This window comes from Strongylocentrotus purpuratus, unplaced genomic scaffold, assembly GCF_000002235.5.
Source record: "Strongylocentrotus purpuratus isolate Spur 01 unplaced genomic scaffold, Spur_5.0 spur5_scaffold_12, whole genome shotgun sequence".
In the NCBI taxonomy this organism is placed as follows: Eukaryota; Metazoa; Echinodermata; class Echinoidea; order Camarodonta; family Strongylocentrotidae; genus Strongylocentrotus; species Strongylocentrotus purpuratus.
The window spans coordinates 28,198,804-28,270,892 of record NW_022145597.1 but is presented as its reverse complement, the minus strand read 5'-3'; the positions used below and the strand labels follow the sequence as shown (position 1 = coordinate 28,270,892).

At 37.3% G+C, this 72,089-nt stretch overlaps 2 protein-coding genes and 1 long non-coding RNA gene across 3 annotated transcripts in view; 2 read left to right on the top strand and 1 right to left on the bottom strand.

Moving 5' to 3' along the window:
* LOC574684 (regulator of nonsense transcripts 3B) overlaps positions 1-13,090 on the top strand; it is a 21,096-nt gene extending 8,006 nt beyond the window's left edge. The window contains exons 4-13 of the mRNA XM_030981460.1: positions 1,156-1,254; positions 2,814-2,918; positions 3,848-3,903; positions 6,585-6,791; positions 7,202-7,298; positions 8,436-8,445; positions 9,535-9,684; positions 10,004-10,427; positions 12,127-12,448; positions 13,071-13,090. Coding sequence (XP_030837320.1) covers positions 1,156-1,254; positions 2,814-2,918; positions 3,848-3,903; positions 6,585-6,791; positions 7,202-7,298; positions 8,436-8,445; positions 9,535-9,684; positions 10,004-10,427; positions 12,127-12,448; positions 13,071-13,090 — 1,490 coding nt within the window. The remainder of the gene's footprint in view (positions 1-1,155; positions 1,255-2,813; positions 2,919-3,847; positions 3,904-6,584; positions 6,792-7,201; positions 7,299-8,435; positions 8,446-9,534; positions 9,685-10,003; positions 10,428-12,126; positions 12,449-13,070) is intronic.
* A 47,478-nt stretch (positions 13,091-60,568) lies between these two features.
* Positions 60,569-63,629, top strand: LOC105437776. Its single transcript, XM_030982310.1, has 3 exons — positions 60,569-61,035; positions 62,084-62,375; positions 62,628-63,629. Exons 2-3 carry the CDS (start codon positions 62,139-62,141, stop codon positions 62,817-62,819), a joined length of 429 nt encoding a protein of 142 aa, XP_030838170.1. The 5' UTR covers positions 60,569-61,035; positions 62,084-62,138; the 3' UTR covers positions 62,820-63,629.
* Positions 63,630-67,855: 4,226 nt separating this feature from the next.
* On the bottom strand, positions 67,856-69,428 carry LOC115922879. The gene is made up of 3 exons (XR_004063647.1): positions 69,392-69,428; positions 68,376-68,561; positions 67,856-67,923 (listed from the first exon to the last, which is right to left on the bottom strand). It is a non-coding gene; the product is annotated as an uncharacterized LOC115922879 (long non-coding RNA).
* Positions 69,429-72,089: the final 2,661 nt, after the last annotated feature.

Sequence of the window (72,089 nt, the reverse complement as noted above, 5' to 3'; positions counted from 1 at the left end):
TTTAGAGCATTAAAGAGAAGGTTGAGCTACCAAAGCTGCATGTTCCATATTCTTAGGTTTCTAGTTTAGAGCATTAAAGAGAAGGTTGAGCTACCAAAGCTACATGTTCCATATTCTTAGGTTTCTAGTTTAGAGCATTAAAGAGAAGGTTGAGCTTACCAAAGCTACATGTTCCATATTCTTAGGTTTCTAGTTTAGAGCATTAAAGAGAAGGTTGAGCTACCAAAGCTACATGTTCCATATTCTTAGGTTTCTAGTTTAGAGCATTAAAGAGAAGGTTGAGCTTACCAAAGCTACATGTTCCATATTCTTAGGTTTCTAGTTTAGAGCATTAAAGAGAAGGTTGAGCTACCAAAGCTACATGTTCCATATTCTTAGGTTTCTAGTTTAGAGCATTAAAGAGAAGGTTGAGCTTACCAAAGCTACATGTTCCATATTCTTAGGTTTTTAGTTTAGAGCATTAAAGAGAAGGTTGAGCTTACCAAAGCTACATGTTCCATATTCTTAGGTTTCTAGTTTAGAGCATTAAAGAGAAGGTTGAGCTTACCAAAGCTACATGTTCCATATTCTTAGGTTTCTAGTTTAGAGCATTAAAGAGAAGGTTGAGCTACCAAAGCTACATGTTCCATATTCTTAGGTTTCTAGTTTAGAGCATTAAAGAGAAGGTTGAGCTACCAAAGCTACATGTTCCATATTCTTAGGTTTCTAGTTTAGAGCATTAAAGAGAAGGTTGAGTTCTGGGGAGAGGTGAAAAACAATAGTGAAGAACATCAGACAAAAAAAGTTCCCTGAAAAGCATGGCACTACAAATGCCTTCATATTCTAAATATGACATGTAGCAGCTTTAAAATGTGGGCCTCATTATTATGCTACATGTTTGTGTAGTCCTCTTAGGCTATTTACATCTTTCTGTGTACAGTGCTTGTTACTTTTACTATTAAAGACTGGGCCAGATTTGAGAACCTTGCAGTACACACGAATACATATAATGCTACATGATCAACCATTTCTGATCAATTCCACACCTGTTTCTTTCACAATGCAATGGCATGGCCAGAACTCATCTTTATCTTTAAATGTGTAAAAAAAAAAATTAAAAAAATTAATATGATTGTACACATATGGAAGTGAAATTTATTTGACTTTGCCATTCAGGTTTGGTGTACCCAGCAGTGGTTGAGTTTGCTCCGTACCAGAAAGTTCCTAAAGTGATTGGGAAGAAGGTTGATGCAAGAACAGCAACGATTGAGGAGGGTGAGAAACATATATATGCTTGATATGAGAAACATATATATGCTTGATATGAGAAACATATATATGCTTGATATGAGAAACATAAACATATATATGCTTTATATCCTTTAAAGGAAAAAGAATTAACCCTTACTGTACTGGGCTATTTTGAGCACCCTATGATCTCGGCCGTCGAATGTCCGATGAACACGAGAATATTTGTAGATATTTACGTAAGGAACAAGATGGTATAATTAGTTTTTTCCTAATATGCAAATTTTTGTCGTTAACGCCTAATTAATTATGCAAAATGCTAAATTTATGCATTTTACAGAAAACTCTACATATTTGTCCGTAGACTTGTGAAGAATCTTGAAAATGTATTGAATAAATGTTTCCTTCATCTCAAATTCATGAGGTTTCATTATTTTTATGAAATTTGAAAATGCATAGGTTAATTTGCATAAATTATGAATACGCAAATTACGCATTCATGAATATCAAATCTGGAACTATATTTAGGGAACTAGAATCATTACAAAAATTGTCAGACTCCACTTGTTGAATGTTGAAACTCGATCATTATTCATATGAAACTTCTTTTCTAACACAAAATAGTTATTTGATGTAATTAATAATGATAATTTATGCAAATTTGATGCGATTTTCAACTTATTTATTTTCTTATGTATTTTATTGTTTTTTATTTCTTATTATATCTATTGTTTTATTTTTAATGTATTCTTTTGTTCTGGAATACATCAAGTTACTCTGAGAAACATATAAAAGCAATTTGATATCAATTCATATCTTCACATTTCTGCTTGTACATGAATATATGCAATTATAGCACTTTTTTGATGACATGCGCATACTAATTGTTATGTAACACCTTACAGGTATATCCGATTTTGACGAAAATGGTATCAAAATGTGCGCAAGACTTGAGGGAAAAAAGTCATGAAACAACAATTCAAAATTCCAAGCGGTTGCGGCGCGATCTCCAAAAATGTCGAGGGGGGGGGGCCTCCCAGGCCCCCCCCCCCCCAGTACAGTAAGGGTTAAGGAAGGTGAGAGAGAGAAGTAAGAAGAAGAGAGGGGAAGATAGATAGGTTAAAGGAGAGGAAGAGTGAGAAAAAGAGAGAGAGAGAGAGAGAAAGAAAGAAAGAAAAAAAGGAGGAAGATAAAGGGAGGAGGGGCTTCATCCATTCATGAGTTATCATGAAAGAACAATTAAACTGGTATTTGAAATTCAGTGATGAAAAGCAAGAGAAGTAATGACGTTATGGAGATTGAAAGAAACAAAAAGAGGGGGAATGGGTGATATAGGTAGAGAAAGTGAGAAATGGGGAGTATTGGACTGAGAGTTGGGATGCTGGGAAGAGAGAGAAAGAAAGAGAGGGAGAGAGCGAGAGAGGCAGAGAGAGGGAAGGAGAGAGAGAGAGAGAGAGAGAGAGAGAGAGAGAGAGAGAGAGAGAAGAGAGATTGGCAGCAGATGAGCAGCAAAATGTTGAGAATGTAGTATAGAGATTTTCTCAAACGTCAAGCATTATTTTTTTGTTATCTGTTTCTTTCTAAAGACTCTGATTACAAGAAGTTTGTGGAGACATTGAACGCCGAGATTGAACATCCCACTAGCGCAGAAACTATGCTGGAAGAGATCGAGATGAGAGCAAAAGAACCTGGTATGAGAAGATAAGAAGTTTTGGCCATTCTTTGTAAATTTGATTTGATTTGATTTGATTTATTTATTTCTGTTTGATTTTCTTTTTCTTTTGCAGTTTTGCAAATATATAACAAACAAATCATTGCAAATTTTATACATGACAAAAGAGTATATATGTCGAATAAAGTAAGGCTGGCTGTAACTAATCGAAACCATCAAACGGGAGGTTCGACAAGTAAGCAAAGCTTGATATCATGACTACCCTCCATAAATCATACTCAATTTCACACTACTTACTTTGATAATTATAAAATGCTTTATACTTGACATCGTTTAGAGCTTGTTCACATGTCATAGTATAAAAACTACTGTGGTTTACTTCAGTTTTTTTTTAAAGCATACTTAAACAAAGTTGCACTTAGCATTTGTTTTACCTTGCATTTGTTTTACCTTGCATTTGTTTTACCTTGTGATACAGGGAAAAAATTAATATTTATTTTTCGGGGGCTACTTTTCAAGCTTGCCTGCATGAATATAACATTCTAAAATTTGTTTTGCATTGAACTCTATGCAAATTTATGGGGACTCTTTTCTGATTTTCGGGGGCTCTTTTGGGCATTTCGGGGGCTAATTCGCCCCGAGCCCCCGTGTATTTTTTTCACTGTTGTGATAATGGAGTACTGAAGTAAGACGATTGGTTTCGGCCAGCTACTTTTTTCATCACAAGTTGCCACTCATTTAGTACACACACAAAAATTCCGCGGCCTACTGCGGCTCAGGGCTTTTGATTTTATGGAATTCAACTATTAGCCCAACTCCATCTCTTAATTTAAGAATGTGTTTACTTTAGAAAATCTTTCAAAGTGAATGCACCAAATTTGAAATAACATCTCTACTTCTTTCCCCACCTCTCTCTCTCTCTCTCTCTCTCTCTCTCTCTCTCTGCAGGAAAAGTAATGACACCATTGATAGAATTTCTGAAGGTGAAGAGACAGGAGAGAATTGTAAGTTTACTTAATTTCAATGAAAACTTTAAAATAGTAACCTTTTGAATGTATGATGAGGAGTGTATGCATTCCAAAGTTCCATTAAATTACAAGTCATCTTTACATCTCTGACTTTTGCATTATATACAATATGTATACCAACATTAATACTATATACTAAGGTGCACACATAGTTAAAGAGAAGGCTGAGTTCTGGGAATAGGTGAAAAATAATTTGTGAACGTTATCATTGTATTATGCAAATGTGGAAGAACATCAGATAAAAAATATCCCATGAAAAGCATGGCTCTTCAAATGCCTTAATAATCTAAATATAGCATGTAACATCATAAAAATCGGGACAGATTTTTATGCCACATGTTTGTGAAGTCCCATATACGTCTTTCTGTGTACAGTGCTTTTAACTTTACCAAGACTGGGCCAAATTTTTTTATCATTCTGCTGATTCCAGAACCTTGCAGTACACACCAATACTTCTATGCTAGATGAATAACATTTCTGATCGATTCCACACTGTTTCTTTTACAATGCAATCTCATGACCAGAACTCAACTTTATCTTTAACAGTTTGACAGTCTTTCTTATCATGTAAAACAGAATACTGTAAATCTAACCATATCAGGAGGTCCTTTAGCGCAGTAGAATATATACTTGATGTTGGATAGTTTCTGTGCTTTATAAATGTATTATTATTATTATTATTATTAATACATGAAAGGAGTAATACTAGCATTTTATGATGCCATTATCTTTCTGCTCTTTTTTGCTGATTTATGAATAATGCTCACAAGCCCCTTTCTGATGCTCGCACATCAAGTCATGTGTGGTTTGATGTACAGCGTGTACACAACGTACAGGGTTCTTGCCAATGTTAACAAACTTAGTACTCGTACCAAAAGTAGGGAATACAAAAGAGATTTCCAAGGGTAAATTTTCCTTTCATAGGGACAAGGGTAATAAATAATAATATTCTGTGTTTATAAAGCGCTCAATACATCGATCCGACGATGTGCCTAAGCACTTTACAGATATATTATTACCCCGGTCATCGGATTCAGGCTTACCCGCACACAATGTATGCACATTATCCACTCCCTGGGGAGCATTCCAGTCAGTCGCCATTTTACAAGCGCACAATTGCTCGTCCCACCACATGAAAATTCACATCCTACCGGGTACCCATTTAACACCTGGGTTGAGAGTAGCAATAAAGACTCACTTTCAACCTGTAACCTGGCCTCCGTCTCCTGAAACTGTTAGCCACTTCAGAAATGCCACTTCAGAAATGCCACTTGTACAAATGACCCCCAATTATCCACGGATCTTTTACACATGGAGATGTCCCACTTCTGACATTTTAGAATAATCATTGCCAAAGTGATGGAGGTGCTTCATTAAAGGTAAAGACCAGTATTGGAAATGCCCCAATTTCAAAAAATGAAATGGAAGCTCTCATTACCAATCATGTGAAAGAATATGTTTTTACTAATACATGATGATAAAAAGTTTGCCGGAAACCGCCTACTAATTCATATATTTGGTAAATTTGTTTCTCTCATGGTCTGTGAGAGATATAGGGTAGTCCCATATACATCTTTCTGTGTATAGTGCTTGTAACTTTACGAAGAAAGTGGGCCAAATTTCTCATCATTTTGATGATTCCAGAACCTTGTAGATGCTAGATGATCAACCTTTTCTGATCGATTCCACAACATTTCTTTCACAATGCAATCGCATGACCATAGCTGGTCTTTACCTTTAATACCTTTAGTTTGCCCTCTTGAAGAGAATACTTCCCATCTGTGTATCATAGAATGTACCGCCAGTGCAAACAAATGACAAATGATTATGGGTTTTTACAGCTTTGTACAATTGATCTTTAACTGCCCGTGTGCAAATAGTATCTCCAAAGTGCCTGTTTCTCCAGGATGCTTCGAGGTCAGACCACTCAAAGTGAATCTGCCAAGATGGCTACATGTACATGTATATAGTGTCTGTTTAGAGCCAGAAGGGCATTAACTCTGTCTTAAAGGGAACCAAAACCTTCATACTAAGTTACTTTTATTGTAAAGTTTAAGATATTTGAAAAATATCAGTGAAAATTTGAACAAAATCGGGCAAGGAATAAGGAAGTTAGAGCTTTTTGAAATGACTAGTCACTAGAGGGTGGTATTCAATTTGATGACATCATCTGTGGACAACTCTCCATGCCTCTTGTACATCAAATTTCATGTTTTTCTTTCTTTCTTGTGATTGAGATAATCTACTCCCCTGAAAGCAAGATATAGAATGCAAAATGATATTCTACTTCATGTGTTATGAAGTCAGATCAAGAACCCAATAAATACGAAGAAAACGAAAAAATTGTGAAATTTTATGTACAAAAGGCATGGAGAGTTGTCCACAGATGATGTCATCAAATTGAATACCGCCCTCTAGTGACTAGTCATTTCAAAAAGCTCTAACTTCCTTATTCCTTGCCCGATTTTGTTCAAATTTTCACTGATTTTATTCAAATCTTTTAAACTTTACAATAAAAGTAACTTAGTATGAAGGTTTTGGTTCCTTTTAACATTATATGAGTTAATGCCCTTCTGGCTCTTTTTTCCCAGCAATCATTTACTGCTCAAACTTTAAGGTCCTCAGTTAATTCTTCTATTATTGTATTTTATGGACAGAAAGCGAGAGATGAAGCGAGAGAGGAAAGACGTCGGAAGGAGAAGGAAAGACGGATCAAGCTCGAGGAGGAGAAAAGAAGAAAGAAGGAAGAGGAACGGCGCAAGAAGGAACGGGAGAAAGAAAGGGAGAAAAGGGATAAAGAGAAAAGTGGAAAGGAAAAGGAAGACAAAGACAAAGGAAAAGGGAAAACAGAACCAAAAATAACAGTGAGTATAAAAGGGATGAATGCCTTTATGGTTGCCCTGTTGGTACTGCCCACCTAATATCCAGTTTAAAAAAAACCCTGAAAATTCATCCTTAGCGGCCTCGTGGCAACTTTAAAAAAAAAATCCAAAGCGTGTTTTGGTTCTTTGTGTTCCTAATGAGTGCTGCATAGTCCACTGTAAAGGACCAGCAGAAGTTTAATGTGGCTACCTAAACATAGCATGAAGTCTCTTCGCTGGCAACCCAAGTAAAACAGTATTAAAGTGAGAGACCTAAGTCTATGATTTCTTAAATGTTGTTATCTTGTCATGTCTCATTGGTTCTGCAACACGGGTATAATTGACCTACATCTGGTTATTTTCCAATCATATGTACAAATTGTCTATTGATCATTAATTTGATTGTTTTTCAGCTTCTTAAGAAACCAGCAGCTGACAACAAGGAAGAATTCACCAACAAAGGCTCAGACTCACATCCAGACAGAGATAAGAAGAGAGACATGGAGAAAGGCAGAGATAGAGATAGAGACAGGGAAAGAGAAAAGGAAAGAGAAAGGGAAAGGGAAAGGGAAAGAAATAAGGAGAGGGAGAAGAACAGAGACAGAGAACGAGAGAAGGAGAGGAACAGGGAGAGGGAAAAGAATCGTGATGCAGGAAAGGACAAGAGAAGAGACGTGCCATCTGGTAGAAATCAAGATGGTCGCAATTCAAGGCAAGCTCTTACTTTTATTACATTTATTGGGATCCCAGCATGTAGCTTGTGACTGTCTATCGAATACTTTCTATTTTATGTACAAGCATGGCAAAAAGAATGAAAATACTTGGAGGTGTCATGGTCTTTTGGATAAGTCCCCGGACTGTGTATCGCATGGTTTGCGGTTCAAGTCCTGCTGCATCACTGATTTCCTGTGGCAAGACATTAATCTACATTTGCCACTCTCCACCCAGGTGTTAGATATAGGTACCTGGTAGGATATGAACGTTAATGTGGTTGGATTGGCATTTGTACGCTTGTAAAATGGCGCCTTGACAGAATGCTCCTCAGTGAGCGAAACATGTGCTTCATCATGTGTGATTTAGTAATCGAATCCAATGACTTTGGTAATAATAATAACAATGTAAAGCTCTTAGAAATGGTGCATTATACAAATATACACTGTCTTGAGAGGTTCTGGTTAAAATTATGGGCAAGAGGTGACTCCAATAGTACCTTTTGCCTATAGTTTAACAGTACCTCGAAAAGAAGGCAGGGTATATTTGTTGCATCAAAAATGTTTAATCAAGCAGAATAACTCACCTTTTTATTTGCTCCTGTCTCGACATCATTCCAATACACACTATACAGTAGGTATTGCAGTAGTGAAGCGCAACTAATTAGACTGCGGCTCAGCGTAGTGACACCACAGGAGTTGCCCGCTGGAGGCATTTGAAATCCTGTACACTTGCTGAATTTTCAACTCCTAAGTAGAGCAAGTGAGCAACCTTAAAATGGTTGAAATATTTCTGATCACATGATGAGCTCTCAACCAATCAAACACCAATCATTTTTTGATGCAGTATATAAAAAGCGCTATCCAAATGTGACTATTGTTATTATTATTATTATTGAATGGGTATAAATCTATTTGAATATTGTTTGCATAATAGAAATGAGACGGTTATCAACCGATCCAAAGAGTTGACGATATTGCAATATTACAATGTGACCTTAGAGTGTATTGCAATGACGTGGCTGCAAAGAAATGAAGCTAAACATGAATGAAACTATGTGATAATAATAATAATAATAATAATATTTAATTTTTATATAGCACTTAATACAAATGTCTCTAAGCGCTTTACAAATATACTATTACCCCGGTCATTGGATTCAGTGCTTGCCCGCACACACTGTGTGCACAATCTCCACTCCCTGGGGAGCATTCCAGCCGGGCGTTACATGAGATCAAAGTTTGGAAGAGTGCTTTTATTGTGACCTAACTTTCTCCTTACTAATACTCAACCTTCAATTGCAATTTATTTTTTCATTAAAAACATAATAATTGCATAATGAATACATAGAAGAAATACATTAGAAGGACCCCTAAGAAAGTAGACCTTATTAGGAGGGCCCCTGTAGAAATATAGATTAAATAAACATACACTAAATTTGAATAAAATTAATCTACAAGCATTAGTAATACAAAAAACAAAAAAACATACACCCACATACACCCATTCATTCCAATAACTATACCACATTCATATGAGGTCGGGGGCGTGGCCGAGTCAAAGGATACTTCACACTTCATGCATATTCATTATACAGCGCGCACGTGATACAAACGCGACATATGCTAGTCATAATGCCAGTGCATGTAGCTGTGCTTCTCAGATCCTCATTCGACCAAATACAATGACAATGGTCACCAGTGCTCACAAATAATAATGCCCAAAAAAAAACACTCATGAAGAAGATATTCTCTGCGACTGCGGAGAGACTCAGATAATGGACCACATCTTGCAGTGGGCCGGAACGGGTTGCTCAGATTAAGACCTGGCCCTTGTAAATGAGACGGTCATCGCAGCCATGGGGCTATGGAAGAATTTAAATTATTTTAATTTAATTTAGGAACTGTACATTAATATTGATCTAAGAAGACACAGAACGAACAAACATGCAACCTTGTATCTAATAACATGCTTAATTCATGACATGCAACCTTGTATCTGATAACATGCTTAATTCATGATGTGATCTCCTCAGACCTGGCGACTCGTACAACGACAGAGTGAGGGATCAAGATTTGAAGGGAGGAAGGAGGGATGATCCCAGAGATGGAGGACGGAGGGATAGAAACAGAGGTCCTCTGAGAGATGATGTGAAATCTCGGGATAGGCCTAGAAAAGATGACGGGTGAGTGTAGGGATCTGTCATGTAATACGGGAGTGAATTTCTGAATCCTGTTGCTTTTGTATTTGAACAAGTGAGAGTGAAATTAAAAAATATGATGTACATGGCCATGTAATTATGCTTGTAAATAACAAATTTGCAAGCGATGAATTGTTCAATTAAATGTGCAGTTTCTAACTAACTGCACTGGGTGTTCCTAGATATAGAAGAAAAAAAAAGGTGTAATTATCACCATCTCATCGACACTAAACACTTATTTTATTATTATTATTATTATTTTTACTATTACTATTAAAAAGGAAAATTCCAATTTATCATACAGGTACAAGGATGATAAGAAGGGAGATGGTGGGAGACTAAGACGGGACTCTGATCAGGGGAGAGACAGAACGCAGGATGGATGGAAAGGCAAGGACAGAGCAGATGACAGGAGAAGAGAAGAGAGAGGTGGAGAGAAGAGAGACAGTGGACGGCCGGGGAGCAGGGAGCAAGAGAAGAGGACTGACAGACCGGATGATAGGGGCGGGAGGAGAGATGGAAGGGGTGGAGTCGCTGCTGGTGGTGGTGGTGGTAGGAAGGAGAAAGGTTCAGCATCTGATACCAAGAAGGAGGACTCGACATCATCATCTGCGTCAAGCCCCACATCATCGACGGCTCAGGATAAGGATGGAAAGAAGGAGGAGAGATCCAAGAATGAAATGGGGGAGAAGCGAGAGGACAAAAGACCACAGAGAATCCGGAATAAGGTACTTAGAATTTTATGCTTAAAGGGTGACCTGACATTTCTCCAGGCAATATTATTGGTGGGAATTATTTCAGCAAATATCTAAAGTTTGATTAGGATTGCAAATAAGATTTATAAATAAAGATGGCTAGTGTGAGGGTTAGGTGTAATGTTTGGTCCAGGGTTGAAGTTTCAGGAAATTGGTTAAAGGCAAAAGATGGAGATGGGAGGGAGGGGGGGGGGGGGTGGTGGGGTGATCTTGAGTTGGCTTAGTCTGTCTATTCAGCCTAGTTGAAGGAATTTCGTGTTTCAGAGATGCAGACTAGATCACAGTGGGGAAAAAAGATACAGGTGATGACAGAATGCTGATTGAAATGTTTTAAGCAGAACTAAAAAACAAATTACAATGAAGATACATCTCAGAAGAGACTCTTCTTGAAAGTTCATAGAGGTGTTGTGGTGCGGTGGATAAGGTTACCGGATTGTGGATCACATGGTTTGACGTTCGAGTCCCGCCGCAGCACTGATATCCTTTGGCAAGACATCAATCTACATTTGCCACACTCCATTATATTGGGATCAGGTAAATCCTGGCAGGAATTAATTCCTTGAAATGCTAGAGCGCCATGATGTCAGACATGCTTAAGCCAGGGTAATATTTGTGGAGCACCTGAGCTGGTATTCAATTTGATACTTTGTTTAAGAAAAACATTTACTTAGCATTTGGCTTAGCTAAGTAAAATGTCTTAACTTGTATTCAGATCACATCTAAGCAGTTAACTTACGCAAGCCGACTTAAAGGTATTACAAAGTTTCGGTATGGGGTCATGAATTCGGTTCAAATTAAAATATTGGAAGCATATGCGTTCCTACAATATTCGTTGATCGTTGTCGCGGTTGAAATCGAGTCTGAAGTTATGAAATTATAAATAATAAACTCTTTATGTTGTATAGCTCCCTCTCAAGGTCAAGATATTAATTTAGCTATGAAACAATGTTTCTTGACTAAAGTCGACCGATTAGCTATTCCCGTTTGGAAATTATATATCACAACTACATATTCTGAGATTTTCATGGTCGCAACTACCATTGTACGGCCATAGGCGCTATTTGAAATTTACCGGGAGCACCGGTAAATTTTTATATTCAATTTTTCTCGAAAACAGCAGTGTTTTAGGGGCTAATTTTTTTAGTGCTTATAATACATCCACAGGGGCATCCAAATATATCAAAATTGTAAAGATTCACTATCCACCCAATTTTCAAAATTTCCCAAAACTTTGTATTACCTTTAACGACTGAAAAGCATTGTGACATCACACGGTTAATCAATAGTAATGCGTAATTTACGTATCACATAATATGCGTGCTAATATAATTGTGTGCAGCTTATGATGACTACGTATGAAAACCATGAGTCTGTCAATCAATGCTTCAAATATATTTGTCTTAAGTCTGCTAGGAAGCTGTCTGAAATTTAGGGTAAAATACTGAGCCAGAAGCATCAATTGAATATCGAGGTTGGCTAAGTATTTTATCTCAGCCGAAAACTGAATAAAATACTCCTATTTCTCCTAGTATTCAATTGTATACCTGCCCAGGAGTGTCAAATCTGACGGTCATGAGCGCTATACAAGAACCCACTATTATTATTTATGTGTATAAAATGGTTTGTATTTACTTTGTGACATTGTAAGCAATTGTTTGTTTCTTTGAAACAGGATCGACCTGCAATAGCGCTCTACCAACCAGGTCAGAGGTCACTGGTGAGGAAGAAGAGCGAAGATGACGGGAGGGATTCCGACTCCTCCAGGGCGAGTGACAGCAAGGAGAAAGCAGAGGTCCCCCGCAGCGGGAGCAGCTCCTCCCTAAAGAGTGAGAAGTCAGAGGGAGGGAAGGGAGGAGGAGGAGGAGGGAGGGATGGGAGCACAGGAAGCAGAGGAGGGGAAGGAGGAGGGGTAGGGGGTAGGGACAGGGGTGGAGGAGGTAGGAGGGACCAGGGCAAAGAGAGTGGCAAGGTAGTAGAGAGGGACAGATACGGGGGTAGGGATAGGGGCAAAGAGGGCAGTTGGAAAGGGGCTGGAGGAGAAGGAAGAGGTGGTGGAGGAGGTGGCGGTGGTGGTGGTGGTGGTGGTGGTGGTGGTGGTGGTGGTGGTGGTGGTGGTGGTGGTGGTGGTGGAGGTAGGAAAGATGGTCCATCTTCAGGAAAGAGCTATAGGGATGATAGACCTAGGGATAGAGGTAAATCCGATACTGCAGCAGGTAAAAACCAAGATAAAAAGGAATGATAAAATGCCATATTAGCAATTAATATAACATTTCAAATGTTTTATTTGTGTATATAAGTTGAGTTTTTGAAAGAACTGAACTCTAGATTTATTGACATGTACCTTGTTATTTATACGTTCCTTATTTTCGGACCACTCTCTCTGTCCTTTCATATTTTCTATTGACTTCACACTCAGAGGACAATTCTTTTTGTTAGAAGTTTTTACAGTAATAAGTATATAAAAAAGCAGTTCGGTTCAATTCCTGCACAATAGCATATCAATATACTGTACATGTATACAGCTACAGTTAAATTACTAATAAGCAAGGAGTTTTATAATTTCAAGACCAACCCGATGCTCTAGTAATTTTTGGTAAGCTATGTCTCAATTACAAGGTCTCTTGGAGAGGATGTAAAGTTTTTGGTTGCCTTGTTCCCAGTTGCTTATCTATAGGCCCATAACTGAAATTCGTCTTCAGAGTGAAAGATACATTTATTTTTGCAAATTTCAAGAGGCAAAGTTGGTTCCTTTAACCCTGCAGTGTTGTAACATGTACCAGCTTATCTTGTTTTGTCTGAAAATATTCCACAAAAACGTTCAAAAGTGGATATCGATGTACAGCATGGGTGTCGATCTGTAATTGATACCTATTGTTCAGGGGGATGATCTATTCATTCATCCCCCCCCCCCCTGAACAATAGGTATTACGTAAGGATCGACACCCATGATGTACAGACCATTATACAGTCGGTACCTTTATCGTTAATTTAAGATATTCATTTTATCATTAATGTAAATGTAGCCAGATCAGGGGTGTTATTTGCAGCTGAAGGAAATGCGTTTCTCTCTACTGTTAGAGGGTACAAGCTTTGGCCTTGTTCAGACTTGACAAAGTATGTACTGCCTGACAAAAAAACTGTTGCGAGAGTGTGAAATGACATACCGTAGACACAATCTGTATTTTGCAACAACATGCCACAGAATATGTGTAGGATCTATCGTTGCATTAAGCTATTTTTTGTAACGCCTATTTGCCATTTATTGAAAAAAGGTTTTTAGAATGTTTCCAAATAGGAAATGTTTGTTAATTGTTTTCAATTTCCTGCTGTTGTTTATTTGAAATGATTCTGTACTCTGTCATCTCTGAGAAGGGGTCTTAAGTTAAGTTTTCACTCCAATCTTGCAAGAGGTTAAAACTGTAATGTAATTCAAAAAATATAAAAATAAAGTAACATTGTTTTTTTACAGTGCAGTTGAACCAATAATTTCTGACCTTTTGTAGTAAAAGTAGTGGGCAGTTACATTGAAAAATGTGAAAAATCCAGTATGATATACCTTAGTTTATAGTTAATGGAGCAATGTAAGTCACTATCCTGTGTTAACAATTGTAAATACATAAAACTTTGTTGTAAAACAAGGATAGATACTTATGTGACCATTTTACTTAAGTTCTGATACACATATGTGTCACTTTATGGGAGACTAGCGCTGGCTTGCTGAAATGTCACATTACCTGTAAAATAAGAAGTAAGGAGCAACTCCATTTATTCATGTCATATCGCTAATAAAAAGTACATATACTTATCCAATCACTTGTGAGAACAAGCCCACTTGTTTCTTGTTGTATGTATGCGGTTCTATCCTAAGGTTAAAGATAAAGTTGAGTTCTGGTCATGCGATTGCATTGTGAAAGAAACGGTGTGAAATCGATCAGAAAAGGTTGATCATCTAGCATATAAATATTGATGTGTACTGCAAGGTTCTGGAATCATCAAAATGATAAAAAATTTGGCCCAGTCTTGGTAAAGTTAAAAGCACTGTACACAGAAATATGTATAAGGGACTACACAAACATGTGGCATAAAAATCTGTCCCGATTGTTATGCTGTAACATGCCATATTTAGAATATGAAGGTATTTGAAGAGCCATGCTTTCCAGGGAACATTTTTTATCTGATGTTCTTCCACACTTGCATAATAACTATGATAACGCTCGCAAATTATTTTTCACCTCTTCCCAGACCTCGACCTTCTCTTTAAAGGGGTTAGTTTGGCAATCACGTAAATGGTTCTGGTAACAAGATGTTTTCTAAGATTTTTACATTTGTATGTCTGTGACCTTTGACTTCTGTGACCCAAAATGTAATCGCTGTTATCTAAATTCATATAGGAAAGGGAAAAACAGGTAGAAAAAGAATTGACATTGGTGGCAGTCGGTTTAGAGTAGAGAGATGTCCAGAGGCAGATAGAGAGAGAGAGAAAGGGAGATTTAAAAAATGAGAGAGAGAGAGAGAGAGATGAAAGACAGAGAGAGAGAGAGGGAAAGAAAGAGAGATGAATGACTGAGAGAGGGGGAATGAAAGAGAGTGAGGGGGAGGGCCGTAGGAGATATATATATATATATAGAGAGAGAGAGAGAGAGAGAGACAGGGATAGAGAGAGAGACACACTCGTAGACAGACATGGAGAGAGATACACACACACAGTTACCCCCGTTGACAATTACCCCCCCCCCCCCCCCCGCCCAGGGCAATTACCTCCTACCCCTGAAAATTACCCCTCAGTATTTGCCTAGTATCTCGATCTTTGATGAATTAGACTGAGTATACAGCCGAAAGGGCAAGTTATGTGACGATAAGATATTTTTCCAAATATCATTTAGCACTTGGGGGTCAACAGAAAGATTGTTTTGTTTACAAATGTCATACTTTTGAAGAAAATTAAATAGCACAATTTCTTCGTGCATGTCACTCACAACGTCATCACTGTCCAATACCGAGGAAAAGTAATGCCGCACACTATACGGCGTATATTTAATTATTTGTATCTATTTATTAGTCTTTTTTTAGAAGGGTGGCTCTCTCAATGTCATCAGGGGTGTTTTCAAGACATTAATTGAATTGAATATTGTTTATGAAGTGTTAAACTGGCATAATATGTTAAATTTGTTGAATTTCATGGATTGTAATGTTTTTCTTCTCCACCCTCCTTAAAGTTAAACTTAAAGGCCCGAATTCACAAAGGAGGTTTGTCGACAAACCGAGGTTTATGTGCGTCATACGACGCGTTTCGACGCGTTTTTACAAACCTTGGTTTGTATACAAAAGGAGGTTTGTCGACAAACCTCCTTTGTGAATTCGGGCCCAAGTCTTTATAGATTTAGCTTCCTCGGACAATAATTGGTTAAGCCCCCATCACACCAAACTAGTTCTCACTACGTTCTGTAAAATGTTGCCAAACGGGCTAAAACTGTGTTACATAAAAATATGTTCGTTGATATTTGATATTCGATATTTGATATGTGTGGCATGATTAATTTTCTTAGGGGTGTTATTTGGATTTGCAAAGACCGAAATAATACCCAATTCCCAATTGTTTTATTCAAACGTTACATAAGCAACTTTGGCGCAAGTCGAATTTTGCACTCACGCAAACAATGCCTCCAGTTTACCCAAGCGGGATCGGGAACACATACGATACCCCACAAAAATGATACCAAGTGATTCGGGATAAAACACTCTTTCATATTAAAATATATCATAATATACTGTTCATAGATGAACAAAATAATTAGTAATTATCCATTTTGTAGGTGTAAACATTTTTTTTGACTCACACTGTATAGGGGCGCGTTCGAACGCACTAAGAACGAGATGAGGACGAGTTGAACTGTCCCTGAACCGGGTGGTCGGGTTACAAACTTGCGAACTAGTTAGAAAGGTTTGGACGTATTGGGAACGAGGTAGAACTACTTAAGAACTAGTTTAAACTGATTACAGACGGGCTTGGACTGCTTGGAAATGGCAAATTTACCCGATCTGAACTTAATATGAACTGACTGTGGACGGGGAACAGACGAGATGGAGGTTTTGAGGACTATTTATGAACGAACTAGGATCGTATTATAGACATTTTTTTACACTTTCTTCCCCGACCACAACCCGTTTTTACGATTTTCTGGGACAGTTCCAGAATGTAGTGAGAACTAGTTTGGTGTGATGGGGGCGTATACTGCTGCTAATTGATGCTCGACCACGGCACGTTGTAACACGTTCCTAGTAGGATCGAAGTAAGGCAATTCCGTTCATAGTCCCGGAGTGACAACGTACTTAAAACGAGGAGGACGTACTACGAACGGACTGATTGCCGTACTATGAACCCGGCCCCCCCCCCACTCAGTGTTATTTAGGGTACACATATGCGTGTTCCAACCGACCCCCCCCCCCCCCCCCACTCCGAGAACGGACGGACCCCATGCGTGTTGCCAAAATATCCTTTTCGTAACAAAAGAAAAAGGTCGACCCGTATTGACTTTACACACCGGACTTTTGCTGAAAAGGAGGGGGGGGGGGGGGGGAGGGGTGCTGAAAAAGGCTCGTATACAAAAGAAAAAGGTCGAGCCGTATTGACTTTACACACTAGACTTTTGCTGAAAGGGGGGGGGGGGTCGGTTCCCAGGTCGAAATTCCAATAGGATCCTATAGCCTATTGGACCATCAGAAACCATTAGAGCTATTGGTGTCTATTGGTTTCAATAGGGAAAGTGAAATGATGGACCCACAGAAACCAATAGAAAATATCTAATGGACCAACACAAACCCACAGAAAAAATGCTGATGGACCAACAGAAGGCTTCTATTGGACCAACATCCACCCACGTCTTCTATGGGTTTCTGTTGGTCCATCAGATATTTTCTTCTATGATGGGTTTCTGTTGGTCCATTAGATATTTTATATGGGTTCCTGTTGGTCCATTAGAGATCTTTCTATGGGTTTCTAATGGTCCCATATTCTGAATTCCCTAATGAAACCAATAGTCCAATGGCTTCTATTGGTAAATCAATAATGATAAATCAAAGATCGATTTTAACAACTGTCCACCAAAAAGGTATATTCTAATCTCAATTGCATTAACTACATCACAAAGATCACTTGAAGTGAGTTTAAGAATATCCTTTAATTAACTAAATGCTTGTACTATTCTATATAATAAACATACATGAATTGTTTCTTGGTTAGTATTTTATAGTAATCATTATAATCAATATATCTATTGCTAAAACGTGAATGTAATTGTAACATGATCACACAAATAATCTATTGGTTATTAATTGCCTAAAGAAAATAAAATCACAAAATTGATGTGCATTATCAAAAGTTACTTAACAAATTATGATAAATGTATTGTTCTGTGAGAACGTGTAAAGTAATCATGAATATGCATGAGATAGATTTAGCTGTTGGTTTCTATTGGTTTCTATTGGTCTCATTGGTTTTCTATTGAACCTATTGGTTTATATTGGTCCTATTGGTCCTATCGGTCCTATTGGTCCTATTGGTTTCTATTGGTCTTATTGGTTTCTATAATTTCTATTGGTCCTATTGGTTTCTATTTCTATTGGTTTCTATGGGTGCTATTGGTTTCTATTGGTTTCTGATGGTTTGAATGGTCTCTATTGGAGTCAATTCTATGGGTCCAACAGAAACCAATAGACTCCAACAGAAACCATTAGAGACCAATAGAATTTGTCTAATGGTCTCTATTGGTCTCTATGGGATTTTCGACCTGGGTTGGAACACGCATATGCGTACCCTAAATAACAATGAGTGGGGGGGGGGGGGGCGGGTTCATATAGTACGGCAATCAGTCCGTTCGTAGTACGACCTCTTCGTTTTAAGTACGTTGTCACTCCGGCTAGTTGTTGGACGGGGACAATTTTGAACAGGCTCCACGTTCTAGACAACTCTCCCGTACTAGCCAGTCGGAGCCTGTCCATTAAGTTCTTAAACAGATCATAAACAGTTGCTACTACGTTCAACTCCGTTTGCATATAGTTTGAGCCCGTTTGGCAACATTTTCCAGAACGTAGTGAGAACTAGTTCGGTGTGAAGGGGGCTTTTACCTACGAACGTCCTGTCAATTTTTGGGGTGGGTAATTCTAAAGTTGCTCATTCCGCTACCCCACATGTGCACAAATTCAAGTCCATAACTCAACTTACTTAGAGAATGTTCACTTGCCACTAGTACTGCATGTCACCTTCAGTGACCCCTTCCCCAAAAAGGATAATCCTCAATTCTTTTTTAAGTCAACGGATAACGAAATTCAAAATTATAGTGCAACAAAGATAAGTGAGTTTAAATGTCAAAATGACATGAACCAGGAATAGCTAAAATTAACTTACTGCCACATATCTCTTTTGGAACATTAAATAGAGATGAAATACATTTCAAAACTGGTAATATTTTTACAACTTATTTTCTCTCTTTGTCTCTTTTCCCTTTCCTAACCTTTTCTCCTCTTTTCATTTTTTCCATCGAGAACAAGAAAGACAAGATAAGAAGAAGAAGAAAAAAGAAACATATGAAAGTAAAACAATATACATGTATATAAACATGCATACATATAGTAGAAAATATATCAATTCACAATGCTAGATGGAATACGCAAGATGCATGGATCGAACTTCACGAGCGCTTTCGATTCATTCTCATCAGGTGAAGTGAGCATTTTCTGATTATTAAAGCCCCTCTAAAGTGTTGGCAGCCCAATAAATTTGATGGCAAAATTTTACTTAAGTCGTATCATAATGTTAAGAGAATGTCATTTAAAATACATTTCTGCAAGGATTTTCAAAACAAATGTGTTTGAAGTCGAATATTGATGAAAGAATACGAAATTTCGGCTTTCTGCGTACAACAAAAAACCCAAATTATTTGGGGATCCCAACACTTTAGAGGGGCTTTAAGACAAAGAGAGGAAATAACAGATGCGACGAAATTGGCAACCCGTAGTAAAAGTTGACTGATTGACATTAAAGCACCAAACAAAGAAGAAGAAGAAGATCATGATGATTATAAATGTGTTGTTTATTTATTCGATTGGATACATAATTATACTTTCTTCTTTAGGGCAATTATTAACACAAGTCACTCACTCTGTCATTCTCCTTTCCGTCTTTCATTCTTTCTTTCTTTCTGATTTCTTCTTCTCAACTCAAATTCTCACTGTTTTAATCTAATTTTATTTAATATAACGAGGACAACAATTTAAGCTGTGCTTATGACGACCCCCTTTTCCATGTAGACTTTTAAACGAGCTGACTTTTACAAATCATACAAACATCTGACGGTATATATGGAAATAAATACAAATCATATCAAAAATCAAATTTCTCGTTTAAATTTATCACAGCCAATGGCTAAATTAGGTATCTTTATTATATTCAGTAAAATACATCGTAAAACTAACGCTGAATTGTTCTCAATTTCTATGGCCTGTCTAGTGTCCTTGTAAAAAAAAGTATTCTTGTTCTCGTAGGATGGCAACTTAAGGTAATGGATTATGTAGGCCTATGCAACAAATCCTCGATCGCGACTACCTCATAATTATTCATGCTCTTTTTAAAACAAATGATTAGATATTATTGTTGATCAGTAACCTGGGGTCGTTTCATCAAACCAACTCCATGACAGTCATATCTTTGTCCGCGACCTACGGAGATGTCAGGAAGCGGACAAAATCATGATTTCGATACTATCGGCTAAAAAGTTTCGGAAAACGACCCCTGTTGTTAGTAGACCTACAAATGTGATTTATGATGTGAGTTTAATATGGTTTGGGTTGCGTTTAAGGTTTTCGATTTAGGATTAATGTTATTAGGATTAAGACTCAATACGACGAGCAATGTGATTGGCCTTTGCTCTTATCTATCGCGTATCTTGCATTTAAATATTCTCTTGCCATCCTACGATAAATATATTCGCATGCCTAACGCCAGTGCTGCGACGTTACGACACATTAATATTTTTTTTGTTATCGTTCATCATTATTATCATTATTATTATTTGTATTATTGTTAGGGACTCAATGTATGGATTAAATTTACACCCCTAAGAAGGTGTAAATTTGCATCCCAAGGTTATGATTTTACTCCCTTTAAGGAGTGAAATTTGCACCCAATTGTGTTTAATTAACACCTTTTGGTTCCATTTTCATGAAAAATGGGTTAAAATTTACATCCGTTGGGTTGAATTTTTATACCCTATAATCGATTCCACCATGGACCTACGTGGTAGGTCCATGATTCAACACTCTTCTTATGCACAGCATCAATCATCCCTCGAGCAATCAATCATCCATGCTTTGTAATCACCTAACATTCAGATATTTTCAACCTTTTGTCTACGTTTCACTGCTCTAAAGAAATCATACCAGAATCTCGAGTTATAATGTCGAAAAGCTTTAATGCTTATACTTAAACAACAGTTAGTGTGAACTCAACTCAAGTGCAGACTGTAAGAACCAACTAAGTTAGCCTCGGTGAGGCTGGCCTGGATGGACGTATCGGATCAACTGTAGTGGAACTACCTAGATACACGATCTTGCCTTCCAAAGGATCTTCCCTTTACTTACACGTATAAGTCAATTATGTACTAGTTAGTAAAACAACACTTCTGCTAATTTCATTAAGTTATCAAATATAACCTTCGGTACGACCCCTTATTCTTGATCAGATAACTTTTACACAAATAATATACATGCCCAAATGACACATGATAATTCCCTCAACATGACTGAAATGTGTAAACTGTGCTAATTTTCCTTCATTTGGCAGTATATATATCGACACGATGCGGAAAAGAGAAAAAGTAAGGAGAATTGATATGTACAAAAATTGTAAGAATGGGGGTGTAAGTATGATGGACGTTGAAACTAAGATTATGAGTTTCAGATTGCGTTGGCTAGGGCGAATTACTGACAAGTCAGACACACTGTGGAAAAGAATGGCTAATTTCTGGTTTGACCAGATAGGTGGGCTCTCTTTAGTATTAAACTGTGATTTCGATGAAAGAATTTTACATTATATTGTATCAAAATTGCCAATGTTTTATTGTGAAATCTTAATAGCATGGTATAAAGTAAGGGGTATATAGTTTAAAAATGTCTCATCGGAAATTTTATGGTTTCATGAGAACATTATTTTCAAAAAGAAATTGGTGTTCTTTAAGAAGTGGTTTCAGAGTTGGCATTTTGTATGTAAACGACATTTTTGGAAACGGTACCTTTAAAAGTAGTGCTCGAATTGGGTATGAATTAAAACAGGGGAAATGCAATGTATTGTTTGACCTAGCAAAACTTCAAAAAGCGATTCCAAAACAGTTGCATAAAAAGGAAATAACTCTCAATCGAAAAGAACAAGTTTACAAATTCCAAGAATTCTTATTTGAGGTAAAATAAAAAGGCTGTATCAGTTAACTGGTAAACAAAACAATATTATGACATGCTACGCCTAGATGATGGGGTTGCTAGATGTTGTCTATTTTGGGAAAAGCTTTTAGATAAAGATATAAACTGGCCAAATTGTTTTAAAAGAAATTTAATTAACATTAATGAAAGAAATTCACTTTAAGATTTAGTATAACATTCTACCAGTGAGAAAGAATCTTTTGAAGTGGAATCTTGCATCTGATGATACGCGTAAAACTTGTGAAGCAAGTGAAGACATTGTTTATTTCATGTAAATGTAATCATTCTTTCAATCATATTTATGTTGGTTAATAGATAAAGTGTTTGATACAGAAATAAAATTAAATCAGATCATCTTATTAAAGTAGGTTAGGAAAACTCAATAGATCACATAATTTCCTTTGCATTTTGGTCAATATATAAAATGATACTATTACACAACAAAAAGGGGTAAGATCTTTTAATAGAAAATCTGGATTGAAGTATATCTTTACTTCGGAGCTTAACAAAAAAAAATTGAAATTGATCAGAATAGAAGAAATAAAAACAAATCAATATATGATTTTTCTAATCGACTTTCAGAGTACATTTGAAGCAAATAGGTAACAGTTTATATTGTGTTGCACATGTACAATTCAAGTCTTATGTATGGAAAAATGAAGAAAAAAAAACATGTATGGTTTTTATGAACTTATGTTTGTGATATATGTTGTTAGAATCTGAAATCATTATGAAAGAATTAGTAAAACGAGAATTGGAAAGAAAACAAATTCGTAATAATCCGTAAGAAATCGTTAATAGCTCGTAATAACTCATAACAACTCTTAAATCGGTCGTAAAAGTAGCCAAATCGTAAGGATCCGTGAAAGATCCGTGAATTTGTGCGATCCGTAAGGACTCGTAAGAATTAGGTTGATATTCTTCGAAAGTCTTTGCGATCGGATTCACTGTATGTGAGTTAATAAGAATCACAGATGTGAATAACAAATCTTCCCTCTGTAGTGAATTTACAAATTGCAACATGACGAATAGTGAGCGGGTGAGGATCGGTGTATGTCATAAACGGGGTTCGGTCGTTATCGTCGAACACCTTGATGACTCCCTGCTCGTACGTGACGAGGATTGACATCGTTCTGTTTATACTCAGTCCATAAGATGGGTTGCGTTGCCAACTTACCGCACATCCAGTCCTACACCGACCAATGAAATGATAATATTCTCCTCCTATATCTGCGAGAACAAAACAAAAACAGATAAAATTAATGCGTACTCTCGGCCACAAGCATAAAACAAACATCGGTATATCCGGATATTTATTAACAGAGGGGGAGGGGGAGCACAGTTGAGTCCTTTCAAGCCGATAACCAACAGCTACATAAACGATTCCATCGTTATACGGGAACTGGCATAATGGGGAGGGGGCGGCAGCGACACATGCTTTACTCGATGGATGAAATGATCAAAAGCAAAAGAGCCATTGCTTAGGGGAGGGTGTGGGAGCTAGGTGTCGCAGCGTCTTCTTTCCTTTATATATCTTTTATTTTTGTCATTTAATTGGGTATCCAATGTACCCCCCCCCCCCGTACCTACGTCAATGGATGTGAATGTAGATAGTAGATGCCTGTAAATCATAAAAACTACTCATTTCGGGGACAAATATACAGAACTTACAAAATGACCTACCTTCATCGATTGAACTTTGTATCTAACAACTTACACATAAGCGTTGTAGTGGGTGGGGTAGGATGATTTTGGTGCCCTCTCCTCATTTCTATCAAATTTGGACAACCACTTTTTTTGGAAACAAGTTGGTATTGTTGTATTTTTTACGCCGTGTCCGTGTTCATAATCCTATGAATATGTTATGACAGGATTACGTATAATGCAACACCCGAGACTGACACAAACGATCGGAGTCTCACAATATTTGCTCGTTTAAGTATCATTCACTATGATCTATATAGTTATAATGATACATTTTAAATGAATCAAGAACTAAATTATCAATTTGATCATCTTACGTATGATGTAGATTGGTTCACTTGCTCTGTAAAAATTATGGTATGTAGATCGTTCTGCCAGCGCGATAACGGTAGTGCCTACTGACCGAGTAGAAAACCGAAAACTCAAATTCATGTATTTATCGGCTGGGACAGGCGGCAATTGGTCAAAAGGGTACCGCCTTCCAATAATATTACATTTCGTAGTCCGGATATGGATATCACCTAAAGAAATGACATGAAATAACATTTTGTAGATTTCTTTTATAGTGAATCGAGTGTTTCACTCCATCAATCAATTAATGTTTTATTAATGCTCTACAAACACCAAACAAAAAAATAGTTCTGTATTATGTTTATGTCCTCTAAGTTTATCATGTAAAGTGCTTTGGGAATTATATCGTAATTATTATGCCATAATAAAACACAATACGTGGAAACGTGTGACACACCAAATCACCAATACGTTCACTATTTGAAAGGGGGAAAAAAGGGGGGGGGTGTCTATCCTGACAAATTTCCAACTATAGAAGAAAGACAACCCACACATGTTAAGGTAATCATTTGTTTTAGTATTTAAAACTTCCAATTCCTCAGTTCCCTTTCCCCTTTTCTTCCCCCACAATATGTTGGGGTCGGGGTGACACTCTCCCCCCCCCCCCCATTATTTCCTTGCTTTCACCTCCTACGGTCCATCTCTGGAAACGCCACTGACTAGCTTCTTGCCCATAAAACACATGATTCTAAGTACCTGTGAAGTTACCGCTCCGAGCAAGAGAACCATGTAAGTCTCTGTCATCTAAAGGTGGCGTTGGTGCTGTTGGGGACAATGTAGAAGGTTGATTTTCATATGATTGCGGTTTCTCCGTCGCTGAAGAATAGTTATCATTATTTGAAAAAAGATGAAATGCCACGAAAGACATTGGCATATCGAGGGCAAAGCAAAGTATTATGTTAACATTGAACACAAAACAAGAATTTCTCCCCTTAAGGCCCCGGCACCAATTGTATGCCTCAATGGCACTTGGATTAGAGTATTTTTTGTCTATCAAGAAAGTAAGTAACATGTGATCATAACTCTTTATTTGGTCTTTTCAGAATGTTTTCTGTGAAGTGCACCCCTTTCCCCTGACAGGGAATCCTGGATCGGGCACTTGTAGAAGTACTTCTATCTAATCAATATTTCATTTAAAGTAAATTGATTGCTATACATCCAGCTCTTGAATGGGTAAATCTGTTGATTTATCCGACATATCTGATTCTGTATTTACCGAGAACGCTGCAAACATCGTGCCGTCTTCTAATTCTTATTCCCCACCCTTTTGGAATCCACGGTGCTAGATCGCGCTCAGACGCGATCATCGAGTCATTGCTAAGAAGACTTCCTCGACATCGGAGTCGAAATAATCTTGTTAACGCATCCTCAGGTCTTTCGTGACATGACTGGGCATGTACACCTGTGGAGAAAAAGAGAGAGAGAGAGAGAGAGAGAGAGAGGGCACCGCGGTAAGAACTTGCGAAAAACAAAGTATACCCCATTTGTTTTTGTTTTTTATAATAATTTTAAATAGAATGCACGGTGAAATGAGTAGAATATCGAATTTGGCGATATTTACCCTACTCTGTTTAATGAATCTTGCATCCGCCACATCACCTTGATTTTAAACGTGCAAAGTAGATATAATTGGCAATTGTACTACACGTACTATACCGAGAACTGTTTACATGTATATCAATGCATTTACACACACACACACAAAGGGGGGGGGGGGGGCTCTGAAGATATAAAGCATCATTTTCTGACTAACAGCGGTTAAGAGACTATTGGTACTCCGAAATCGAACAATAACGAGTTATTCCAATGAATGCAAGTCAGGCAAAAATCTTCAATTTTTGTATCCTGAATGATAAATCTTTAACTGTTTTAAGTCACTTCATCTTGAGATTGTGTTTGTGTATGATTGTTAGAGCTTTCGCGTAAAAAGGGTCACGTGTTACCCCCTTTAATATAAAGTGACAAATCGGTCTTTCTGCTTGTTTTAAGATGTTTTCGGCAATATTTTTTGGCAAAATTTAGTTCAACACTTTAGTTCAAAAGGTTATTATTGTAAGGATTTCTATTAATATTGTTAGTATAAAAAAAGCAGAGGTAAAAACTGATCGATATTCAGCAGTCAATAAAACTGAGAAAGAAAAACAAATATTATAGACGTACCTGGTAGACCGGTTCCATTTATCACAGTAAGCATGATAGGGTAGTAGATCTGATCCAGAAAACAGATTGAACAAGAACTCAACATTTCATAATGACAAGGTAATATTCCGAACCCAAACAATACATTGCCCCAGAAGCCAGTCATAATTATCAATATTTAATTTAAATTATGCTTTTATATTTGTTTCCATTGATTGAGATTGTAATGTATAATCATGTGTCGTTACTACTCAAATTAGGGATATACGCTTAACTTAGACAAAACTATCATTTAAAATCTAGATTTTCGGGGAGAGGCAATGCAGGGAAACCGTACATAGAGCCGGGTGTTATACAAAGACTGGGGAAATAGATAAATACATGCTGAAATATTTAGTCAATGAACATGAATTTTTAAAGGTTATGATGATAAAAACGAAATTCTTTATCATACATTAAATAAAATACAAAAAGACGCTGATATTTTGTTCAATTGATTAAAACAAGAAGACCTCCCTTTTATCTCCTGATCGGTTGTTAGAGGACTTTTCCGATGACAATATTGTTTCACAGTCAATATCCGACACTGACCGAATTCCTAACTTCAACTCTAGACCAAAAGTGATATCTTACCCTTACCCTATCCTAACCTTTTACCCGAATGCAACCCTAACCCTAGCCCTATATCTCGGACGCATTAAATCCCGGATCAAATGTCGCCAGATCACCGATCGCTCAAATACCCAAGTCTATAAAATCCAATAAGGGCTTCCGCGTGAAAATACGTACAGTAAAGAGACACATCCTGACTTCAAGGATTAAGAATACCGAGTGAAGCACTAATAGAATTAATCGAATTAAACAAATTCTGAGAGAGTGTGTCTGTCTGTGATTTTGTGTCGGCGTGTGCGTTTTGACGCCAGCATAATCTGGATTTTAAAAAGAAAAAAAACTAAAAAGGTTATAGTAAGCACTTTTGTTTAACTTGTTCCCATAAAAAATATTTATGTTCACTTAAGCCTTTTTTCATTTAATTGAATTGTTCAATTTACTGGAAAGTCATTAAATTGTAATGTGCAATAGCTCAGGGACCAATTGCAGGGACCGGGGTAATAAGAGAATATTTATGAAACAAGTTACGACTGTTTTCATGTTCCCAAATAAGAGCTCTCCTCTTTTGAAACGTCGTTTCATTTTGATCCATAAAGAACAAAACAAGGGGCGTCAACATGCTGGCTCCATCTAGTGCTGAATTCGTCACTGACATGAAACGACGTTTCAAAAGAGGAGAGCTCTTATTTCTATGGGAATATGAAAACAGTCGTAACTTATTCCAATGAATTTCTTATTACCCCAGTCCAAGGGTGTCGATTAGTATTTGGTTGGGGGAGGGGGGGGGGGGGGGGGGGGGGGAATGATAGGTGCCAAAATATTTTCGGCAATGGATCAAAGCAACCAAGCGTGTGGCAGGTTGCACCCCCTCCCTAAGCGCGTAGCCAAGGGGTTGGATGCTGGGAGGGAGGAGTTTCCCCCTCCCCCGCGAAGCGCGGAAGCTTTGACGTTTCATTAAATTATTAGAGAAAGAAGACGATTCGATGTACCATTCTCGACTCTTAATCCTTGTTTGAATTAAGTTCCCCCCCCCTCCCGCGCGAAGCGTGGAAGCTTTGACGTTTCATTAAATTATTACTCTTAATCCTTGTCTGAATTCAATTTCACCCAATTCTGCGCGAAGCGCAGAAGCTTTTACATTTCAATACATTATTAGAGAATGAAGACGATTCGTTGTATCGTGTGCTTGTCTGAATTCAGTTCCCCCCCCCCCTACCGTGCGAAGCGCGGAATTTTTGATGGTTCAATAAATTATTACTCTTAATCCTTGTCTGTATTCGTTTTCGCCCATCCCGCGCGAAGCGCGGAAGCTTTACCGTTTCATTTAATTAGTAGCGAGCTTTAGATTTTCGACACCGAACGACCTCTACTACGAGTGACGTCATTTTGAATAACTGCGCATGCGCCACCTGCTTCTAGCTCGTCGTCTGTGAATTGACACAACGGGAGTCGGGCAGATATTAGGCTTATCTCGAAGTGATCACAACGACTACGAGAATATAATTCAAGAAGATATATGTGACTGCAATGAAAACAACAAATACCTATGAACTTGATCAATCACGTTAATTCAACCTATTTAATTTCACCTTTTCGACGAAATTAAGGAGTTTTCTGCACAGCTGAGGTTCGAACAGCTGTGCAAACTATGACGTAACAAAGAAAACTTGTCGCGCGTATATCACTGCGTATAACTGCGCATCACTGCGCATGCATTCAAACATTGGCACCGCGTCGTGTGACAATCTAAAGCATTGCAAGAGGAGACCAAACGTGGATTCAACGACCGCATAACAATGACGTCACTCGTAGTCGAGGTCGTTCGGTGTCAAAATCTAAAGCTCGCTATTAGAGAAGGAAGACGATTCGTTGTATCGTGTCCTTGTCTGAATTCAGTTTTCCCCTTCCCGCGCGACGCAGGAAAGCTTTGAGGTTTTATTTGATTATTACTCTTAATCCACATCTGAAATCATTTTCGCCCATTCCGCGCGTAGCGCGGAAGCTTTTACGTTTCATTAAATTATTAGAAACGGCAACTAATTAGGCCCATTAGTGCCTATACATGCTCTTCCTGGCTTTTTTGGAATGTGTAAGTTTGCAACAGAAATGGAGAAACGCGAATTTGTTGAAAATCATGTGATATCACGAACATTTATAAATTACTTGTATGAAATTGAAAATAAGTCATGGTTGGATTTTATTGGGGGGCTAGCGCCCCCAAGCCCCCCTCCACCAGTACGCCAGTGACATAGGCCTACATCAGCTTTTAAATAAAACAAAAATGAAAAATGTTTTAGGAAATATCAGGAAATAAAATGAGTGAAAAAAATAAACATAAAGATACAATGAAGTGAATTTTAAAAAGGGTTAACGGAAACAACATAACAACTAGTGAACTATCTTATAAGTCATAATGATGTCCGAAAATCGTTCTCCTTGTCTCCGATCTCATCACGAATTCGCCACAGATTTCATTTATGTTTACACTGTCCAGGATTGTCCAGGATGTGCATTGCAGATGGCTACTTTTGCGCTTCGCGTTTAACATTTAGCTCGTTGCTTTTTAACGCTGCGGCTTTACATTTGGCGCACTGCATTTCTATGATGCTGTTGATTGAACAAATTGAATAAATTCATCAATTCCTGATGAAGCCGTTTGAGCGAGAATTCAATTTATTCTTGTCTCATATACGGTTGTCACATTTACTTATATATATATATATATATATATATATATATATATATGTATTATAAAAATGAGATAGCAAAATGTGTATATTGATGGTCATCTTGCGAGTAATAACCATTAACTACTCTCATCAGGCTCTCATCATTAATTTTTCTCTTCATTTTTTTTTTTTTTTTTGATGGTGAATTATTGGGGGGGGGGGATGATTGTACAGGGCATCACCCCCACCTGAAATATTGGGGGGGGGGGTGAAAATAAGCTAAAGTAAAACAGAAATATTGCTTGGTATACCTTTTTATTTTATATTATAAAAAAAAAACACGATTATGCTGGCGTCTCAAACACACATTCACACACGCCCACACAAAACGCACGCAGTGAGAACTAGTTCTGTGTGATGGGAGCTTTAATCTTACGAACGTCTTGTCAATTTGTATGGTGGGTAATTCTTAAGTTGCTACCTCCCCTTCCCCACATGTGCACCACATTCAAGTCCATAACTCAACTTGCTTAGAGAATGTTCACTTGCCACTAATACTGCATGTCACCTTCAGTGACCCCCTCCCCAAATGGGATCCTCAATTCTTTTTTAAATCAACGGATAACAAAATTCAAAATTATAGTGCAACAAAGATAAGTGACTTCAAATGCCAAAATGACATGAACCAGAAATAGCTAAAATTAACTTACTGCCACATGTCTCTTTTGGAACATTAAATAGAGATGAAATAAATTACATTACTCGTAATACTTTTTACAACTTATTTTCTCTCTTTGTCCCATTTCCCTTTCTTACCCTTTTCTCCTCTTTTCATTTTTTCCAGCGAGAACAAGAAAGACAAGATAAGAAGAAGAAGCAGGAAAATAAATATGAAATTAAAACAATATACATGTATATAAACATACATACATATAGTAGAAAATATATCAATTCACAATGCTAGATGGAATACGCAAGAGGCATGGATTGTACTTCCCGTGCGCTTTCGATTTATTCTCATCAGGTGAAGTGAGCATTATCTCATGGTTTTAAATGGACATACACACAAGTACATGGTTACACAGGGTTATTAAAGCCCCTCTAAAGTGTTGGCAGCCCCTCAAATTTGATGGCAAAAATTTCACTTAAGTTGTATCATAATGTTAAAGAAAATGTCATTTAAGACACATTTCTGCAAGGATTTTCAAAACAAATGTGTTTGAATATTGATGAAAGAATGCGAACTTTCGGTTTTCTGGGTACAAAAAAAAAAAATAAATATTTGGGGATCCCAACACTTTATAGGGGCTTTAAGAGAAAGAAAGGAAATAACAGATGCAACGAAATTGGCAACCATAGTAAAAGCTGACTGATTGCCATTATAGCACCAAACGAAGAAGAAGAAGAAGATCAGGATGATTATAAATGTGTTGTTTATTTATTATATTGGATACAAATACTTTCTTCTTTAGGGCAATTATTAACACAAGTCACTCACTCTGTCATTCTTCTTTCCGTCTTTCATTCTTTCTTTCTTTCTGATTTCTTCTTCTCAACTGGCCTTCTGCTTTCCATTATGCATTTTTACATATCGAATTCTCATTGTTCTAATCTAGTTTTATTTAATATGACGAGGACAACAATTTAAGCTGTGCTTATGACGACCCCCTTTTCCATGTATACTTTTAAACGAGCTGACTTTTACAAATGATACAAACATCTGACAGTATATATATGGAAACAAATAAAAATCATATCAAAAATGAAATTACTTGTTTAAATTTATCACAGCCAATGGTTGAATTTGGTATCTTTATTATATTCAGTAATTTAAAAATAATCGTAAAACTAACGCTGACTTGTTCTCAATTTCTATAGCCTGTCTAGTGTCCTTGTAAAAAAGTATTCTTGTTATTGTAGGATGGCAAGTGTAGGTAATGGATTATGTAGGCCATATGCAACAAATCCTCGACTACTTCATAATTATTCATGCTCTTTTTAATACAAATGATTAAATATCATAATAATAATAATAATAGCCTAAAAGTCCACTCCAAATTTTATTAAACCGAAACGGAAATTCTTGAAGACGACTAGGGGGCCGTTTCATGAAACCAACTCCATGACAGTCATATCTTTGTCCGCGACCTACGGAGATGTCAGGAAGTGGATAAACCGTTTCACAAAACCATGATTGTAGTGGCAAATTCATGATTTCGATACTTTCGGCTAAAAAGTTTCGGAAAACGACTCCTGTTGTTAGTAGACAAACAAATGTGATTTATGATGTGAGTTAGATATGGTTTAGGTTGCGTTTAAGGTTTAGGATTTAGGATTAATGTTACCATTAGGATTAAGACTCAATACGACGAGCAATGCCATTGGCCTTTGCTCTTATCTATCGCGTATCTTACATTTAAATATTCTCGAGCCGTCCTACGATAAATATATTCGCGTGCCAAACGCCAGTGATGCGACGTTACGACACAATAATATTTTTTGGTTATTGTTTCATCTTTATTATCATTATTATTATTTGTATTATTGTTATTGTTATAATTATTATTACATATATATTGACACACAGTTAGCTATATGCTGGGCTGATTTAGTTTACAAGGAAGTCTGGAAACTGAGTTACAATCATTATGTACATGAGGGTTCTGACTTTAATATATATGATTAGTATAACCCAGCTCAAGTTAAGTCATTATGAAGGATTTTAATCGAGTATTACCAAACGTAGTGTGCGCACAGAAGTAATGAATAACATTCACAAGTAAATAGTTACGTAAATAAATTACTAAATAAATAATGGTAAAATAAAAGACATCTAAACGAAGATAAATGATATCCATGATGGTTCTTTATTCATTATTCAACCTTATATTGAGATAAGAGTCCATAATAAGACAAAAACGAATTAAAATGAAAGCAACTCGGTTTTTAAACGAATGGCAATTTATTGTTTTGATGAATAGATCCTAACCTCGTGCGGAAATCGATTCTGATATTGCTGGTTTTATCGTTCTACTTTGATGATCAAATGGGATATTATAATAAAAGATAAAGAGAATTCCTTTTAGTGATGTAAACAAATTTAGTTGTGCGTATCTAATGATATATATTACTGGAGGAAATTTGGTTTCATTCTTTAAGAACTAAAGAGACGATCGCAAAGAATATCAAATAAAATCAACTTGGGGCCTGACCAATTGATGTTAATACGCAATCATCGTGTTCGGGTCAGGCAATATATATTTTTAATAAGATGAGATCTAGACAAAATACCCTTTATTGCAAACGAAAGGAAGAGGATTTAGTAACACTTAAAACAGGAGACGATATAACTCTTGGTTCTATAACTACAAAAAATATTTATTCAATATTTAGTGCATGGGTTTCATCAAGAACCGTCAACTTTATTATTTTGGTCTAATGTTTTGTAATTACCAGACTATTTCAATTGGAATATGGTTTGTCAGTTCAAAATGTGTACAATTAGAGATAACAGGATTAGCAAAATTTAAATTTAGATTTCTGAACAATCTGTTAAAATTGCGTGTTCTTAATGACAGTAATATTTTTGTAGACAGTGTGAGGAGGTTGAAATAACTTTGCGTTTTTTTGTATTACACTGTAAAACTCGTACGAAAATTTGTATAAATCCTTCAAAGGCTTTTATATCACCTTTTCAAGATAAATAAATACAAGTAAAGAACTTCTGGTGATATATATAGGCTATGAAGTGGAAGATGTTCCTAACTAAATGTTAATTCTTATATGCAACATAGCACAGTATACAGTCTATCGAAATTATATAAAAATGTACATTTAAAAGTAAAAAAGTACAATGCAAATTCTCTATGGGTTGATTTTAAGTTTATGGTGGAATCACATTTGGAAAGTGTAAGTAACAAAGTTCACAAATTATCTCAATGGTTGCTATGAAACTTGATTTTTTCTTAAATTGTATGTATATATGTTATTGCTAATAAATACCTCGAAAGAGGATGAGAAGAAAACAAATCTTTGTAATATTCGCACATTTCAATAGGTGATGGCCAAGGCTATTAAATTTGCCTTATACCCCCTTCACATACACGGATTTGTCTTATGAGTCCTTACGGATCGCCAACTCGTAGTCAATCGCATGCAAGCATCCGTAAATAACTCGTCACAACTCGCAACAATTTGCAGACAATCTTAAGGATTTGTGGACATATGTCAACAATCTTCTTACGATTGTCCACGGATTGATTATTCCGTAAATAACTCGTAACAACCAGTAAGTATCGTAAACTGCTCGCAAACTGTTCGTAAACCGCTCGCAACAACACGTATCCATCCTTAAACTATACTCACAAGAAGCCACAATGACTCGTAACAATTTTGATATCGCACAAATTCACAGATCTTTCACGGATTCTTACGATTTGGCCACTTTTACGACCGATTTAAGAGTTGTTATGAGTATTACGAGCTATTAACGATTTCTTACAGATTATTACGAGTTACTACGATGTATTTACGGAAACATTCCACGATTTGTTACCAATTGCCATGGATAGCTACGAGCAACTTACGTGTTAGTTACGGCCTGTTTACGTGCTGTTAGGAATAGTAACGAGTTAGTTACAAGTATTTACGAGTCCTTACGATTTTTAGCCTAACAATGAAAACTGAAAATGAAGTGTTCGAATTTGCAGCTTTTATACCTTTCCCCAAATCGTAAATAATACGTCAGAATACGTTAAGTATACGTATCTATTTGTAAAGTACTCGTAACTACACGTAAAGTGCTCGTAAGAACTCGTAACAATTCGTAAAGTCATTTTAACACGACCCGAATGAAATCGTAAACAACACGTAAGCACTCGTAATAATCCGTAAACAAATCGTAAACTATAACCATAACAAATTGTTTAAAAACATTGTTACGAGTCATTGACGGATTCTAGCGAGCAGTTTACGGATGGTTACGTGTTGTTGCAAGCTGTTTACGATACTTACGGATTGTTACGAGCTATTTACGAGTTATTTATGGAAAAATCTATCCGTGGACAATCATAAGAAGATTTTTGACATGCCATACCCCCTTCACATACACGGATTATTCTTACGAGTCCTTACGGATCGCACAAATTCACGGATCTTTCACGGATCCTTACGATTTGGCCACTTTTACGACCGGTTTAAGAGTTATTACGAGCTGTTTGCGGTATATTACGGATTATTACGAGTTATTACGATATATTTACGGCAACAGTCCACGATTTGTTACGAGTTGTCACGGATAACTACGAGCAACTAACGTACTAGTTACGACATGTTTAGGTGTTGTTACGAATAGTTACGAGTAAGTTACGAGTATTTACGAGCCCTTACGATTTTTAGCCAAAAAAATAACAACTGAAAATCAAGTGTTCGAATTTGCAGCTTTTTATACCTTTCCCCAAATCGTAAAAAGTTTGTAAGCATACGTAAAGTACAAGTATCTATTCGTAAAGTACTCGTAATGCTCGTAATAACCCGTATCAGTCCGTAAAGCCATCGTAAAATGACCCGAATAAAATCGTAAACGACACGTAAGCACACGCAACCATCCTTAAACTGCTCGCAATAATCCGTAAATAATCCTTAAACAAATCGTAAACTAACCGTAACGAATCGTTACAAAAATCTGTTACGATCGAGTCATTAGCGGGTTCTTGCGAGCAGTTTACGGATGGGAACGTGTTGTTGTGAGCGGTTTACGGATGGTTACGGATTGTTACGAGCTATTTACGAGCTATTTACGGATAAATCAATCCGTGGACACTCGTAAGAAGATTTTTGACATGTCAAAAAATTTGCCTCTCCTTTCACGGATCCTCAAGAGTGCCTACGAGTTGTTGCGAGTTGTGACGAGTTATTTACGGATACCAGCGAGGTATTTACGGATGCTTGCAATTGACTACGAGTTGGCGATCCGTAAGGACTCGTAAGAAAAATCCGTGTATGTGAAGGGGGTATCAACAAAATTGCCTCTCCTTTCACGGATCCTTAAGAGTGTCTGCAAGTAGTTGCGAGTTGTGACGAGTTATTTACGGATACCACCGAGTTGACTATATACGAGTTGGCGATCCGTAAGGACTCGTAAGAAAAAATTGTGAATGAAAGGGGGTATTATGGATTATTACGAGTGCTTACGTGTTATTTACGATTTCATTCGGGTCGTGTTACGATGGCTTTACGGATCGTTATGAGTTATTACGAGCACTTTACGAGTTACGAATAGATACGTAGACTTAACGTAGACCTATTCTTACTGCGTATTATTTACGATTTGGGGAAAGGTATACAAGCTGCAAAATCGTAAGGACTTGTAAATACTCGTAACTAACTCGTAGCTATTCGTAACAACACGTAAACAGGTCGTAAAAGGTCCGTAAGTTGCTCATAGTTATGCAACTCGTAACAAATCGTGGAATTTTGCCGAAAACACATTATAATAACTCGTAATATTAATGCAATTTCTTTGATAATAAGAACAATGAAAGGCCGTAAAAGGCCAGGCTACTTAAAGACGAGTCGTACAAAGAGGAAATAAGACAAAAACTATTAGTGAATGTGAAGAAAATCAAGATATAGACTTTAAAAAAAAAAAAAATTGATCAGAATCGAAGAAATAAAAACAAATGATTTTTCTAATCGACTATACGAGTACATTTAAAGCAAATAGGTAACAGTTTAAATCATGTTGCACATGTAAAATTCAAGTCTTATGTATGAACAAAATCAAAAAGAAAAAAAGGAGAAAAAAAATATGTATGGTTTTTTATGAACTTATGTTTGTGATATATGTTGTGAGAATCTGAAATTATGATGAAAACATGAATAAAACGAGAATTAGAAAGAGGAGAAAAATCGCAATAATCCGTAAGAAATCGTTAATAGCTCGTAATAACTCATAACAACTCTTAAATCGGTCGTAAAAGTAGCCAAATCGCAAGGATCCGTGAAAGATCCGTGAATTTGCGCGATCCGTAAGGACTTGTAAGAATTAGGTTGATTTTTTTCGAAAGTCTTTGCGATCGGATTCACTGTATGTGAGTTAATAAGAATCACAGATGTGAATAACAAATCTTCCCTCTGTAGTGAATTTACAAATTGCAACATGACGAATAGTGAGCGGGTGAGGATCGGTGTATGTCATAAACGGGGTTCGGTTGTTATCGTCGAACACCTTGATGACTCCCTGCTCGTACGTGACGAGGATTGACATCGTTCTGTTTATACTCAGTCCATAGGATGGGTTTCGTTGCCAACGTACCAGACATGCAGCCCTACACCGACAAATGAAATGATAAGGATCTCCTCCTATAACTGCGAGAACAAAACAAAAACAGATAAAATGAATGCGTACTCTCGGCCACAAGCATAAAACAAACATCGGTATATCCGGATATTTATTAACAGAGGGGGAGGGGGGAGCACAGGTGAGTCCTTTCAAGCCAATAACCAACAGCTCCAAAAACGATTCCAGTTATACGGGAACTGGTATAATGGGGAGGGGGCGGCAGCGACACAGGCTTTACTCGATGGATGAAACGATCAAAAGCAAAAGAGCCATTGCTTAGGGGAGGGTGTGGGAGGTGTCGCAGCGTCTTCTTTCCTTCATATATCTTTTATTTTTGTCATTTAATTGGGGATCCAATGTACCTCCCCCCCCCCCGTACCTACGTCAATGTATGTGAATTTAGATAGTAGATGCCTGTAAATCATAAAAATTACTCATTTTGGGGGCAAATATACAGAACTTACAAAATGACCTACCTTCATCGATTGGACTTTGTATCTAACAACTTACACATAAGCGTTGTAGTGGGTGGGGTAGGATGATTTTTGTGCCCTCTCCTCATTTCTATCAAATTTGGAAAACCACTTTTTTTTTTGGAAACAAGTTGGTATATTGTTGTATTTTTTACGCCGTGTCCGTGTTCATAATCCTATGAATATGTTATGACAGGCAGGGGCGTAGACAACGGGGGGATGAGGGGGATGCATCCCCCCACCTCACAAGGTGGGGGGGGGGGGGGGATGGCATGTACAATCAATGTAAAGCGCAGTGTGAATTTACCCTGTCTTGAAATGCGAGATAAAAGGAACCTATTAGTATTAGCATTATTATTTGTATTAGTATTATTTTTTATTATTATTATTATTATTATTATTATTATTATTATTATTATTATTATTATTATTAGACTGAGATCAAATAGAAGTAAATAATGCCCTAATTTGAAACGATGCAATGCCGTTATGGTTCCGATTTCTTCACAAACTTACAAAGCAGTATTGTTACTCCATGGATCATAGTGATACTGTTTATGTTTTTTGTATCTGTATGTTAATGAGCCGCCAGCCAATATCCATCTATGGATACTATGCCTGTTTCTTTGAGGTAAAAAAAAGCATAGTATGTACGTATTCATTATGCTTTATAATGAACAGACATATTGTTCAAAGTTTAATCGTTATTTGCTTGTTGTTTATGTGTTCTATTCACAAATAGCCACAGAGGCTGTTTTCATTCATAACCACAAACCCCTATCAAGACAACAAAGACTATACCTGCGTGTACACAGTTGACCTTGGTTTTTTTTCTGAAGAGGTGTAACAGCAAAATTCACAGAGATAAATAAATACGTAGTGTGGTTTAATATGCAATACTATGTGTCAGTCCATTCTGTCTTCGTATGCCACGGTGTGTAGATCTTGTCGATGTATGTCTGTCCATTCAAGGCGTAGTTTGTGTGTGTGTGTGTGTGTGTGTGTGTGAGTATGTGTGTGTGTGCGTGCACGCTTGTGTGTGTTATTTTACCTCATTAAGTATGCATCAGATTTCAAGTTCAAATTGCAAAAGCTCCCTACCGTGGGAGGGGGGGACACCCCCCTCCCACACCCTCCCCCGCTCGGTCGCTTCGCTCCCTCGCTCGGGCGCTTCGCGCCCTCACTAGCGTTGGCAACCCAGTCATCCCCCCCAGGTGTACGAACCTGTCTACGCCACTGATGACAGGATTACGTAATGCAACACCCGAGACTGACACAAACGATCGGAGTCTCACAATATTTGCTCGTCTAAGTATCATTCACTATGATCTATATACTTATAATGATACATTTTGAATGAATCAAGAACTACATTATCATTTTGATCATCTTACGTATGTTGTAGATTGGTTCACTTGCTCTGTAAAAATTATGGTATGTAGATCGTTCTGCCAGCGCGATAACGGTAGTGCCTACTGACCGAGTAGAAAACCGAAAACTCAAATTCACGTATTTATCGGCTGGGACAGGCGGCAATTGGTCAAAAGGGAACCTTCCAATATTACATTTCGTAGTCCGGAGATGGATATCACCTAAAGAAATGACATGAAATAACATGTTGTAGATTTCTTTCATAGTGAATCGAGTGTTTTACTCCATCAATCAATTAAATGTTTTATTAATGCTCTACAAACACCAAACAAAAAAATAGTTCTGTATTATGTTTATGTCCTCTAAGTTTATAATGTAAAGTGCTTTGGGAATTATATCGTAATTATTATGCCATAATAAAACACAATACGTGTAAACGTACGACACACCAAATCACCAATACGTTCATTATTTGGAAGGGGGCAAAAAAAAAAGGGGGGGGGTTCCATCCTGACAGATTTCCAACTATAAAAAGGAAAGACAACCCACACATGTTAAGGTAATCATTTGTTTTAGTATTTAAAACTTCCAATTCATCAGTTCCTTTCCCCCTTTTTTTCCCTCAAAATATGTTGGGTTCGGGGGTGACTCCCTCCCCCGTCCATTGTTTCCTTGCTTGTACCTCCTGCGGTCCATCTCTGGAAACGCCACTGACAAGCTTCTTGCCAATAAAACACATGTTTTTAAGTACCTGTGAAGTTACCGCTCCGAGCAAGAGAACCATGTAAGTCTCTGTCATCTAAAGGTGGCGTTGGTGCTGTTGGGGACAATGTAGAAGGTTGAGTTTCATATGATTGCGGTTTCTCCGTCGCTGAAGAATAGTTATTATTATTTAAAAAAGATGAAATGCCACGAAAGACATTGGCAAATCGAGGGCAAAGCTACGGAAGCGTTGAAGTGCCATTCTACTTGACGACATGACGAGATATTCCATCTTGTCACGTTGACTTAATATTCATATCATGTCGACATGTACAAATATTTAACTTACCATGTCGACTTATCAACTTTTATTAGTCGACATGGCGAAATAAATTATCTTGCCAAGTCAACTTCACAAAAAGTTCATGTTGTCATGGCGACATAAGTTATCTTACCAAGTCGACTTCTAAAAAAATACATGTCGTCATGGCGACATATATTATCTTACCAAGTCGACTACCCAAAAAGTAATGTCGACATGGCGAAATAAATTATCTTGCCAAGTCGACTTCACAAAAAGTTCATGTCGTCATGGCGACATGTAATATCTTGCCAAGTTGACTTCACAAAAAGTTCATCTCGTAATAGCGACATAAATTATCTCACCAAGTCGACTTCCCAAAAAGTATATGTCGTCATGGCGAGATATGTAGTGTGACAACTATTTCATGCAGCGCGCGTATGATGGGCGGATCGTGCATTAAAGATGTTGTATAGTTGTCATCTTTAAGGCACGATCCGCCCGTCATACTATGACAGGCGGATCGTGCCATAAACAGGCGCGCCGGAAGCAGTTTGGGATGGGGGGGGGGGGGGGGAGGCAAACATTCCAGGGGGCTCATCTTCCAGGGGCAGCGACGTAATGAGAAAAACACTTTCGGAAGGGGGGGGGGGCAGACGAAAAATCTGCATCACCACCATTCTTACACGTTACATGCAGGTAACGCGGAACGTTTTTCAAAGTGGAGTATTAACGATCAGGTAGAGCGTAAATTGGCGTGGGGTCCAGGGCATGAGCCTCGGCAGGGGGTCAAGGGGCTGAGCCCCCGGAAGCTCATGGGTTTTAGGTAATCGATTACTGTTAGATGAGTATCCAGGGGCCCTCTTTAAGGCCATTAACGTGTTCCCCGGGGGGGGGGGGGGTTGGGGAGAGCCCCCAGAAGCTCAGAGGTTTTAATATTTAACTACGGTCAGATGAGCATACAGGGGCCTGCCTTAGGGCCCTTAGTGGGGTCCAGGGGCAGAGCCCCCGGAAGCTCAGGGGTTTTAGGTATTTAATTACGGTCAGATGAGCATCCAGGGGCCTGCCTTAGGGCCCATGGTGGGTTCCAGGGGGCAGAGCCCCCGGAAGCTCAGGTTTTTTTTAATTACGGTCAGATGAGCATTCAGGGGCCGCCTTAGGGCCCTTGGTGGGGTCCAGGGGCAGAGCCCCCTGAAGCTCAGGGGTTTTAGGTATTTAATTACGGTCAGATGAGCATTTTTTTTAAACCTAATTTGTGACATTGGCAGGTCACTTATTTTTTTTTGTCTTTCTTTCTTTTTCTCTCTATCATACTTTTTCAAAAAGTGAGGGGGGGGGGGGGGGGGGGGGGGGGGGGGGGGGGGCTCGAGCCCAGCCACTTTGCAGACCATGACATAAAGGCTTCTAAATAAGCGTATTTTTCGCCCGACTGTAATTTGGGAATTTCTTATTTTCCAACAAACGCATCAAAAAAGGTATGACTTACAAAAAAAACGGAGAAAAATACTGGAAAATCATGTCATAAAAGCAACATTTGTAAATCAATTGTATCGAATAAGAAATACACCCCCCCCCCCCCCATCAGTACGCCAGCGTTCAGGGGCTCCTTTCTTCTCACCCCTATAACAAACTAGATGGAATTTTGACTGCGCGCAGTCGAAAATGATGCCTCCGCCATAGAGCAATTTAAACAAGTTTGGAGTTTAAATCTCCAGTGGTTCTTGAGATATCATGATAACAATCTCAATGTATGGAATTTCATAAGTTGACCTCTGTGACCCTTGACCTTTGACCTACGTGCTCCAAAATCTAATCAGATTGTCTTCCTATGGTGATACACACTATCATTAAGTTTGAAGTTTAAATCTCCAGTGGTTCTTGAGATATTATGATATGGTGATACATACTATCATTAAGTTTGAAGTGAAAATTCTCCAGTGGTTCTTGAGATATCGCGATAACGATCTCAATGTATGGAATTTCATAAGTTGACCTCTGTGACCCTTGACCTTTGACCTACGTGCTCCAAAATCTAATCAGATTGTCTTCCTATGGTGATACACACTATCATTAAGTTTGAAGTTTAAATCTCCAGTGGTTCTTGAGATATTATGATAACAATCTCAATGTATGGAATTTCATAAATTGACCTCTGTGACCCTTGACCTTTGACCTACGTGCTCCAAAATCTAATCAGATCGTCTTCCTATGGTGATACATACTATCCTTAAGTTTGAAGTTTTTACATCTCCAGTGGTTCTTGAGATATCATGATAACAATCTCAATGTATGGAATTTCATAAGTTGACCTCTATGACCCTTGAACTTTGACCTACGTGCTCCAAAATGTAATCAGATTGTTTTCCTATAGTGATACACACTATCACTAAGTTTGAAGTTTAAATCTCCAGTTCTTGAGATATCATGATAACAATCTCAATGTATGGAATTTCATAAGTTGACCTCTGTGACCCTTGACCTTTGACATACGTGCTCCAAAATCTAATCAGATCGTCTTCCTATGGTGATACATACTATCCTTAAGTTTGAAGTTTAAATCTCCAGTTCTTGAGATATCATGATAACAATCTCAATGTATGGAATTTCATAAGTTGACCTCTGTGACCCTTGACCTTTGACATACGTGCTCCAAAATCTAATCAGATCGTCCTCCTATGGTGATAAATACTATTCCCGAGTCTTAAGTTTAAATCTTAAATGGTTCTTGAGATATTGTGATAACGGTCAAACGGGACGGACGTACGGACGTTCGGACGGACAACCCGAAAACATGATGCCTCCGGCACCACCTTCGGTGGCGGAGGCATAAAAAACAGGCACGCTTTCCCATTCTCGCACAATATGTCCACGATATGCGCGTATTGCTATTATAAAGACCTCCATTATACCGTATAGGTGGCATGCGCAATGTTTATGAATTTTAATTCCTGTGAATTAACTTCCCTTTTCTTTGAATGGAATTGTATATGTGATTTAATTCAGGTTTTTATTATTGTTATGTTCTTTTGGGTTGAAATTCAGTATCAGGAACTATAATTAGGCGTCCTGAGAACCTTCTTCCAAGATGTCCATAAATGCTGCTTGGATCAACAACATTTGGAGGAAGATTCTCAAGACGCCTATGCCTGCATACGGCCAAAGTATATCCTTGTGTCATAGTTGGGTACGTTGTTGTAATTAAGTTGCGGAACTCTTCAGGTGACATGTCCCGCCTTGCCCTCTCTATTCTCCTCTCCCCTATATACAATTACACATACAAGAGAAAATAACATTACTATTTAAGATTGCTCGGTTGTAAAAAGAGTATCAGTGTTTTTTTCAGGGAGGGGGGGGGGGGGAGGTGTATTATTGAAAATGTTCCATTCAGACAACTTGAATTTGCTTACTATTATGTTGCATGTCAAATATCTCATAAGTGTTTCACTTATCACTATATATGATGAGGAAGCATCATTATTCCCATCCAATATTTTAGATGAGAAGGGGAGGATGGCATGCACCAGCCTCATCCTAGCTCCTACCTCTTAGACTTCAATAACGATTATTACGACTTTTGTTAGTCTAACAACCACAAGAAGGGTTAATATGTGATAAACAATTAGCCTCAACCGGTAAAAGACTTCCATTTGCCATTCATGATATGCGATGAAAGAAATACATGAGGTGAAAGCTGAAGAGTTAATACCTCTTTGATCAAGAAAAATGTGAATTTCTCTGTAGAGATGGAATACTATAATAAAACAGGTTATTAGTCACTGTGTGGAGATTGGTTAAAACCTTACATCCATTCGTTGGATGTATAGTTGTAAAGTTGTCATCTTTATGGCACGATCCGCCCGTCATACGCGCGCTGCATGAAATAGTCGTCACACTACATATCTCGCCATGACGACATATACTTTTTGGGAAGTCGACTTGGTGAGATAATTTATGTCGCTATTACAAGATGAACTTTTTTGTGAAGTCGACTTGGCAAGATAATACATGTCGCCATGACGACATGAACTTTTTGTGAAGTCGACTTGGCAAGATAATTTATTTCGCCATGTCGACATTACTTTTTGGGTAGTCGACTTGGTAAGATAATATATGTCGCCATGACAACATGTATTTTTTTAGAAGTCAAATTGGTAAGATAACTTATGTCGCCATGACAACATGAACTTTTTGTGAAGTCGACTTGGCAAGATAATTTATTTCGCCATGTCGACTAATAAAAGTTGATAAGTCGACATGGTTGGTTAAATATCTTTACATGTCGACATGATATGGATATTAAGTCGACTTGACAAGATGAAATATCTCGTCATGTCGTCAAGTAGAATGGCACTTTAACGCTTCCGTACAAAGCAAAGTATTATGTTAACATTGAATACAAAACAAGAAATACTCCCTATAAGGCCCCGGCGGCAATTTTATGCCTCAATGGCACTTGGATTAGAGTATTTTTGTCTATCAAGAAAGTAAGTGACATGTGATCATAACTCTTTATTTGGTCTTTTCAGAATGTTTTCTGTGAAGTGCACCCCTTTCCCCGGACAGGGAATCCTGGATCGGGCACTTGAAGAAGTACTTCTCTCTAATCAATATTTCATTTAAAGTAAATTGATTGCTATATATCCAGCTCTTGAATGGGTAAATCTGTTGATTTATCCGACATATCTGATTCTGTATTTACCGAGAACGCTGCAAACATCGTGCCGTCTTCTAATTCTTATTCCCCACCCTTTTGGAATCCACGGTGCTAGATCGCGCTCAGACGCGATCATCGAGTCATTGCTAAGAAGACTTCCTCGACATCGGAGTCGAAATAACCTTGTTAACGCATCCTCAGGTCTTTCGTGACATGACTGGGCATGTACACCTGTGGAGAGAGAGAGAGAGAGAGAGAGAGAGAGAGAGAGAGAGAGAGGGCACCGCGGTAAGAACTTGCGAAAAACAAAGTATACCCCATTTGTTTTTTTTAATAATAATTTTAAATAGAATGCACGGTGAAATGAGTAGAATATCGAATTTGGCGATATTTACCCTACTCTGTTTAATGAATCTTGCATCCGCCACATCACCTTGATTTTAAACGTGCAAAGTGGATATAAATGGCATTTGTACTACACGTACTATACCGAGAACTGTTTACATGTATATCAATGCATTTACACACACACACACAAAAGGGGGGGGGGGGCTCTGAAGATATAAAGCATCATTTTCTGACTAACAGCGATAAAGAGACTATTAGTACTCCGAAATCGAACAATAACGAGTTATTCCAATGAATGCAAGTCAGGCAAAAATCTTCAATTTTTCTATCCTGAATGATAAATCTTTAACTGTTTTAAGTCACTTGATCTTGAGATTGTGTTTGTGTATGATTGTTAGAGCTTTCGCGTAAAAAGGGTCACGTGTTACCCCCTTGAATATAAAGTGACAAATCGGTCTTTCTGCTTGTTTTAAGATATTTTCGGCAATATTTTTTGGCAAAATTTAGTTCAACACTTCAGTTCAAAAGGTTATTATTGTAAGGATTTCTATTAATATTGTTAGTATAAAAAAAAGCAGAGGTAAAAACTGATCGATATTCAGCAGTCAATAAAACTGAGAAAGAAAAACAAATATGATAGACGTACCTGGTAGACCGGTTCCATTTATCACAGTAAGCACGATAGGGTAGTAGATCTGATCCAGAAAACAGATTGAACAAGAACTCAACATTTCATAATGACAAGGTAATATTCCGAACCCAAACAATACATTGCCCCAGAAGCCAGTCATAAATATCAATATTTAATTTAAATTATGCTTTTATATTTGTTTCCATTGATTGAGATTGTAATGTATAATCATGTATTTTACTTCCTACCTTGATAGATCCGTCCCGCATGTCGTTACTACTCAAATTAGGGATATACGCTTAACTTAGACAAAACTATAATTTAAAATCTAGATTTTCGGGGAGAGGCAATGTAGGGAAACCGTACATAAGAGCCGGGTGTTATACAAAGACTGGGGAAATAGATAAATACAGGCTGAAATATTTAGTCAATGAACATGAATTTTTAAAGGTTATGATAATAAAAACGAAATTCTTTATCATACATTAAATTAAATACAAAAAGACGCTGATATTTTAATTAATTGATTAAAACAAGAAGACCTCCCTTTTATCTCCTGATCGGTTGTTAGAGGACTTTTCCGATGACAATATTGTTTCACAGTCAATATCCGACACTGACCGAATTCCTAACTTCAACTCTAGACCAAAAGTGATATCTTACTCTTACCCTATCCTAACCTTTAACCCGAATGCAACCCTAACCCTAGCCCTATATCTCGGACGCATTAAATCCCGGATCAAATGTCGCCAGATCACCGATCGCTAAAATACCCAAGTCTATAAAATCCAATAAGGGCTTCCGCGTGAAAATACGTACAGTAAAGAGACACATCCTGACTTCAAGGATTAAGAATACCGATTGAAGCACTAATAGAATTACTCGACAAATTCTGAGAGAGTGTGTCTGTCTGTGATTTTGTGTCGGCGTGTGCGTTTTGACGCCAGCATAATCTGGATTTAAAAAAAGAAAAAAAACTAAAAAGGTTATAGTAAGCACTTTTGTTTAACTTGTTCCCATACAAAATATTTATGTTCACTTAAGCCTTTTTTCATTTAATTGAATTGTTCAATTTACTGGAAAGTCATAACATTTTAATGTGCAATAGTTCAGGGACTAATTGCAGGGACTGGGGTAATAAGAGAATATTTATGAAACAAGTTACGACTGTTTTCAAGTTCCCAAATAAGAGCTCTCCTCTTTTGAAACGTCGTTTCATTTTGATCCATAAAGTACAAAACAAGGGGCGTCAACATGCTGGCTCCATCTAGTGCTGAATTCTTCACTGACATGAAACGACGATTCAAAAGAGGAGAGCTCTTATTTCTATGGGAATATGAAAACAGTCGTAACTTATTCCAATGAATTTCTTATTACCCAAGTCCAAGGGTGTCGATTTGTATCCGTGGTTGGGGGGATGATAGGTGCCAAAATATTTTCGGCAATGGATCAAAGCAACCAAGCGTGTGGCAGGTTGCACCCCCTCCCTAAGCGCGTAGCCAAGGGGTTGGGTGCAGGGAGGGAGGAGTTTCCCCCTCCCCCGCGAAGCGCGGAAGCTTTGACATTTCTTTAAATTATTAGAGAAAGAAGACGATTCGATGTACCATTCTCGACTGTTAATCCTTGTTTGAATCAAGTTCCCCTTCCTCTGCGCGTAGCGCGGAAGCTCTAACGTTTCATTAGATTATTAAAGAAAGAATACGATTCGATGTACCATTCTCGACTCTTAATCCTTGTCTGAATTCAGTTCCCCCCCCTCCCGCGCAAAGCGTGGAAGCTTTGACGTTTCAATAAATTATTTTGCATAATCCTTGTCTGTATTCGTTGTCGCCCATCCCGCGCAAAGCGCGGAAGCTTTAACGTTTTATTTAATTCTTAGAGAAGGAAGACGATTCTTTGTATCGTGTCCTTGTCTGAATTCAGTTTTCGCCCATCCCCCGCGTAGCGCGGAAGCTTTCACGTTTCATTAAATTATTAGAAACGGCAACTAATTAGGCCCATTAGTGCCTATACAAAATATATGCTCTTCCTGGCTATTTTGGAATGTGTAAGTTTGCAACAGAAATGGAGAAACGCGAATTTGTTGAAAATCATGTGATAACACGAACATTTATAAATTACTTGTATGAAATTGAGAATAAGTCATGGTTGGATTTTATTGGGGGGCTAGCGCCCCCAAGCCCCCTCCTCCACCAGTACGCCAGTCACATAGGCCTACATCAGCTTTTAAATAAAACAAAAATAAGTTGTGACATAATAATCTTTCTCCAAAAATGAAAAATGTTTTAGGAAATATCAGGAAATAAAATGAGTGAAAAAAATAAACATAAAGATACAATGACGTGAATTTTAAAAAGGGTGAACGGAAACAACATAACAACTAGTGAACTATCTTATAAGTCATGTCATACTGATGTCCGAAAATCGTTCTCCTTGTCTCCGATCTCATCACGAATTCGCCACAGAGTTCATTTATGTTTACACTGTCCAGGATTGTCCAGGATGTGCATTGCAGATGGCTACTTTTGCGCTTCGCGTTTAACATTAATTTAGCTCGTTGCTTTTTAACGCTGCGGCTTTGCATTTGGCGCACTGCATTTCTATGATGCTGTTGATTGAACAAATTGAATAAATTCATCAATTCCCGATGAAGCCGTTTGAGCGAAAATTCAATTTATTCTTGTCTCATATACGGTTGTCACATTTACTTCATATATATATATGTATTATAAAAATGAGATAGCAAAATGTGTATATTGATGGTCATCTTGCGAGTAATAACCATTAACTACTCTCATCGGGCTCTCATCATTAATTTTTCTCTTCATTTTGTTTTTGTTTTTTTGATGGTGAATTATTAGGGGGATGATTGTACAGGGCATCACCCTCACCTGAAATATTGGGGGGGGGGGGGGTATATTCCCCCATCCCCCCCCCCCCCCGGGATCGACACCCATGCCCCAGTCTCTGGAATTGGTCCCTGAACTTTTACACAATAAAATGTAATGGCTTTCAAGTACTAATGGAACAATTCAATTAATAATAATAATAATAATAATAATAATATGGATATTTATATAGCGCCGGTATCCGCCTGGCTCTGACGCTCATGGCGCTGTACATACATTATTACTATCACAAAAATATAACTTTCCTAACTAAAATAAAGTAAACTAAAACAACACAAATTATTACGCTACATTGACATGATTAAATAGCACTGTTTAGAAAGAGATGGGTTTTTAGAGCAACTTTGAAAGGATAATAATAAATGAGTTCTTGTTTAAGACCGCAAATGCCTTCAAAGTGCACGGTTATTGCTTTTATTGTTATTTATGACATTTCTAGTGCCCTTTTAGAAACTGAAATTGTTATGAAGGTAATTTTAGACCGCAATATGTGTGAGTTTATTTTGAATAGTATCATACCAATTCAGCTCCACTTTAAAAAAAAATACGGTGACCATTAATTAATTAATTAATTAATAATAACAATACACGGGCCGGCTGGTTGTGCGTATTATAACCAACACGAAAAAGCCAATTTGGCTGGACTAAAACATATAAGGTGCTATTTCATTTTTCAACGGCTCAGTGGTTCAAAATTACCTAATATTTGTGGGGCACCACACATATTAGAAATTGTTATATGTATGGATATTTCAGCCGTCTCTGTACCGATTTTGATCAAACAAAGATTATTTTGTCATTTAAATTGTATATTATTTCAAATTTGACACTCAGTTTTTCATTATGTCATACAAAAATTATTTTGTGTAGCGCCCTCTGCAACAAAATTCAACTATCCCTGTAAGTGGAAATAAGCTAAAGTAAAACAGAAATATTGCTTGGTATACCTTTTTATTTTATATTATAAAAAAAAAACACGATTATGCTGGCGTCTCAAACACACATTCGCACACGCCCACCAAAACGCACGCAGTGAGAACTAGTTCTGTGTGATTGGAGCTTTAATCCTACGAACGTCTTGTCAATTTGTATGGTGGGTAATTCTTAAGTTGCTACTTCCCCTTCCCCACAATCATGTGCACCAAATTCAAGTCCATAACTCAACTTGCTTAGAGAATGTTCACTTGCCACTAATACTGCATGTCACCTTCAGTAACCCCCTCCCCAAATGGGATAACCCTCAATTCTTTTTTAAATCAACGGATAACAAAATTCAAAATTATAGTGCAACAAAGATAAGTGACTTCAAATGCCAAAATGACATGAACCAGGAATAGCTAAAATTAACTTACTGCCACATATCTCTTTTGGAACATTCAATAGAGATGAAATAAATTACATTACTCGTAATACTTTTTACAACTTATTTTCTCTCTTTGTCCCTTTTCCCTTTCTTACCCTTTTCTCCTCTTTTCATTTTTCCAGCGAGAACAAGAAAGACAAGATAAGAAGAAGAAGCAGGAAAATACATATGAAAGTAAAACAATATACATGTATATAAACATACATACATATAGTAGAAAATATATCAATTCACAATGCTAGATGGAATACGCAAGAGGCATGGATTGAACTTCCCGTGCGCTTTCGATTTATTCTCATATGGTGAAGTGAGCATTATCTCATGGTTTTAAATGGACATACACACAAGTACATGGTTACACAGGGTTATTAAAGCCCCTCTAAAGTGTTGGCAGCCCCTCAAATTTGATGGCAAAAATTTCACTTAAGTTGTATCATAATGTTAAATAAAATGTCATTTAAGACACATTTCTGCAAGGATTTTAAAAACAAATGTGTTTGAATATTGTTGAAAGAATGCGAACTTTCAGTTTTCTGGGTACAAAAAAAAATATTTAGGGATCCCAACACTTTATAGGGGCTTTAAGAGAAAGAAAGGAAATAACAGATGTAACGAAATTGGCAACTATAGTAAAAGCTGACTGATTGCCATTATAGCACCAAACGAAGAAGAAGAAGATCAGGATGATTATAAATGTGTTGTTTATTTATTCTATTGGATACAAATACTTTCTTCTTTAGGGCAATTATTAACACAAGTCACTCACTCTGTCATTCTTCTTTCCGTCTTTCATTCTTTCTTTCTTTCTTATGACGACCCCCTTTTCCATGTATACTTTTAAACGAGCTGACTTTTACAAATGATACAAACATCTGACAGTATATATATGGAAACAAATAAAAATCATATCAAAAATGAAATTACTTGTTTAAATTTATCACAGCCAATGGTTGAATTTGGTATCTTTATTATATCCAGTAATTTAAAAATAATCGTAAAACTAACGCTGACTTGTTCTCAATTTCTATAGCCTGTCTAGTGTCCTTGTAAAAAAGTATTCTTGTTATTGTAGGATGGCAAGTTTAGGTAATGGATTATGTAGGCCATATGCAACAAATCCTCGACTACCTCATAATTATTCATGCTCTTTTTAATACAAATGATTAAATATCATAATAATAATAATAATAATAGCCTAAACGTCCACTCCAAATTTTATTAAACCGAAACGGAAATTCTTGAAGACGACTAGGGGGCCGTTTCATGAAACCAACTCCATGACAGTCATATCTTTGTCCGCGACCTACGGAGATGTCAGGAAGTGGATAAACCGTTTCACAAAACCATGATTGTAGCGACAAATTCATGATTTCGATACTTTCGGCTAAAAAGTTTCGGAAAACGACTCCTGTTGTTAGTAGACAAACAAATGTGATTTATGATGTGAGTTAAATATGGTTTAGGTTGCGTTTAAGGTTTAGGATTTAGGATTAATGTTACCATTAGGATTAAGACTCAATACGACGAGCAATGCCATTGGCCTTTGCTCTTATCTATCGCGTATCTTACATTTAAATATTCTCGAGCCATCCTACGATAAATATATTCGCGTGCCTAACGCCAGTGATGCGACGTTACGACACATTAATATTTTTTTGTTATTGTTTCATCATTATTATCATTATTATTATTTTTATTATTGTTATTGTTATCATTATTATTACATATATACTAAAAAAAAAAAAAGTGCTAAATTTAGCACTTAAAGATTCAATTTTAGCACTTTTTAGGAGCTCGCATAGTGACTGCACTCGAAGTGCTGAGTTAGCACTTGCACCCGGGCTACTTTGCTAGCACCCAAAGGAGCTGACTGTTGTGCTAAATTTAGCACTTAAAGATTCAATTTTAGCACTTTTTAGGAGCTCGCATAGTGACTGCACTCGAAGTGCTGAGTTAGCACTTGCACCCGGGCTACTTTGCTAGCACCCAAAGGAGCTGACTGTTGTGCACTTAAAGTGCCAAGTTTTGCTCTCTTTTGGGTGCTAGCAGAATAGCCCTTGTGCAAGTGCTAACTCATGCGTTGTTTGACTTGCCCCATCTACATTTGGTATGTGGTCAAGGTGGGTGTCCTTCGTCATTTACCACTTTCAACTCTTAAAGGAAACATTTATTAAACCAACATCCACAAGAAGAACCTGAACCTGAAGTTGTACAGGGTATGGAGGGTCTAGTTGATGCTGATTTGGGTGTTGCTGTTGGTGAAGTGCATAATCCTGCAGCAGATGATGCATTTGATGATGATGATGATAGGATAGGCCTACTACAAGAACAAGATGGAGCAATGCATAATGACAGTACAAGACACTATGAATATGACAGACAATGAAAGCGGACAAAATATACAGTTCCTTAGGTAGACAAAGGAACATCCCTTCACTGCTATTATGTAAAAATGTGTAGAACAGGTGTCACATGCATATTCACCTGTTCTACACATTTTACATAATAGCAGTCAAGGGATGTTCCTTTGTCTACCTGAGGAACTGTATATTTTGTCCGCTTTCATTGTCTGTCATGTTCATAGTGAGACCAGCTGCATTTTTCATTGGTTCTCTTTTATCAAACACCAACATGACCCATGCTATGACAAACAGAGTGTTATCTGCTGCAACAGCTTTGAATACTGATGTTGTTGACAGTTTAAGGAGCAAAGTAATTCAGACTTTTGAGGCCTTGGGTATTGACCTGGAGAATGAAGAATGTAAGAATCTCTTAGCTGAATTTGATTCAAAAACAAATATTCACAAGGTAACAGCTATTATACTAACCGACCAATCAGATCAGGTTATGCAGTCATCACTCGATGTTAAGTGCTGCATATTGTTATAGCACTCGTTTTCTGCACTCAAATATTCAGCACGTTTCGGTTTCCTTGTTAAAGTTAACCCGTCAAGTGCTGATTTTGGCACTTCAAGTGCAGAATCTCACTCAGCACCCAACATTTAGCACCTCAGTTTTTTGCGTGTAGTGACACACAGTCAGCTATATGCTGGGCTGATTTAGTTTACAAGGAAGTCTGGAAACTGAGTTACAATCATTATGTACATGAGGGTTACGACTTTAATATATATGATTAGTATAACCCAGCTCAAGTTAAGTCATTATGAAGGATTTTAATCGAGTATTACCAAACGTAGTGTGCGCACAGAAGTAATGAATAACATTCACAAGTAAATAGTTACGTAAATAAATTACTAAATAAATAATGGTAAAATAAAAGACATCTAAACGAAGATAAATGATATCCATGATGGTTCTTTATTCATTATTCAACCTTATATTGAGATAAGAGTCCATAATAAGACAAAAACGAATTAAAATGAAAGCAACTCGGTTTTTACACGAATGGCAATTTATTGTTTTGATGAATAGATCCTAACCTCGTGCGGAAATCGATTCTGATATTGCTATCGTTCTACTTTGATGATCAAATGGGATATTATAATAAAAGATAAAGAGGATTCCTTTTAGTGATGTAAACAAATTTAGTTGTGCGTATCTAATGATATATTACTGGAGGAAATTTGGTTTCACTCTTTAAGAACTAAAGAGACGATCGCAAAGAATATCAAATAAAATCAACTTGGGGCCTGACCAATTGATGTTAATACGCAATCATCGTGTTCGGGTCAGGCAATATATATTTTTGATAAGATGAGATCTAGACAAAATACCCTTTATTGCAAACGAAAGGAAGAGGATTTAGTAACACTTAAAACAGGAGACGATATAACTCTTGGTTCTATAACTACAAAAAATATTTATTCAATATTTAGTGCTTGGGTTTCATCAAGAACCGTCAACTTTATTATTTTGGTCTAATGTTTTGTAATTACCAGACTATTTCAATTGGAATATGGTTTGTCAGTTCAAAATGTGTACAATTAGAGATAACAGGATTAGCAAAATTTAAATTTAGATTTCTGAACAATCTGTTAAAATTGCGTGTTCTTAATGACAGTAATATTTTTGTAGACAGTGTGAGGAGGTTGAAATAACTTTGCGTTTTTTTGTATTACACTGTAAAACTCGTACGAAAATTTGTATAAATCCTTCAAAGGCTTTTATATCACCTTTTCAAGATAAATAAATACAAGTAAAGAACTTCTGGTGATATATATAGGCTATGAAGTGGAAGATGTTACTAACTAAATGTTAATTCTTATATGCAACATAGCACAGTATACAGTCTATCGAAATTATATAAAAATGTACATTCAAAAGTAAAAAAGTACAATGCAAATTCTCTATGGGTTGATTTTAAGTTTATGGTGGAATCACATTTGGAAAGTGTAAGTAACTATACATTTTGAAAAGAAGGTGAAGTTCACAAATTATCTCAATGGTTGCTATGAAACTTGATTTTTTCTTAAATTGTTTGTATATATGTTATTGCTAATAAATACCTCGAAAGAGGATGAGAAGAAAACAAATCTTTGTAATATTCGCACATTTCAATAGGTGATGGCCAAGGCTATTAAATTTGCCTTATACCCCCTTCACATACACGGATTTGTCTTATGAGTCCTTACGGATCGGCAACTCGTAGTCAATCGCATGCAAGCATCCGTAAATAACTCGTCACAACTCGCAACAATTCGCAGACAATCTTAAGGATTTGTGGACATATGTCAACAATCTTCTTACGATTGTCCACGGATTGATTTTTCCGTAAATAACTCGTAACAACCAGTAAGTATCGTAAACTGCTCGCAAACTGTTCGTAAACCGCTCGCAACAACACGTATCCATCCTTAAACTATACTCACAAGAAGCCACAATGACTCGTAACAATTTTGATATCGCACAAATTCACAGATCTTTCACGGATTCTTACGATTTGGCCACTTTTACGACCGATTTAAGAGTTGTTATGAGTATTACGAGCTATTAACGATTTCTTACAGATTATTACGAGTTATTACGATGTATTTACGGAAACATTCCACGATTTGTTACCAATTGCCATGGATAGCTACGAGCAACTTACGTGTTAGTTACGGCCTGTTTACGTGCTGTTAGGAATAGTAACGAGTTAGTTACAAGTATTTACGAGTCCTTACGATTTTTAGCCTAACAATGAAAACTGTAAATTGAGTGTTCGAATTCGCAGCTTTTATACCTTTCCCCAAATCGTAAATAATACGTCAGAATACGTTAAGTATACGTATCTATTTGTAAAGTACTCGTAACTACACGTAAAGTGCTCGTAAGAACTCGTAACAATTCGTAAAGTCATTTTAACACGACCCGAATGAAATCGTAAACAACACGTAAGCACTGATCGTAATAATCCGTAAACAAATCGTAAACTATAACCATAACAAATCGTTTAAAAACATTGTTACGAGTCATTGACGGATTCTAGCGAGCAGTTTACGGATGGTTACGTGTTGTTGCAAGCTGTTTACGATACTTACGGATTGTTACGAGCTATTTACGAGTTATTTATGGAAAAATCTATCCGTGGACAATCATAAGAAGATTTTTGACATGCCATACCCCCTTCACATACACGGATTATTCTGACGAGTCCTTACGGATCGCACAAATTCACGGATCTTTCACGGATCCTTACGATTTGGCCACTTTTACGACCGGTTTAAGAGTTATTACGAGCTGTTTGCGGTATATTACGGATTATTACGAGTTATTACGATATATTTACGGCAACAGTCCACGATTTGTTACGAGTTGTCACGGATAACTACGAGCAACTAACGTACTAGTTACGACATGTTTAGGTGTTGTTACGAATAGTTACGAGTAAGTTACGAGTATTTACGAGCCCTTACGATTTTTAGCCAAAAAAATAACAACTGAAAATCAAGTGTTCGAATTTGCAGCTTTTTATACCTTTCCCCAATTCGTAAAAAGTTTGTAAGCATACGTAAAGTATAAGTATCTATTCGTAAAGTACTCGTAACTACACGTATAATGCTCGTAATAACCCGTATCAGTCCGTAAAGCCATCGTAAAATGACCCGAATAAAATCGTAAACGACACGTAAGCACACGCAACCATCCTTAAACTGCTCGCAATAATCCGTAAATAATCCTTAAACAAATCGTAAACTAACCGTAACGAATCGTTACAAAAATCTGTTACGATCTAGTCATTAGCGGGTTCTTGCGAGCAGTTTACGGATGGGAACGTGTTGTTGTGAGCGGTTTACGGATGGTTACGGATTGTTACGAGCTATTTACGAGCTATTTACGGATAAATCAATCCGTGGACACTCGTAAGAAGATTTTTGACATGTCAAAAAATTTGCCTCTCCTTTCACGGATCCTCAAGAGTGCCTACGAGTTGTTGCGAGTTGTGACGAGTTATTTACGGATACCAGCGAGGTATTTACGGATGCTTGCAATTGACTACGAGTTGGCGATCCGTAAGGACTCGTAAGAAAAATCCGTGTATGTGAAGGGGGTATCAACAAAATTGCCTCTCCTTTCACGGATCCTTAAGAGTGTCTGCAAGTAGTTGCGAGTTGTGACGAGTTATTTACGGATACCACCGAGTTGACTATATACGAGTTGGCGATCCGTAAGGACTCGTAAGAAAAAATTGTGAATGAAAGGGGGTATTATGGATTATTACGAGTGCTTACGTGTTATTTACGATTTCATTCGGGTCCGACGTGTTACGATGGCTTTACGGATCGTTATGAGTTATTACGAGCACTTTACGAGTTACGAATAGATACGTAGACTTAACGTAGACCTATTCTTACTGCGTATTATTTACGATCTGGGGAAAGGTATACAAGCTGCAAAATCGTAAGGACTTGTAAATACTCGTAACTAACTCGTAGCTATTCGTAACAACACGTAAACAGGTCGTAAAAGGTCCGTAAGTTGCTCATAGTTATGCAACTCGTAACAAATCGTGGAATTTTGCCAAAAACACATCATAATAACTCGTAATATTAATGCAATTTCTTTGATAATAAGAACAATGAAAGGCCGTAAAAGGCCAGGCTACTTAAAGACGAGTCGTACAAAGAGGAAATAAGAAAAAAACTATTAGTGAATGTGAAGAAAATCAAGATATAGACTTAAAAAAAAAAAAAAAAATTGATCAGAATCGAAGAAATAAAAACAAATGATTTTTCTAATCGACTATACGAGTACATTTGAAGCAAATAGGTAACAGTTTAAATCATGTTGCACATGTAAAATTCAAGACTTATGTATGAACGAAATCAATAAGAAAAAAAGGAGAAAAAAAATATGTATGGTTTTTTATGAACTTATGTTGGTGATATATGTTGTGAGAATCTGAAACTATGATGAAAAAATGAATAAAACGAGAATTAGAAAGAGGAGAAAAATCGCAATAATCCGTAAGAAATCGTTAATAGCTCGTAATAACTCATAACAACTCTTAAATCGGTCGTAAAAGTAGCCAAATCGCAAGGATCCGTGAAAGATCCGTGAATTTGCGCGATCCGTAAGGACTTGTAAGAATTAGGTTGATTTTTTTCGAAAGTCTTTGCGATCGGATTCACTGTATGTGAGTTAATAAGAATCACAGATGTGAATAACAAATCTTCCCTCTGTAGTGAATTTACAAATTGCAACATGACGAATAGTGAGCGGTTGAGGATCGGTGTATGTCATAAACGGGGTTCGGTTGTTATCGTCGAACACCTTGATGACTCCCTGCTCGTACGTGACGAGGATTGACATCGTTCTGTTTATACTCAGTCCATAGGATGGGTTTCGTTGCCAAAGTACCACACATCTAGCCCTACACCGACAAATGAAATGATAAGGATCTCCTCCTATATCTGCGAGAACAAAACAAAAACAGATAAAATGAATGCGTACTCTCGGCCACAAGCATAAAACAAACATCGGTATACCCTTACAAAAAAAATCTATGATATTCCTATGGTACGGCTCTATGGTGTATGGTATTTCTATGATATATTATATGGTAGAATATATTTCTATGGTATACCACACAATTGCTGAATGGTGGAGTTCTATGGTCAATGGTATATCATTGATGCCGTCCTATGGTGTATGGTATTTCTATGATATATTATATGGTAGACTATATTTCTATGGTATTTCTGTTGAATGGTATCCCTATGGTGGAGGATATTTCAGTGGTAGCTCTATGGTGGATGATGACTTTATGGTATATCTATGGTGGTTATGTGACTGTATGGTGGCTCTAAAGTGAATGGTAGATCTATGGTAGCTCTATGGTGGCTGTATGGTGTATGGTATTTCTACGGTATGTTATATGGTAGAATATATTTCTATGGTATTTCTGTTGAATGGTATCCCTATGGTGGAGGATATTTCAGTGGTAGCTCTATGGTGGATGATAAGTTTATGGTATATCTATGGTGGTTATATGACTGTATGGTGGCTCTAAAGTGAATGGTAGATCTATGGTAGCTCTATGGTGGCTGTATGGTGTATGGTATTTCTACGGTATGTTATATGGTATAATATATTTCTATGGTATTTCTGTTGAATGGTATCCCTATGGTGGAGGATATTTCAGTGGTAGCTCTATGGTGGATGATGACTTTATGGTATATCTATGGTGGTTATGTGACTGTATGGTGGCTCTAAAGTGAATGGTAGATCTATGGTAGCTCTATGGTGGCTGTATGGTGTATGGTATTTCTACGGTATGTTATATGGTAGAATATATTTCTATGGTATTTCTGTTGAATGGTATCCCTATGGTGGAGGATATTTCAGTGGTAGCTCTATGGTGGATGATAACTTTATGGTATATCTATGGTGGTTATATGACTGTATGGTGGCTCTAAAGTGAATGGTAGATCTATGGTAGCTCTATGGTGGCTGTATGGTGTATGGTATTTCTACGGTATGTTATATGGTATAATATATTTCTATGGTATTTCTGTTGAATGGTATCCCTATGGTGGAGGATATTTCAGTGGTAGCTCTATGGTGGATGATGACTTTATGGTATATTAATGGTGGTTAGTGACTCTATGGTGTCTCTAAAGTGAATGGTAGATCTATGGTAGCTCTATGGTGGCTGTATGGTGCCCGGCCCCCCCACTCAGGGGTCGGAATGACCGCATGCGTGTTGCCAAAATGTCCGGTAAAGGGGTACTTTTCGTGCGACAAAGTCCGGCCCGAGAATTGTAAAAAAAAGGGGTGTATTTGACTTTTCACCCGGAGATTTCTTTAAAAAGGGGGTGTTTTTTCTTTTTTTCTCTCATCTCTTTGGACTCCTGAGAAATTATTCCGAATTTAGGGGGGTACATTGAGCATTTTTCCTGATTTAGGGGGGTCTCCAAGGCAGGAAAAGCCCGGGAAAAGCCCGCGAAAGGGGGGTTCGAAAATGTTGGCAGTCCTCAGGGGGTGCTTTCAAAAAGAGGGAACGAGCATATGCGTACCCTAAATAACACTGAGTGGGGGGGGGGGCGGGGTATGGTGTATGGTATTTCTATGGTATGATATATGATAGAGTGTATTATATGGTATTTCCGTTGAATGGTATATCCCTGTGGTGTAAGATATTTTAGCAGTAGCTCTATGGTGGATGATGACTTTATGATATATTTCTAGTGGTTAGTGACTCCATGGTGGCTCTAAAGTGGCACTTTTTACATAAAAAGGGCCCCTTTACTTTAAAAAGTGCCCCTTTTATTGTTTTTAAAGTGCCCCTTTTCCTTCGATAAGTTCCGGTTTTCCTTTGCAATAAGTGTCTATTTTCCATTCTCATAAGTGCCCTTTTTCCATCTCTAATAAGTGCCCCTTTTCAGATACGAGAAGTGCCCCTTTTCACTTTTGATAAGTGCCCCATTCACCTCTGATAATTTCCCTATTCAAATCTGAGAGGGGCCTTTCCCCTTTTAATAACTACCCCTTGTTTAACTCGGATAAGCGCACCTTATATTTTCACATGTGCCCCCTTTCCTTTCTAACAAGTGCCCCCATTTAAAAGAGAGCCCCTTCCCTTTATCATAAATGCCCCCTTTTCATCTATGAAAAGCTACTTTTCATTCTTAAGTCCCTCTTCATTCTCATAGTCCCGTTCCATCTTTAGTAAATGACCCTATTAAATTCTGAGAGGTACTCGTTTTATTTTGACAAGTGTCCCTTTTCCTCCTGATAAGTGCTCTTTTCATCTTCAATAACTGCCCCTTTTATTTTGCCCCATTTAAAAGAGCCCCTTCCCTTTATCATAAATGCCCCCTTCCCTTCCTAATAAATGCTCTTTTTCCTTCTTTTAAGTGCCCCATCCCCTTCCCATAATTACCCCCTTTTTATCTCTCATAAGTGCCCCGTTTATCTTGACATGTGCCTCTTTTCTTTTTAATAATAGCCTGCACTTCCCCCTTCTCATAAATCCCCCCCTTCCCCTCGTATTAAATGCCCCTATTAAAAACTGATCGGTGCCCCTTTTCGTACAACAAATGAACATTTCCCCTTATTATTAGTGCCCCTTTTTCATTCTCATAAGTGCCCCTTTTCTTTTCACCTCAGATAATTACCCTTTAACAATGATACGTACGTGCCCCATTTTCACCTTCTGATAATTACCCGTTGTAATTTGACATGTGCTCCTTTTTTTTCTAATAAGTGTCACCCTTTTCGATAAGTGTCCCCTTTTCCTCTCATCACGTGCCCCTAATTTCCAGCTACTAAGAGCAATATCACCCAAAGCACACCCGCATTTCTAGATGTTATAATTATGGTACTTATCAAAGGTCTTTTCAGTCTTCTGTTATGATAATGTAATAAACCCATCAGGATTGGGTTTTTCTTCTTTATAATTGATGTAATTTTTCGCACTGCGACCTCACAAATCTTATTTATAAAGATAAAAAAAATATTGAAATCATCCCTGATAATCTAATCACAATATAGGGGGTATATACAAATGTTTTTTTTTTAAATATATATTTTCGCTTTGAGATTTCCCTTTGTAGGTGCCCTATTTATTTTCTCCAGAAAGTGCCCTTTTTGTTGGTGCCCCCCCCCCCCCGCCCCCCCCCGCCCCCCCCCCCCCCCACTTTGGAAGTCGCTCCACTGCCTCTGTTTGCACTCAATTAGTCTCAATCAATTAAAGAAATCATTAAATAAAAAATTCTAAACCAAATTGTAACAAGTAATGTATATCAGCAGAAAGTAGATAACAAGGGCTGTTTGCTGCCACCTTGTGCCCAAGATTTGAATAACTCTTCTAGCCGTTGGTCTCCAATTTCTACTCACTGAAAATGCTTCGCAAAACTCCAAAATATGTGAGGAAGAGGAAGGTGTTCAAAGGAGATCAATACCAGATATTACAGAAGAGTAACATGAATGCTGGAGAGGTGCCAGAAGAACTAACAGCTAATTCAGAGATCAAGGAAGCTTTCCCTGAATAAGTGTTTGGACAGCCCTATTTTTGGCCCTGGTCCCACATGTGAAGATCCGCGTCATTAGTGGCCCACAACTTGCAGCTGCTTTGCAAAAGGCTCACGTGTGTCTGGGAGGTATGTACTTACTATCAAACAATATTTTTAGTTTGCAAACTGTTACTTTGAGATTGTATTGCATGCTCAAGGGGTGAATGGCTCAAAAAGCCAAATCAAATGATTCAGAATAGAGTAAAGGAGGGGGTAAGTAATCGACCATCACCAGTTTTCGGCCGATCCGTTGGATGCATGGTAAAATCCCTGTAAAATCCATCGCATAACAGCACATCATATATCCCACACATACCATACCATGCCAGAGTCACTGAAGAACCACATTTGCAATGGAAAATATATCCTAAAATATCACATTTTAGCGATGTAATCTGCGGTCCCGCTCCCCGAATCTGAAAACTTAAGTATCTTACGCGTGTAAGGAATATGGGTACCATAAAATGAGCTTTATTTCAAGTATTTTTCAGATTTAGAGTCCGATTTTGTGTGAGTCGCAAGCTCAAAAGTATCTCATCGCATGTATTTAATCAATGCAGCCAGATACCGCAGCGCACACACGATATCTCTGTCTATATTCAGATTCCAATTTCTGATCACCGCAGAGGTAGTTTTCGGCACGGGAAGCTCCGGCTTGGGATACCTGCTCCGGCTGCTAGTGCTATAGATCAGTGGGGAAACGCATGGCGCGCTTGCTTGCTTCCTATTGACTTTGTACATGCGGCCGAAATCTGCCTCGCTAGGCCGAAAACTACCTCCGAAACAGTGAAAATTGAAATGAATGTTGTCATGGCAATTCATGATTTTTTTTTCTGGGATTCTTTCTTTGTTTAAATAATAATAGTATTTGCTTCATGATTTGAACAAGAAATGATAATAAATAGGAAGTAAAGACTCCAAAAAATAGGATTTTGTCTTAAGTGGCCGAAAAACCCCTCCTTTACTCTATGGTGAATCGAAGTGGGGGCATCGGAATTGTCGTGAAATCTGTGAAAATGTGCATTTGTGTAATATACCACATGTATGTCATAACTAGCACTTTGTTATTATTTGGGGATTGTGCTTTTCAAAATATTTTCCCTATTCCATAAAGTGTTTTGGATATCTTTTACAGGGCATCTCATTCACCTCTGGAGAATTTGTCAAAGAGGAATGGGTTGAACTGCGCCATGGTCCTTGGTTGCTTCATTTGCAAGAAGGAGAGGACATTCTCTTCATCAGAAAATGAATGCAAAGGACGTGGAAAGTCTGCAGAAATAAACCGCAGAGCTACTCTGGCAGCAACGGAGGTTGGTTTGGCACGGGATAGCTTGTGCGACTTGCTGACCATCCTCGGAACAGCCCCACTAGTCGAAGCCCCTAGCTACAACAGGCACATAGCCACTTTATCTTCCTTATCCCAAGAGGTTAGTCACCAGCCTTGTGTTTTCTTCATTACATTATCTTAGCTGTACGTACATTTAATCCAAACATATTTGTATTTCTTAGTTATGGTCGATAGACAGTATAATACATGTACATCAATATCCCTTCTTGTCAAATCAAGGGATGAAAATTAATCAAATCTAAATATTTGTAATAGGGTCTAATAAGTAAGGGGCCTGAGGGAACTTGAAATTTACTTGTTATTTATTACAAACTCTTTTTTTTTTTTGCAGACCAGTAAGGATCAAAAGAAGAAGGTGGCAGCATGCCTACGTCAAAGGGCCATGGACAAGGATCTGACCATCAGGGAAAATGATCATGTGGACGTGGCAGTGCCCTACGATGGAACATGGCATAGACGAGGTTACACATCGAATCATGGGGTGGGGGTAGTGATACCGATCGATACAGGGGAGATGGTTTGACACAGAGGGTCTATCAAAATCATGTAAACAGTTTGAGTATAGAAAGGGTTGGGTCTTTAGTGTTCTCAGCCAGAGGGACCTTGATCGCCTTCAGAGACTCCAAAAATGAGCAGCAAGGCTTGTCTTTTCTGCTCCTCTTCGAACTCACATACAACCTCTTTGACTTGAACTTCATTGTACATGTTTATACAATGTTTTAGAACATTTCTGTGCTGCAACTCAGTGCCTTAGTTTTTATTGTACATGTTTATATATTTTTAACTTGCCTTTCATTTTAGTCATGTTTACATATACACTATATATGACATTTTAGTTATTTAGAGGAACTAGGGTGATATATATGTGGGTATTTATTACAGCTTAGTAGAATAAGTCCAAGTAATATGTGTTGCAATTATGAACTTGCCTTTCATTTGAGTTTTTATTGTAAATGTTTATACAATGTTTTAGAACAATCCTGTGCTGCAACTCAGTGCCTTAGTTTTTATTGTACATGTTTATATATTTTTAACTTGCCTTTCATTTTAGTCATGTTTACGTACACACTGTATATGACATTTTAGTTGTTTCTTTTTAACTTGCCGATTATTTAGAGGAACTAGGGTGATATATATGTGGGTATTTATTACATCTTAGTAGAATAAGTCCAAGTAATATGTGTTGCAATTACGAACTTGCCTTTCATTTTAGTTTGTAGTGTACATGTTTATGTGATATATTTTTTTACTTGCCTTTTATTTTAGTTTTTAGCATATGTACATGCATACAACTTTTGATATAAACCAAATACATCCTGCCACTTTCATTCAATTCATTTTTTTAATAAGCATCATGTGTGTATTGTAAGTTAACATTTAAGTTTAGATTTCTCAAAAATTCAATATATTATAGTCACCATTCTGTGTACTATAGAACGCACTACAGCCACCATTTGAAATGGTATATTCAGAATGGTAGTTTGGATCTTGATCTATGGTTAGCAGAATGGTTTCTGCTAACCATAGATCAAGATCCAAACTACCATTCTGAATATACCATTTCAAAATGCTACAATTAAGCGTAACATTTTGTTGCGTATTTTGAATGGTAGTGAATGGTAGATGAATGGTGGCTCTATGGTAGATGAATGGTGGCTCTATGGTAGATGAATGGTGGCTCTATGGTAGATAAATGGTGGGTCTATGGTAGATGAATGGTGACTCTATGGTAGATGAATGGTGGCTCTATGGTAGATGAATGGTGGCTCTATGGTAGATGAATGGTGGCTCTATGGTAGACGAGTGGTGACTCTTTGGTAGATGAATGGTGGCTCTATGGTAGATGAGTGGTGACTCTATGGTAGATGAATGGTGGCTCTATGGTAGATGAGTGGCGACTCTATGGTAGATGAATGGTGGCTCTATGGTAGATGAGTGGTGACTCTATGGTAGATGAATGGTGGCTCTATGGTAGATGAGTGGTGACTCTATGGTAGATGAATGGTGGCTCTATGGTAGACGAATGGTGACTCTATGGTAGATGAATGGTGGCTCTATGGTAGATGAGTGGTGACTCTATGGTAGATGAATGGTGGCTCTATGGTAGATGAATGGTGGCTCTGTGGTAGATGAATGGTGGTTCTGTGGTAGATGAATGGTTGCTCTATGGTAGATGAATGGTGGCTCTATGGTAGATGAATGGTGGCTCTGTGGTAGATGAATGGTGGTTCTATGGTAGATGAATGGTGGCTCTATGGTAGATGAATGATGGCTCTATGGTAGATGAATGATGAATCTATGGTGGCTCTATGGTATATGAATGGTGGCTCTATGGTAGAATATGTAGGTGTGGCCTAATTTGAATAAATGAATAAATTTGTCCCAATTATTTTAATTAGTTCTATGGTAAATGAGTGGTAGATCTATGGTAAATTTGCTATGGTGTTTGTATGGTAATCTATGGTAGATTTGCTATGGTGTTTGTATGGTGTACCATAGAGATTTTTTTTGTAAGGATATATCCGGATATTTATTAACAGAGGGGGAGGGGGGAGCACAGGTGAGTCCTTTCAAGCCAATAACCAACAGCTCCATAAACGATTCCAGTTATACGGGAACTGGTATAATGGGGAGGGGCGGCAGCGACACAGGCTTTACTCGATGGATGAAACGATCAAAAGCAAAAGAGCCATTGCATAGGGGAGGGTGTGGGAGGTGTCGCAGCGTCTTCTTTCCTTCATATATCTTTTATTTTTGTCATTTAATTGGGGATCCAATGTACCCCCCCCCCCCGTACCTACGTCAATGTATGTGAATTTAGATAGTAGATGCCTGTAAATCATAAAAATTACTCATTTCGGGGGCAAATATACAGAACTTACAAAATGACCTACCTTCATCGATTGGACTTTGTATCTAACAACTTACACATAAGCGTTGTAGTGGGTGGGGTAGGATGATTTTTGTGCCCTCTCCTCATTTCTATCAAATTTGGAAAACCACTTTTTTTTTGGGAAACAAGTTGGTATATTGTTGTATTTTTTACGCCGTGTCCGTGTTCATAATCCTATGAATATGTTATGACAGGCAGGGGCGTAGACAACGGGGGGATGAGGGGGATGCATCCCCCCACCTCACAAGGTGGGGGGGGGGATGGCATGTACAATCATCCCCCCAGGTTTTGGGGAATGATATTTGCTTACTTAATAAGTCATAATGATGATAATAATAGTAATAATAATAATGATTACAATTATAATATTAATAATAATAATAATTATGATGATGATAATAATAATCCTCATCATTACTGTAATTGTGTTTATTGTTAGCCGCATTCACACGGTGAAAGCCAATTCTAAAACAGAATAGAAAATGAATGTGATACAACAGTATACATAATAATTCGTGACAGAGAGTACCATACTACTATCTTTATAACAAGTATTATTCAAACAAACATATATAATTATGTATAATCATGAATTGTTCAACTTCATGCTCCCACTATATGACTATTGTTACACTAATACTGATATCAGGACTGACTGGTATACATTAGTTTGTTGTTAAGCTTGCAGCAGCTACATCTTTTGTGTATTGTTAACTATTTATTTATTTTTGTTTTATTTAAGATGCACTTTGTTTTGTATTCATTCAAAGTATGTTGATTGATGCATGAAGACATAAGTTTGAAATGTTTAAAGAAGTTTGTTTCATGTAAAGCGCAGTGTGAATTTACCCTGTCTTGAAATGCGAGATAAAAGGAACCTATTAGTATTAGCATTATTATTTGTATTAGTATTATTTTTTTTTATTATTATTATTATTATTATTATTATTATTATTATTATTATTATTATTATTATTAGACTGAGATCAAATAGAAGTAAATAATGCCCTAATTTGAAACGATGCAATGCCGTTATGGTTCCGATTTCTTCACAAACTTACAAAGCAGTATTGTTACTCCATGGATCATAGTGATACTGTTTATGTTTTTTGTATCTGTATTTTAATGAGCCGCCAGCCAATATCCATCTATGGATACTATGCCTGTTTCTTTGAGGTAAAAAAAAGCATAGTATGTACGTATTCATTATGCTTTATAATGAACAGACATATTGTTCAAAGTTTAATCGTTATTTGCTTGTTGTTTATGTGTTCTATTCACAAATGGCCACAGAGGCTGTTTTCATTCATAACCACAAACCCCTATCAAGACAACAAAGACTATACCTGCGTGTACACAGTTGACATTGGTTTTTTTTCTGAAGAGGTGTAACAGCAAAATTCACAGAGATAAATAAATACGTAGTGTGGTTTAATATGCAATACTATGTGTCAGTCCATTCTGTCTTCGTATGCCACGGTGTGTAGATCTTGTCGATGTATGTCTGTCCATTCAAGGCGTAGTATGTGTGTGTGTGTGTGTGAGTATGTGTATGTGTGTGCGTGCACGCTTGTGTGTGTTATTTTACCTCATTAAGTATGCATCAGATTGCACGATTTCAAGTTCAAATTGCAAACGCTCCCTACCGTGGGAGGGGGGACACCCCCTCCCACACCCTCCCCCCGCTCGGTCGCTTCGCTCCCTCGCTCGGGCGCTTCGCGCCCTCACTAGCGTTGGCAGCCCAGTCATCCCCCCCAGGTGTACGAACCTGTCTACGCCACTGATGACAGGATTACGTAATGCAACACCCGAGACTGACACAAACGATCGGAGTCTCACAATATTTGCTCGTCTAAGTATCATTCACTATGATCTATATACTTATAATGATACATTTTGAATGAATCAAGAACTACATTATCATTTTGATCATCTTACGTATGTTGTAGATTGGTTCACTTGCTCTGTAAAAATGATGGTATGTAGATCGTTCTGCCAGCGCGATAACGGTAGTGCCTACTGACCGAGTAGAAAACCGAAAACTCAAATTCATGTATTTATCGGCTGGGACAGGCGGCAATTGGTCAAAAGGGAACCTTCCAATATTACATTCCGTAGTCTGGAGATGGATATCACCTAAAGAAATGACATGAAATAACATGTTGTAGATTTCTTTTATAGTGAATCGAGTGTTTCACTCCATCAATCAATTAAATGTTTTATTAATGCTCTACAAACACCAAACAAAAAAAATAGTTCTGTATTATGTTTATGTCCTCTAAGTTTATAATGTAAAGTGCTTTGGGAATTATATCGTAATTATTATGCCATAATAAAACACAATACGTGTAAACGTACGACACACCAAATCACCAATACGTTCACTATTTGGAAGGGGGCAAAAAAAAGGGGGGGGGGGTTCCATCCTGACAGATTTCCAACTATAAAAAGGAAAGACAACCCACACATGTTAAGGTAATCATTTGTTTTTAGTATTTCAAACTTCCAATTCATCAGTTCCTTTCCCCCTTTTCTTCCCTCAAAATATCTTGGGTTCGGGGGTGACTCCCTCCCCCGTCCATTGTTTCCTTGCTTGTACCTCCTGCGGTCCATCTCTGGAAACGCCACTGACAAGCTTCTTGCCCATAAAACACATGTTTTTAAGTACCTGTGAAGTTACCGCTCCGAGCAAGAGAACCATGTAAGTCTCTGTCATCTAAAGGTGGCGTTGGTGCTGTTGGGGACAATGTAGAAGGTTGAGTTTCATATGATTGCGGTTTCTCTGTCGCTGAAGAATAGTTATCATTATTTAAAAAAGATGAAATGCCACGAAAGACATTGGCAAATCGAGGGCAAAGCAAAGTATTATGTTAACATTGAATACAAAACAAGAAATACTCCCCATAAGGCCCCGGCGGCAATTTTATGCCTCAATGGCACTTGGATTAGAGTATTTTTGTCTATCAAGAAAGTAAGTGACATGTGATCATAACTCTTTATTTGGTCTTTTCAGAATGTTTTCTGTGAAGTGCACCCCTTTCCCCGGACAGGGAATCCTGGATCGGGCACTTGAAGAAGTACTTCTCTCTAATCAATATTTCATTTAAAGTAAATTGATTGCTATACATCCAGCTCTTGAATGGGTAAATCTGTTGATTTATCCGACATATCTGATTCTGTATTTACCGAGAACGCTGCAAACATCGTGCCGTCTTCTAATTCTTATTCCCCACCCTTTTGGAATCCACGGTGCTAGATCGCGCTCAGACGCGATCATCGAGTCATTGCTAAGAAGACTTCTTCGACATCGGAGTCGAAATAATCTTGTTAACGCATCCTCAGGTCTTTCGTGACATGACTGGGCATGTACACCTGTGGAGAGAAAGAGAGAGAGAGAGAGAGAGAAAGCGAGAGAGAGAAAGAGGAAGAGAGAGAGAGAGAGAGAGAAAGAGAGAGAGAGAGAGAGAGAGAGAGAGGGCACCGCGGTAAGCACTTGCGAAAAACAAAGTATACCCCATTTGTTTTTTTTAATAATAATTTTAAATAGAATGCACGGTGAAATGAGTAGAATATCGAATTTGGCGATATTTACCCTACTCTGTTTAATGAATCTTGCATCCGCCACATCACCTTGATTTTAAACGTGCAAAGTGGATATAAATGGCAATTGTACTACACGTACTATACCGAGAACTGTTTACATGTATATCAATGCATTTACACACACACACACACACACACAAAGGGGGGGGGGGGGGGGGGGCTCTGAAGATATAAAGCATCATTTTCTGACTAACAGCGGATAAGAGACTATTAGTACTCCGAAATCGAACAATAACGAGTTATTCCATTGAATGCAAGTCAGGCAAAAATCTTCAATTTTTGTATCCTGAATGATAAATCTTTAACTGTTTTAAGTCACTTCATCTTGAGATTGTGTTTGTGTATGATTGTTAGAGCTTTCGCGTAAAAAGGGTCACGTGTTACCCCCTTGAATATAAAGTGACAAATCGGTCTTTCTGCTTGTTTTAAGATATTTTCGGCAATATTTTTTGGCAAAATTTAGTTCAACACTTCAGTTCAAAAGGTTATTATTGTAAGGATTTCTATTAATATTGTTAGTATAAAAAAAAGCAGAGGTAAAAACTGATCGATATTCAGCAGTCAATAAAACTGAGAAAGAAAAACAAATATAGACGTACCTGGTAGACCGGTTCCATTTATCACAGTAAGCACGATTGGGTAGTAGATCTAATCCAGAAAACAGATTGAACAAGAAATCAACATTTCATAATGACAAGATAATATTCCGAACCCAAACAATACATTGCCCCAGAAGCCAGTCATAATTATCAATATTTAATTTAAATTATGCTTTTATATTTGTTTCCATTGATTGAGATTGTAATGTATAATCATGTATTTTACTTCCTACCTTGATAGATCCGTCCCGCATGTCGTTACTACTCAAATTAGGGATATACGCTTAACTTAGACAAAACTATAATTTAAAATCTAGATTTTCGGGGAGAGGCAATGCAGGGAAACCGTACATAAGAGCCGGGTGTTATACAAAGACTGGGGAAATAGATAAATACAGGCTGAAATATTTAGTAAATGAACATGAATTTTTAAAGGTTATGATAATAAAAACGAAATTCTTTATCATACATTAAATTAAATACAAAAAGGCGCTGATATTTTAATTAATTGATTAAAACAAGAAGACCTCCCTTTTATCTCCTGATCGGTTGTTAGAGGACTTTTCCGATGACAATATTGTTTCACAGTCAATATCCGACACTGACCGAATTCCTAACTTCAACTCTAGACCAAAAGTGATATCTTACCCTTACCCTATCCTAACCTTTAACCCGAATGCAACCCTAACCCTAGCCCTATATCTCGGACGCATTAAATCCCGGATCAAATGTCGCCAGATCACCGATCGCTAAAATACCCAAGTCTATAAAATCCAATAAGGGCTTCCGCGTGAAAATACGTACAGTAAAGAGACACATCCTGACTTCAAGGATTAAGAATACCGAGTGAAGCACTAATAGAATTGATCGACAAATTCTGAGAGAGTGTGTCTGTCTGTGATTTTGTGTCGGCGTGTGCGTTTTGACGCCAGCATAATCTGTGTTTAAAAAAAAAACTAAAAAACTAAAAAGGTTATACTAAGCACTTTTGTTTAACTTGTTCCCATAAAAGATATTTATGTTCACTTAAGCTTATTTTCATTTAATTTAATTGTTCAATTTAATGGAAAGTCATTACATTTCAATGTGCAATAGTTCAGAGACCAATTCCAGAGACCGGGGTAATAAGACAATTTATGAAACAAGTTAAGACTGTTTTCATGTTCCCATAGAAATAAGAGCTCTCCTTTTTTAAAACGTCGTTTCATTTTGGTCCATAAAGTACAAAACAAGGGGCGTGCAACATGCTGGCTCCATCTAGTGCTGAATTCGTCACTGGCATTAACCCATGACTACTGAATTATCACAGAGACTACCAGGTTCCAGTAAGCAATAGGTTAAACTTGACTGCATTGGCATACTCTTCTTCTGATAAATCAAAACAAGTATAATCAAATCGTCGCCGTTTTCACGAACAAAAAATTAATTCATGAAAAAATAAGAATTTTGAAAAGAAATGAATTATCAATAGTTCAATATTTCAAACATTACCGTATCCGTTATACCCGAATATTCATGATTTCATTTTGTAGAATGACATACTAAGAAGGTAGAATCTTTATCTCATTTAATCTTTAAAATATTTGCATCATAAGCAACCAGTAGGCCTATTATTTTGGCTTTGATATAGGCCTATAATCACTCTACCAATTTTTTCTTTGTATGTACACTGTTGATTCTCTTTTATTCCCTCTTTTCCTCATCCTTCTACAAGTTTGATATGTCACTTAATTTCTCTTTTGATCTTTATCTCGTGATCTCTCCCCCCCCCCCCGCTCTCTTTTCACGTTTTTGCTTTTGTTCTCTTTTTTTGGGGGGGGGGGGGTTGTCCCTGCTGTATCTCTCTCCCTCTCTCTTTATTTCACTGTCCCTTAATCAATACATTAAAACATCTCATAAATATTCAAATACAGATACAATTCTATAACAGTTACTTATGAACACTCATGAACGAAAACAATTGTGCCAATTAACATCATTGGAAGAACAGAGTACACAGAAAACGGCTTATTGGATTTAAAAAAATTTAATCTTGGTTCTTAAGAGAACACTCTTGGGTAAACTGATTCAATGTGAGACATTACTGATTGTAACAAGAGGAAATCATATTTTCCCATCATTTGGTTGTCATTTCAGTTATAATAAATCACAGAATCTATACAATTTATTTAAATACACATTTTTTAGTTCCTGTATTCACAAATTCATTTTCTTTGAATCATTAATGAGTTAACACATTCAATTTTTAGTTCCTTTTTGATTTTTGATTTTTTAATTTTATTTTGGGGTTAGAACAATGCAACTTTTAAGTAATACCAGTGTATTTATGATAACATTTTGTACTCAATAAAAGTCACTGAGCTTTTAATTAATGATGTATTGATTGTTCAAATACAGTTTACAAGTCACATAATGATGTCTAAATGATTCCTGTAATACCAATTTATATAAAGGGGCTACAATTATGTGTACTTGTATGAATAGAAGTGTAACAACAACGTTAACTGTTCATTGAAGAACAAAGTAATTAAGTACTTAAAAGACTTTTTTTTTCTTTTCAAAAACACAACTGAGATGGCGTAAATATTCATATTTCAAATGATAGCACCGTTAAAACCAAAAGCAACAACAATATTCAATTTAACCATTTACATTTCCCTACCTACATTTACTGCTAGTCTATTTTCATTGCATTTTA

Coding starts and splice junctions, on each gene's coding strand:
- LOC105437776 (XM_030982310.1), top strand. CDS start 62,139: ATGGTCCTTGGTTGCTTCATTTGCAAGAAGGAGAGGACATTCTCTTCA. Junction 62,376..62,627: donor TATCTTCCTTATCCCAAGAG/GTTAGTCACCAG, acceptor TTTTTTTTGCAG/ACCAGTAAGGATCAAAAGAA.